Source organism: Malania oleifera, chromosome 3 (genome assembly GCF_029873635.1).
Source record: "Malania oleifera isolate guangnan ecotype guangnan chromosome 3, ASM2987363v1, whole genome shotgun sequence".
Classification (NCBI taxonomy): Eukaryota; Viridiplantae; Streptophyta; class Magnoliopsida; order Santalales; family Ximeniaceae; genus Malania; species Malania oleifera.
Window position 1 is genome coordinate 68,774,156 of NC_080419.1, and position 72,089 is coordinate 68,846,244.

A 72,089-nucleotide genomic window follows, 5' to 3' on the forward strand; every position below is an offset into this window, starting at 1 on the left:
GCCCAGAAGTACTTAGGTAGTTTATGTTCGTTAAGCATAGTTCTAGCCATTTATTGTATAGACATATTCTTCCTTTCAACTACACCATTCTGCTGTGGTGTTCTAGGAGCTGAAAAATTATGAGCTATTCCTAATGAATTGCAGTAGTCTTCCATGCTTTGATATTTAAATTCTCTACCCCTATCACTTTAGATTTTAGTGACAGTATAACCCTTTTCATTTTGAATTTTCTTACATAGATTTATGAAATGTTCACACGCTTCATCTTTGTGACATAAAAATAGTACCCATGTATATCTTGAATAATCATCAACTATGACAAAAGCATATGATTTTCCTCCTAAACTCTGAATTGGGTTTGGACCAAATAAATCTAAGTGTAGCATTTGAAGTGGCCTAGTAGTGGAGATTACTTTCTTCTTCTTGAAGCTCGTTCTTGTTTGTTTTCCTAGTTGGCATGCATCGCAGATTTTATCTTTCACGAATTTAGTCTTAGGCAATCCCTTAACTAATTCTTCCTTAATAAGTTTAGATATTAAGTCCATGTTTGCGTGTCCTGGTCTCCTATGCCAAATCCAACTAATCTCATTTATTACAGAAAAACAAGTGACTTGTTGAGAAGCAAGATTATCAAGGCTAGTAATGTATACATTTTCATAACGATCAGCAGTAAACAATTTTTTGTTTTCAGATTTGTTCTTTACAGTGCATTTGTCATGTTTGTATGAAACTTTATAACCTTTATCACATAGTTGACTTATACTCAATAAGTTATGTTTCAATCCATCAACTAACAACAATGACAAGTGAAGGTCCCTTACCAACTTTACCAACTCCAATGATTTTACCTTTAGAGTTATCCCCAAATGTAACGAATCCTTCATCTTTAGATATGATAGATGCAAATTTAGCTTTATCTCCTGTCATACGTCGCAAGCATCCGCTATCCATATACCACTTGTCCTTCGAGGAGGACGATCTCAAGCACATATGTAGGACATAATCCGATAACTACTTTTGGTATCCAGATTTTCTTGGGTCCATAGGGGTTAGTACTAGATTCTCTTTTGACTTTCCAAACTTTCTTAATTTTGACATTTTATTTTTGAAAGGACAGTCAAATTTTATGTGACCCAACCTCTTACAATTAAAACATTTAATATTTCTATGATAGTCTTTAGTTGGAACATACAATTTTGACTCACTTACAAAATATCCCATGTAGAGATGTTTCTGTTTTATATTCTCCTTCCCATTAAAACCAACACCTTCCTTCTCTAGAGAATTTCTTTGAGCTCCTAGGAGTTTTTCAAAGTTATTTTGACCTTCAGTAAATTTACAAATAATCTTAGATTTATCTTTCAAATTCTTTTCCAACTCCTCAATTTTCAAATCCTTGTCTTTCATGAGAGATGCATAAGATTCATTTTGGCGTTCAACTAACTTTGAAAATTCTTTTAATTTTAATTTCAAACCAGAGTTTTTCTCATTTATTTTCACAAGCATTTTAAGGGTATACAGATTTTCCTGAGGTAATTCATTATAAGAAAGCATGCTATTTTCATTTTCTGAATCACTTGAATAGTAAGATGAAGCTAAACAAAAAGATTGTACCTCGTGCTCATCGTGAGCCATCAGACATAGATTCGCAATCTCGTCATCACTGGATTCAGATTCTAAACTACTGGTAGTGTGTGTGTGTCCTAACCCACTTTTAGAGCCTTCTTCTTCTTTTTCTTAGACACTTTTTTCAGTTGGGGACAATCCGGCTTGATGTGCCCAAATTCTCTACAGTTATAACACATGGGGGGATCATCTTTTTGCTTCCTTTTGCTCGACTCTCCCTTTTCTGCTTTTGAGCCCTTGAATTTTTTGGTGTATTTCTTGTTCTTTCTCATGAACTCTCCAAATTTCTTAGTGATGAGTGTCATGTTATCATCTAATTCTGAATCACTTTCGTCACTGGAGTAATGAGATGATGCCTTAAGTGTTGTGGCTTTCTTTGCTTTAATTTTTTCATTCTTCCTCTCATTTATTGCAAGCTCATAGGGGATGAGCGGTCCAATTAGTTCATCAACAGACATCTCCCTAAGATTTCTCCCTTCTGCTATTGCGGTAGCTTTAGCTTCCCAAACTGGTGGTAGTTCCCTGAGTATTTTCTCGATCAACTCATAAGTAGGGTAAGATTTACCAAGAGCATTTAAAGAATTCGTGGTGTGTGTGAATCTAGTGTACATGGATTGAATAGATTCATTAGCAGTCAATTTAAATGCTTCATACTCATTAGTGAGCATGTCTACCCTACTATCTTTTACTTCCTTAGTACGTTCATATGTAACTTCTAATTTTTCCTAAATCTCTTTAGCAGAATTACATGTCATTACCCTATTAAACTCATTTACATCTAGTGCACAGAATAACATATTCATTGTAGTAGCATTTATTTGCACAGATTTCTAGTCCTCTTCAATATACTCATCTTCAGTTTTGGGTACATTAACCTTATCAACTACTTTCATAGGGACATGGTTTCCTTTGGAAACAATTTTCCACATTTAAAAGATATATACTTATCCTTCTTTTCCAGTAGGTGTAATTTACACCGCAGAAAAAAGGTGGTCTAGTGGACGAGTGTCCCTCACCACATGGAGTTACACCGATGTGTGCCATCTGATCTTTTTACAAATGAAAAATTAAGTCTATGTAAACCCGCTCTGATACCAAATGTTAATTCATGTGTAATCCCAAAAGGGGGGGGGTGAATTGGGTATTTTTAAAACCTTTAAGTTTATTTACCACTTAATGCCAATTTCTATATTTAACAAATTACTTGCAAGGGTTTGAAACTGATTCAAATTATTATTTCAATGAATTCTGTTTTACCCAATTAATTATCAAGTGCGTGTGGGATTATTCAACATACACACATGCAAGATAAGTAATGAAATGCGTTGCGGAAATTAAAAGGAGTACAAGAAGAGAGAAAGCAAACACAGTTTTTATGAGGTTCAGCCAACCCGGCCTACGTCCATACCTTGAGCAACCCACTCAAGGATTCCACTAAATCCTTGCTCCTTTAACTAGGATGGAGCTTCCCTTACATCCGCTGCTTACAAGAGGCACAGCTTCCTCCTCACCCGGTTCACAACCTGAACCATGATTACAATATAGAATTTTAAATCTGCAGAACAACTCAATATTGCTTCTAACAAAGCTACTGAGTACAATTAAAAGCCTAACACATATCCATATGATGAAACTTGAAGCTCAGTATGTATGTAACGATATAATCATTATATGAATGATATGATTCACCAAATTTCCCTTTTATCAAATCTCCCAAGATAATTATATAAATAAATGCTTTGGAGAACATAGGGTTCTAGTTCAAGTTTCTAGATGCACGAATACCAAATGTGATCTTATAAAAAATTTGTTTTGAATATTATAGAGATCAAGATCAATAAGCTTTATTCCAAATATTCAAAACACAATATGATCTTTGTATATGAATATGTATGTATATATATGTATGATATGTGTTCCAAAGATCAAAACCCAATATACTATTTTTTAGAAAATATCCCACGATAAAATATATAGTTATGAACTCTATGGATAAGTGGTTTTGTACTATCGAAAATATCGAATCTTTAAATGAACACTTGAATCGAATAATATTGAACCAATGACAAAACTTTTCTCAAGTAGTGATCTTGTCAAAACAATCTAATATAAGCACACTCAAGATCAAACTCTCAAATAATATTCAATAATGGATTTTGAGATGAAAAGCTCTTTGAGAATAAATATTAACAAGCAAATCGATTTAGATGAAAAACTCTTTGAGAATAAATATTAACAAGCAAATCGATTTACCAAACCTCAATACCAAGTTGAATGCACAACGATTGTTAGAATGCCTTTTGTAGATCAATGTAGCCTTAGCTCATATTTGGCGTAAAAGCTTTGAAATCTCAAGCAAAAATTTCAGCAGTGTGTTTAAAATTCTCCCAAGTTGTGCTAAACGTTCAATTCACTCAATCGTATGCCAAAAGTTCTTTTTCTTGGGGGCACTAGGGCTTAGATGTTGATTATATAGATAACCTTGCCCTTAGGATGAGTCTTAACCGTTGGATCAACTTGATTAAAAAATAACTTGCATGTTCTCTCATTAAAAATTAAAATTTTAACCTTCACACGGGTTCCGACAACTGAGGGTTGAGGCTCAAATGATTGAAGTTCTTTAGAGTTTCAAAAAATTAACGTGGACACAGGGTCAGACGTTTGAAGTTGGGGTTCAGACTTCTGAAGTTGCGAGTTCAGACGACTAAAGTCAAGGTTTAGTCTTCTAATATGCTTCTGCCTGTTTCTGTGTTTCTCCAATAATTCTTCAGACGGCTGAACTTAATCTTTAGTCTTCTCAAGAAATTCTTCAGATGACTGAGCTTAAACTTTGGTCTTTAGAAGTTGAATTGTCAGACGACTGAGCATACACTTCAGTCTTCTGGTCAGGGAGTTCGGTCTTCTGAATAGAGCATTTTCTAGATTTTTCTTTTTAGTTTCAAAAATCTATTTTTTCTCCCTTTCTTGCTCTTTTATAAAATATTTTCCATGGTTTTAAAAAATCTCTAAGTCCATAAATATCCCCTAAAGATGTTCATGAGATGCGTAAGTCTTAAGGTCAGTCTAGGGTATATTTTGAGCTTCAAATTAAATCATATGAAATTTGTAAATACATTCAGTTCTAAATACCCATTCCTATGACGATCTTGAAATTGCCGCTTGCATCTTCATTCTTCAACTATTTTAGTTCCATGGATTGTGTCAGGATGTATATACTCTAATCTTCATGGCTTCCATGACTTTTTAGCCTTTCGTGCATGCTAAATATTGTTCATGTTCACAATCTCAATGCACATATCAAGTTTCAAGTGATTTGTCATTATCAAAACAAGATTGGACTTATAGAGTCAACACCCCCCTCTTAGGATTGCATGAAAGCTAATAGACTTGACCTGCTCTAAGGTGGCATTCTTCTTTGAACAAGAACAAGGTTCAGAAGTGGAGAGACTTAAAAAATTCTTTCTTGAAGCAATATCAGTTTAATGCTAATGTGGCAATTGATCTAATGACTTTGTAAAACATGGAAAAGACAAGCTTTGAGACTTCAAGGATAGTGAATAGAAGTGGAGAGAGGTTGCAATAGAAGTGAACTCACTATTATCTAGTACAAAGATGGTGTGTACCTTTGTTGGAACACTAAAAGACATGTATTATAAGCTAATTCTATAAATCTTATCAAACTTTTCCATAATGGTTGTAATTGGTGAAATAATTGAAAGTGGATTAAAGTTAGGCAAGCTAACTAACTACACTACACTAAAGACAGTTGAACAAGTGATCGCAAAATAAAACCTTTATCAAGAAGGAAAAGAAAGAAGGAAGAGATGTCAACGCAGTATCTTAAGGAAAGGAATATGATCAAACTAGCCAAGACATCTGCACTTATACCACCCAGCCAGTTTTCAATCAATCTACCAATACTTTGAACTTACCTAATTTCAACTCAAACTAGAATAATGCCAATTCTTGAGCACGAAGGGAATTCACCATTTTACCCATACCTTTGGTTGAATTTTATCACCAACTAGTGTCACAAGGGAAAATTGCTCCCGTACCAATGAAACGGAGGCAAAATCCAAGATTGTATAATCCAAATGTATCATGTGAATATTATATGAAACACTCGGACATGCGACAAGCACTTGTCTAGAATTAAACACTAAGTGTAGGACTTGATTGATGCCAGCATCTTAAAGTTCGAGTAGGTATATAGGAGATGATACTAATTCTAACGTCGAAACCAACCCATTGCCTAAAAATAATTCTTCTATCAATGCCTTAGAAATATGTGAAGTCTAGAATTGTACATCATCCATCTTCATCACTTACGCCCCAATATACATTCAGTACCAAGCACCACCAATCAATAATGTGGAATCCATCATCATTAAACCACCACCATTCCTATATGCTTCAAACCAAGTCGTGGCATGCACATACGGTTGAGATAAAAACAAGCCTAGAGGAGGGAGTTAATGTATCCAAATTATCTGGAGTTGGAGATATGACAAGGAGTGGAAGATGTTATACCCTTGAAGAATTGGAATGGAAGAGCTAGAGAAGGAGAAAGCACAAGAAGTCAGTGATGGTGAAATGGTCAAGTTTGTCCCGCAACTAAAAATCAACAACGACAACATTGTAGAAAAGTTGAACAAGACATTAGCATAGATATCCATTCTTAACTTGCTCATATTCTCTGAAAGTCATAGAATTGCTTTAATAAAGGTGTTGAAAGATGCTTACATGCCATAAAATGTACCGTTGGATCAATATAAAGAATTGGTCAATGCCATCATAATTGTTAGCAACATTGTCTACACAGATGATAAGATACCGAAAGAAGGAAGAAGCCATATGAGTCCTCTCCACATAAATGTAAAGCATGGTTAAAAAATCATATCAAAGGTACTAGTTGACAATGGGTTAGCACTAAATGTATGCCTATATTCTACACTGACAAAATTGGGAATTAACAAGTCAACAATAAAGAGTAGTAATCTAACAATTCGAGCCTTTAATGAAAATATAAGGAAGACTAGGAGAAATTGATCTTAATATTGAATTTGGACCTTATATATTTAAGGTACCATTCCAAGTAGTAGAGATCATGCCCTCATTCAATATGTTACTAAGAAGACCTTAGATTCATACAATTTGGATAGTGCCATCAACCCATCATCAAAAGTCAAAATTTATATGAGGAGATCACCAGATCATTGTCAAAAGAGAGGAATGCATTGGTACTATCAAGCTTGGAATTGTGTCATATGTTGGAATTGAAAAGGAAAGTCCTTCTAATCTCTCGAAAATACATCTCCAATGATTGGAGGAGAAAAGGAGTTGGTCCTTAAATCAATGCTCAATGAAGTAAGTATCATGACTGCAAAATGATGAAACAAGTATATGAGCCTAGAAAGGGATTAGGAAAGTATCTGCAAGGACTTAAAAGACCAATCATATTATTAAAGGTGATTACGCGCTTAAACTGCGTAATTAGGCTTTTTAATTCATGCATTAGGACTTATATTTTTAATTAAATGCCTAATTAATCTCAATATTTTAATAAGGTGTCCTTTTTATAATATTTGTGCTTTATTGAGTGATTTATGAATTTTGGGCATTTTTCTATTGTAAAACAATTATCAGGGAGCTAAAACCGGTATCAATTCGTAATTTGGGCATAACTTTTTCAGATGAGTTCCGATTGAGACAATTCGAAATTTTGGAGATAGATGAGGAGATTATCTACAACTTCTGTGTTTTGAGCCTTGAGAGAAACAAGCTCCAAAAGGGTCAAAATTGGCCACGTTCATAGACGAAAAATAAATGAGAAAAAAAGAAAAAAAATAAAAAATAAAAAAAGGGCTTGATGTGACCTAGCCATGCAGTCGGGTCGGGTCTCATGGATGGGCGAAGGGTTTTCTTTCTTTTTTCTATAAAGTCTTCCTTTCTCTCTTCCTTGGCAAGTCTCCACACCCTCCCTTGCTTACTCTCCCTAACTCTTCCCTTCTTCCTCCTTCTCTAACCCCCCGCGCAGCACCCCAACTCCCTGCCTCTCCTTCTCTTTCCTCTCGGCTTCTCTCCCTCAGTCTCCCCTTCTCTTCCCTTTCCTCCTTGCTTTCCTTTTCTTCCCTTTCCTCTCTCCCTCTCAGCTTCCCTCCCTTAGTCTCCTTCTCTCCCTTCTCTCCACTATCCTTCCCCTCTACTGCTCCTCTCTTTCCTAAAACACTCAACCATACCCGAGCCCCTCTGCTTCTCCTTCCCTCACCCTGCTGCCTGCTGCAAATGCCCCAACCGAAAGCTGTTGCTAGCCACCACCCCTGCTGCAGCCACATCAAACCCAACCTAAGAGGCCACTCCTCTCTGTTCCAACCATCACAGCACTGCCGAAATCCTTTGCTACCAACAACAATCACAGCAAAGCCGACTACCACCCTCTAGCTGCCACTCGAGCTTGCTTCCAGCCACCCTCCAACCAAACTTCCAGCTGCTGCGGCTGCCAAGACCCCGAGAGCCTTTCTTCCAAACGTCCTCCAACCCCAGGCCACAACCACATCTCTCTCTCTCTCTCTCTCTCTCTCTCTCTCTCTCTCTCTCTCTCTCTCTCTCTCTCTCTCTCTCTCTCTCTCTCCTCTTTTCTCTTTTTTTTATTGTTAGTTCAATGTTATTAATTTTTTTATTGACGTTGAATTGAATTTTTAGATGTAGAATATTGTTTAAGGTATTTTATTATTATTGAATTTATTTATTTATCTATTTTCTCTCCATTACATTTAGCGATAGATTTAATTAGCAAGTCGAGTTGTTTAATTAATTTAGTAAGGTCCAGTTTGGTTCTAAGGAAAAAAAAAAAGAATAAAATACAAAAATAAAAAAGTTATTTTTGTTTTTAGAAAATTAAATTAGTTGTCCTTTTAAATTTTAATTTTTTATTGAAGCTCGATCAGTTAACGTTGGAGTTGTTTAAGAGTTAATTTTTTGTTGAGCTCGTGTTTGCGTTTAAGTTTGGGCTTGATTCAAGTTCTTGATTTTGTTAAAGGTTCAATTTTTATCACGTATGTTTGGGTTTGTGTGAGTTCATTATTGGGTGTTTTAATTACGTGTTAAAGTTACCGTCTTTAGTTTCTATTCTGAAGGTTAACACGTATTTCGATGTCTGCCTGATTAGATGTAGGATTTCCTTTCTTGTTATTTAATTCGGTGTATGCTAGGATTAGGGTTTACTTTGCATGTTCATTTAATTTGTCAAAGGAAATCTCAAACAATCTTGAAAATCCTGAACCTGAACTGAGTTCAATAACTTTTTAATTTCAATTGGAAAAACGTAAAATTTGATATTTAACTGTATTCCTTGAGGAGATGATCTAGCCTTTGGGCTGAATATTACACAACAGAACTCCTATACTTGGGATAGCTTCCGAGCTGCTCATTTTTCGAGTGAGTCAAGTTTTTGGTGCCGTTGCTAGGGAGTGCCAATTTTAATTTCAAATTTTTTGTTTTTCCAATTATTTTTTATTTTTCATTAAATAAAAAAATCAAAATCAAAAAAAGTCAAAAAATTAAAAAAAAAATTGAAAATTTTGGAAAAAATTGTATCATGCTTGTTTGCTGCTGTGTTAGTGGATTTCTGCTCTTTGCATTGATGTTTGATGCCCTGTGTTTGAGATAATTCGAATAGACTGTCTAAAATTTCACCTACCACCTGTAGGGATAAACAAAGCATAGAATATGACTACTCTCCTGTTAATTTTACGAATGATTCTAAAATTGATTTGAGTAATTTGTTTGACCAATTCTTTAAGGAAGCCATGGCTGCACCTACACCACGTACACTTTAGGATTTTCTACAGCCCACACGCACATCTACACCTTCATGCATTGTGTTGCCACAAGATGCACCGAACTTCAATATTAAGCATGGCATGTTATCTGTGATACCCCAGTTTCACGAGATGGATTCTAAGAATCCATACCAACAGTTGACCGATTTTGAGTTGGTCTACACCACTTTCATTAATAGGGCTGGAATTGATGAATGTATCAAACTTCATTTGTTTCACTTTTCTTTGAAAGATAAGGCAAAAATCTGGTTTAATTCTCTGTAACCTAACTCTATTACTAGCTGGGCTGAAATGCAGCGTGAGTTCTTACATAAGTTCTTTCCTTTTCAAAGAACTCAGTACTTGAAAGAGCAAATCAGTCAGTTCATACAAAAAGATGACGAGACATTTCAGGCTTGCTGGGAGAGATTCAAGTACCTGATGAACATATGTCCACACCACAAATTCAAATCTTGGAGGTTAGTGAATTATTTTTATACTACTCTAACCCCTGCATGTAAAAAATTTGTTTAGACTATGTGCAACGGGGAGTTCTTCCACAAGGAACCAGATGCGGCTCTATCACTCTTTGATTATTTAGCTGAGAGTGCCCAACAATGGAACACACGTCATGAACGGGCACCAATAGTAGCACAACCTCTCAAAGCGATCAGTGGTGGAGGCAGATACGAGGTCAAAAAGGAAACTAGCTTACAGGCTCTTGTTCCTACGTTGTCTAAGAAACTGAAGGTTATGAAATCCGAAAAAGCGAAAGTGGAGGATTGCTCTATCTTTGAGACCTCAGCCCATAGATCTCAGGGCTGTCAATTCCTACCAGTATGGCAAGAGAGTTGATCTAATCAGGTGCCATTGGCGAATTGGGTCAAAAAAACACATAATTAGTCGTTCTCAAACACTTATAACCCAAGATGGAGGAATCATCTGATCCTCTCATGGAGGAATGATCAGCCCGGTCCATCATCCTCATGGTATCAGTAAGTTCCTCAATCTTACGCACCGCCTCTGCAACCGACATATCACCTAGTTGCAGCTCCTCAACCGTAGTATCAGCTGCAACAGATTTCTCAGACCTACGCACCAATAGGATTTCAACCAAATTTAGCTCCTATTCCAGTAAAGAAATCTCCTAATGATGGCATGGCACAGATAGCAAGCATGTTTCAACAATTCATGCAAATTCACGTCACGACCAGCAATCAGAGTAATCAATCCTTCAGTGAATTAAAAGATGCCATGAATAAGATAAGTACACAGCTGAATACCCTGGAAAAAAGGAAATTCCCTACACAGCCTCAGCTGAATCCCTAGGTATATAGACAGCAACACCAACCGGTGTACGATGTTTCAGGGGATGCTTTTGAGTCAACTAAGGCAGTTATTACCTTGCGAAGCGGAAAAGAAGTTGCCCGTTCTAAAATGCCCACTGATCAACAAACTATTGCTCCCGCCCCTGATGTGACATCTGAGCCAAATGAGGGACAAAAAAAATCAGATGAAGCTAGCTCAAGTTTAACAAAGTCAGATAATAAGGAGGATGAGTCGGTTAAGGAGTATCAACCTGTGGTATCCTATCCTTAGCGGTTGATATCTGATCAAAAGAATAAGTATCACACTAAGATCCAAGAAATATTCAAATTAGGTAAAAATCAACATCCCACTTCTAGAGGCCATACAGCAAATCCCTGCATATGCAAAATTTCTGAAAGACCTATGCACGGTAAAACAGAAATTGAACGTGAAGAAAAAGGCTTTCTTGACTGAGCAAATTAACGTGTTGATATTAAGTCAGAATCCGAAGAAGCTTAGAGACCCTAGTTCTCCCACCATTTCGATCATGATTGGTGAATCTCGTATTAGAAGAGCTCTACTTGATCTGGGAAGTAGCGTGAACCTGCTCCCGTTTTCGATATATGAACAACTGGGTTAAGGTGAGTTGAAGAAAACTACTATGATGCTTCAGTTAATAGACAAATCCGTAAAAGCTTCACAAGGCATTGTTGAGGATGTATTGATTCAAGTCGACAAATTTTACTACCTAGTGGACTTCATTGTTCTGGACATATAGCAACCTGTTTCCACCATATATCAGGGCCCTATTATTCTTGGCTGACCATTCCTTGCTACTTCTAATGCCTTAATTAACTATCGAAGCAGAGTACTCAAGCTCACATTCAAAAACATGACACTAGAAATGAACGTGTTTAATAATACGCCGACGTGGTGTGATGATTCGGAAGTACACGCATTAGATGTGTTAGATGACTTGGATACGCTGGAGTTGTTTTCAGCATTTGGTCCTAATGGTGCATTTGACAATGAAGCTCTTGAACAACCTGACGTAATTGATGAGAAAGTTCCATTGATTAGCGCGTTACTTGAATCAGAGGGGCAGTCCACAGAGATAGTGTTGACCCTATGGGTCATACCCTGTTTTGATTATGAAAAATACTCAGATATTTAATGTCTGCCGAGTTGGTGTGCAGGTTTATCTTGGTGGTATTATATGATGGCACTTGAAGACCCGAAAGAAATTAAAGATCCTGAAGACCCTAGTTATAATTTAATTGTTGTATTGTATTTCATTTTTATGCAAAGGGTTTGTAATAGTAAGTAGGATCTGGCTAGTAATAATTGCATCCATCACCTGCATGATTTAATAGGTAAGCTCAAAATGAAAATGACCTTAGATAGACCTTAGGGAGTCGACCGACACCAGATTTTTTTGGTGTCTTCAAAAAGACCTTGAAATGACCCTAGGACACTCACTCATGCATACATATGATTGATCATTTGATTAGGGTGATTGAATTCTTGGAAAAGGACCGAATTGCACTAAATGTGCACCTTCGGTCGATCGGCAATTCAAAATCATTTTGCCCTCGGTCGACCGAGCCTCCTAGGAAGTCAACATTGACTTCCTGGTCGATCGAGAGAAAATTGTATACCACCAACCTGGTTAACCGAGTTCCCATGTGTGGGAACCCAACAGTCTGGTCGACTGACCAGTCTAGTTCAAAATGACCCTGGTCGACCGAACCTCGGACATACTAAAAAATCGCCTGGGACACACATGTCCGATTGACTGAACGGGCAGTTCAATTTTTGCCCGGTCGACCGAGCCCTAAGAACTTAGGTCAACCAAACTTGTCTTGGTCAACCGGTGCTCTAGGGTTGGTTCAAATTTTTTTACCACAGTTAGCTCATTTAAACAGAATTAATTTAATTAAATATTACTAACTTTTCTAATTATTCCATTTGTATCCTTAATGGTTATATTTGTGAGGATGTCTATAAATACCCCTTCATTTGGAATAATTAATAAGAGAATTAGCAATCTTGATTAGGAGAAATTCCTTGAAATTCCAAAATCCATAATACTCATTTTTAGCCTCCAACATTTATTCTTACTAGTTCTTACAACTCAAAATATCTTTTGTAAGTGTGATTTAAGTGTTGTTGTTCCATAAGGATTGCTCTCTCAAAATTGTGTTTGTGTGAGACTATTTTATTTGAGAGCACATCCTCAAGTGTTCTTAGGGGGCTTTATCAATAAGTATTTCCTAAGAAGACTTCGTCGGAGTTTCTGAGTATTGCATCGTCATTGCAATATCTTGAGAAGTTTGTATTTGATTTTGATTGCAAAAATTCTTTTCAAATCACTTTCAAATATCTAGTGTGTATCATCTTGATAAATCTTTGAAGAGATATTTGTTTGTGTGATAAAAATCTTTGTTGCAATATTCTTTGATTTATATTATTCATTGAATACAAAGATTAAACTCTTTTTGCAAACCAAACATATACATTACTTGAGCATCATAAGATTTAGAAAATCTGCTGATTGAAAATATATATATATATGTTGTTTGGCTAATATCTTTGTTTGAGCACTTTGATTAAATACATATTGTGATACAAAGATTATAGTTATTGCACTCTCACGTACTGATTACATCGATAGCAAATATTTATTTGAGAGTACATATTAAACCAAATTAAGTTACTTCATTATATCATATTGGTGGTGTATGTGATTGCACGTAATTGGGTACACATCTACTTTACTTGAAAGCATAATCATTGTACCATTTTGTTAATTGTGAACATACTGTTGTATTTCCAGGCACGAGCCTGAAAAGGGAGACTAGCCCTATGAAATAGTTCCGAATTGGCTTAAACCCGTTTAGGAAAGCTAGGTGCACCATCTTGTTAAGGTGTAGGTTGAGGTCAGCCCCACTAATTGACCTGGTTGTAAAGGTTGAAGTCAACCTTGTGGTAATTGACCTGGTTGTAATTAGTGACGCTCCACCCGTTAAGTGAGTCATTAGTGGAATCCTCGAGCTTGCGAGCTAGAGGCGGGGACGTAGGCACAGTTGGCTCTAATAACATATCGTGTGCTTGTTTATATTTCTACACTTTATATTTACCGCACATGTATGTTATGGTGTGAATGATGAACTTGATTTAAATTTCTGCACATTATATTATTGGCGCATTTGGAATTGCATAGAAAGACCCTAGGTTGTATTATATGGGTATTTCATTTAACCTAGGAGATAAATTTTAAAATTCCAATTCACCCCCCCCCTTTCTTGGAAATACACCAATTCCAACAGATAGATGCAATACTGATCTGTGATGTGCGATGGAGACCGTTGGAGTTGACAATGTTAGACGTCATCTATCCAATCATCAACAGGTCATGCGGCCCTCGGGTTGATGATATTGTGAACTACTTTGCCACCAATCAAACACCAATGCAGGATAAGCGATAGTTCTTTTCAGAATTCAAGATCATATTTGAGAAGACGATTTTCCCTAACCGAAAAGCTTGGTTTGAGAAATTGGTTGATGCGCGTTGGGCTTACCGAGCTGCAATCAAGAAAATTTCAGGGATGACTCCATACAGATTGGTTTACGGTAAGGCATGTTATGTACCTATTAAAATTCAGCATTATGCATTATGGATTATAAAACAGATTGACTTTTTACTTGATAATGCCATAGGGTTGAGAAAGTTATAGGTGCGTACACCTACAAAATCTAAGAGGAAAGTCTATGACAAGGACTGCTTAGCGAAGAACCAGATGAAGGTGTTGCATAAACTCAAGGATAAACAACCCTTCCCAAATCAGCAAGACCCTCTCTGCAACTCTAGATACCTTTTGTTTCCTTGGAAGCTAAGATCTCGATGTGGCTCATATATTGTTGAACATGCTCATTCCCATAACACAGTAGAACTGGTAGATCCAACAAATGATAATAGCGTCATGGTCAAGGAACAGCAGCTCAAGCCTCCCACGATCCCATTCGATCCCAATAAAGAGGTCTTGCTTAGGGGAGTCTTCTGACCTTTCTATTTTACTACTTTCTTTTTCATTTTTTTTATTTTTGTTTTATTTTTTTTTATTTGCATCTTTCTTTTCTTTTTCTATCGCATTAGTTGGTAGTGATTTTCTATTAGTTTGTTCACCCGTGCACAGTTTTTCTATTTCCCCTACGCTTTCACATTGAGGACAATGTTCCACTTTAGTTGGGGGGTGAGTATTTGCATGTGACATTGTGCATGTATACTTGCTGGGTTTTATATATTAATTTAAAAAAATAAAATACAAAAAAAAGTTTAAAAAAAAAAAAAGAAAGAAAGAGCCTTGAGGATAAACGATTATGTCATGATTAACACTAACTTATACCCTTCACATACTTGCATATAACCTAAGAATTACACTCTTAAGTAATTTATGTGTAGTGTCTCTTTATATGACTTTGTAACTCCATGAAGAATTGATTGGTAGTACACTCGTATTAATCTGGCTATCTAATTTCTTGTGTTTACAGGGCATCTCATGAGGCTAAATAGACACATTCACGGGATTCGTTGCACTTAGGTTTCCTTATGAGCACTGAAAGAATACTCGTGGCAACTATGACAACTTGTGAGATATTCTTGAACTATTTATCATCATTTTGAGTGTTAATATCAAATCAGAGTTCACGAAACTTAGTTCTCTTTTCTTCTGGACGATTCTTTGTACAGTAGTCTTTGTTTTTTATTTGCTAGCCTAGAGGTGACATCTAGTGGGGAGATAGAAACCTACGTTTTGTAGCCTACTCAAGATGTGAAGGCTGAGCGACCCCTAGAAATAGACTTAGTTCATGGACCACTATTCGAGCTTAATTCCCATTGATGATATGAAGACAACAAAAGAAGTGTAATGATTGTCCTAATTGACCAAGAAAAGATGAAAAATGAAGAATGAGCGGAAGAAAGAATAAGAAATAGAAATGTACATGAAATCAAATGCTAATTCCTGCTCCACAAAAATTCCACAAAAAAGTTAAGGACACGACACATGTACTCCACATATGAAGATTCTTCAACCAGTTAATGCCTCAGATGTATTCACGTCAAGTTTGTGAATAAGTTAATCTAGGGTGGTCTTGGTTGGATATGGCGAGTAGTGAGAAGATGCTAAGGTGAAGGACCTGACACCTCATAGATAGGCTAGATCCTTCTTAAACTAGTCCACTTCATATACTTAGCTTTTATTCCTTTCAATATATGGGATGTTTAATCGCAACACTCCTCCTCACATATGACGAGTGAACCCATTCTTTTTTAGTGTCCTTGAGGGTATACCAGTTAGGCCGAGTCAAAACGACCGTTCTATAGGTGTCCACTGGTATCCTAGATGTAATAAGTCACACACATCACACACACCTCAAGAGTTTACTTGTTTATACTTGAACTTATATGACCACATTAACACTGAATTATACCACTAGTTAACTTCATGTGAGTATACTATTCTTAATTGCTATATAAAAGATGAAATTTGTATGAGTGACGTGCTTCGGAGTTGTGTGCATTGAATATGAACAAGCTTGTGTGAAATTCAGTTATATTCATGTATGTGAAATGGTATGGTTGTGTTGCATGGGCATTAATTACATGTTTTCTGGAGTTAGTAATTGTGGATACCTTCCTGAAATTCATTCATGTTATTTTCTAGATACTAGCAAAACGTTAGTTGGGGGGTGTGATTACACGTTTAAACTGCATAATTAGGCATTTTAATTCGTGCATTAGGACTTATATTTTTAATTAAATGCCTAATTACTCTCAATATTTTAACAAGGTGTCCTATTTATAATATTTGGGTTTTATTGAGCGATTTATGAATTTTTGGCATTTTTTATCGCAAAAAAATTATCAGGAGCTAAAATCGGCATCTGTTCGTAATTCGTGCATAACATTTTCATCCAAACTTCGATCGAGACGATTCAAAATTTTGGAGACATATGAGGAGATTATCTACAACTTTCATGTTTTGAGTTTTGAGAGAAATGGGCTCCAGAAGGGTCAAAATTGGCCTCGTTCTCAGAAGAAAAACAAATGAGAAAAAAAATAAAAAATAAATAAAAAGACTTGATGTGACCCGGCCAGGCAGCCGGGTCGGGTCTCGTGGATGGGCAAAGGGTTTTCTTTCTTTTTTCTATAAATTCTTCTTTTCACTCTTCCCTGGCAAGTCTCCACACCCTCCCTTGCTCACTCTCCCTAACTCGTCCCTTCTTCCTCCTTCTCTAAGCCCCCGCACAACACCCCAACTCCTTGCCTCTCCTTCCCTTTCCTCTCGACTTCTCTCCCTCAATATCCTTCTCTCCCTTCTCTCTACTATCCTTCCCCTCTGCTGCTCCTCCCTTTCCTGCAACACTCAACCATACCCATGCCCCTCTACTTCTCCTTCCCTCACCCTGCTGCCTGCTGCAAGTGCCCCAGCCAAAAGCTGCTGCTAGCCACAACCCCTGCTGCAGCCACACCGAAGCCAACCCGAGAGGCCACTCCTCTCTGTTCCAACTATCACAACACTGCCAGAGTCCCCTGCTGCCTACAACAATCACAACATAGACGGCTGCAACCCTCTAGTTGCCACTCAAGCCTACTTCCAGCCACCCTCCAGCCGAACTTCTAGCTGCTGCGGCTACCAAGAGCCCGAGAGCCCTTCCTCCAGATGTCCTCCAACACCAGGCCACAACCACGGCTCTCTCTCTCTCTCTCTCTCTCTCTCTCTCTCTCCTCTTTTCTCTTTTCTCTTTTTTTTTATTATTAGTTGAATATTATTAATTTTTTTTATTAAAGTTGAATTGAATTTTTAGATGTTGAATATTGTTTAAGGTATTTTATTATTATTAAAGTTATTTAGTTATCTATTTTCTCTCCATTACGTTTAGCGGTAGATTTAATTAGCAAGTTGAGTTGTTTAATTAATTTAGTAAGGTTCGGTTTGGTTCTAAAGAAAAAAAAGAATAAAATACAAAAAGAAAAAAAGTTATTTTTAGAAAATTAAATTAGTTGTCTTGTTAAAATTTAGTATTTTATTGAAGCTCAATTAGTTTAGGGTTAGCCTTATTAAAGTTTTCATTTTTATCATGTTCAGTTATCGTTTGAGTTGTTTAAGCCTTAAATTTTTGTTGAGTTCATGTTTGCGTTTAAGTTTGGGCTTGATTTTTAGTTCTTGATTTTGTTAAAGGTTCGATTTTTATCATGCACGTTTGTGTTTGTGTGAGTTCATTATTGCGTGTTTTAATTACGTGTTAAAGTTACCGTCTTTAGTTTCTATTCCGAAGGTTAACGCGTGTTTTGATGTCTGTCTAATTAGACATAGGATTTTCGTTCTTATTATTTAATTCGGTGCATGCTAGGATTAGGGTTTACATTGTGTGTTCGTTTAATTTGTGAAAATAAATCTCAAACAATCTTGAAAATCCCAAATCTGAACTGAGTTCAATAACTTTTTAATTTCGATTGGAAAAATGTAAAATTTGAGATTAAACCACATTCCCTGAGGAGAGATCTAGCTTTTGGGCTGAATATTACACGACAAGACTCCTATACTTGGAATAGCTTCCGAACTGCTCATTTTTCAAGTGAGTCAAAAGGGTAATTCAAACACATTCAAATTTTTTTTCCATCTAACCAGGAAAGACAGCAGAAGCTTACTTCTATCACAAGAAAGGAATTTGGTCAAAATTTAAGGAAGGATCTTAATAGGCCTAGACTAGTGATCCCTCATATCCACTACAAATTTCCAAAGTTCTTATGTATAAATCAACACAGATTGGAGACAATATGAGAAGAAGAAATCGAGTTAGCAGAATTGTTCTAGGATTAACTATACTTCAACATGGTTAATAAAGAGAAGCATTAACTGGATGCTCCAGAATTTGCATTAGAGTTGCTTGATAGTTGGACTGTTGAGGTCTTGAGCATGTACGTATAATTTTTCGAACAAAATTTGTCTCTGATTTGACCTGTGGCCAAGGATAGATAAACTTATTAACAAACTTATCTTTTTTTAATTTTCCTTTAGTAGTTCATTTCATCCTTATAGTAAGCCCACCTTGAGCCTAGAAAATGTAGTTGATTGTATAAAAAAAAAAAAAAAAACTTTGCTAAATCTTAGTGAATGAGAGGAGAGGAGGATTTAGAACATTTTGGAGGGCTTTTAGGAATGATGGAGGAGGAGAAGAAATAGATCAAGCTATATTCAGATGAATAGAAGTGGAAAACATAGGAATAGAAGGGCCTTCGTAGAAACTACAAATTGGAATTTCGATGAGCCCACAAATCAAACAAAAAGTGGTGGACTTCATGAGTATAAGGATAAAATTGTATGGTCTTCACCAAGACATGCTTGGATTGGATTTTGATATGGTGACTCATTAATTACTGTTGGGGCCAAACTGCAAGTTAGTGAAAAAAAACTCAAAAGAATGCATCCAGAATGTCAAGTGAAAATTAAAGAAGAGGTCAAGAAATAGTTTGGCATAAGTTTCCTAGAGGTATGAAATTATCCAAAATGGGTAGCATACATCGTTTCAGTTCCCAAAAAGGATGGAAAAGATAGGATGTGTGTTGATTATCGAGATATGAACAAGGCTTGCCCAAAGGATGATTTTATATTATCCCATGTTGACATGTTGGTAAAGAACACAGGTGGACACAATTTTTTATCATTCACAGATGGTTTCTCTGAATGCAACCAAATCAAGATGGTATAGGATAAAGTAAAAACCACACTAATCACTCAATAGGGCACATTTTGTTACAAAGTGATGCCCTTTGGGTTAAATAATGCTAGTGTTGTATATTAGAGAACCATGGTCATAATATTCTATGACATTATGCATAAGGAAGTTGAAGTGTATTTGGATGACATGATTGCGACATCAAAAATAGATAAAGAACATCCACAAGTGCCGAAGAATATATTTAAAAGATTAAGGAAATATAAGTTGAGGTTAAATCCAACTAAATGCACTTTCGGAACAACTTATGGCAAGTTGTGGGATTCCTAGTAAGTCAAAAAGGAATTGAGGTTGACCCAGCTTAAATATCAGCAATGGAGAAGTTGAAACCTTCTTCCATAGGAGAACAATTGTGAGGATTCTTAGGGAAATTGAACCATATAGCTTTGATTCATAGCACAATTAATTGCTACTTGTGAACCGATCTCCAAACTCTTAAAGAAAGATAATCCTTGTATTTGGAATGAAGAGTGCCAACAAAATTTTGACATAATCAAATAATATATAAAGAATCCACCAGTGTTGATGCCATCAATATCTCAAAAGCCATTGATCCTCTATCTAATAGTATTAGAGGAATTTTTGGGTTGCATGCTATGTTAGAATGATGAAACAGAGAAGAAAGAAATAGCTTTCTACTACCTTTGTAAGAAATTCAATCAATGTGAGTTAAGGTATCCAACAGTGGAGAAAACATGTTGTTTTTTAGCCTGGGCTATGCAGAGGTTAAGACAATACATGTTATATCACACGACTCACTTGATTTCTTAGATGGATCCATTGAAGTATATCTTTGAAAAACTAACACTGTTAGGAAGAATAGCTTAGTAGAGCATGTTTCTATCAGAATATGACCTTGTCTACAAGTATACTAAGGTAATCAAGGGGAAAGTGGTAGCTAATCACTTGGCTAATCATCCAATAGAATAAGAGGGAACATTAAGTCTAAACTTTTTGGATGAAGATGTCTTAGCAGTGGAAGAATATGAAGATAAATGTACTTTCATGGAGCAACAAATACATATGGATAGAGAGTAGGGGCAGTTTAGTATCACCCTAACGAGAGCAGCTTCCTATTGCAATAAAGTTAACCTTTCCTCATGTCAACAATGTTACCGAATACGAAGTTTGCATGGAGGTATATGAAGATTCCGCTCTTACAATATGTCAAGTTGTGGGAAAATGGAAAACCAAAGATCAAAATTTGATACCTTATCGGCAATATATGGAGAAACTTGTACAACATATCCTTGGAATACTTACCAAGGTCAGAAAACAATTTCGCTAATACTTTGTAAACTTTGGTTTTTTTTATAAAGACTACAGTTGAAGAATTAATTCAACCATTGAGTGTGGATGTACAAAGTGATCCCACTAATTGCATGGTCGTTGAACAGATAGATAAAAGACCATGGTACTACAATATTAAACAATATCTACAAACTCAGTAACATGTGATCCAATATTAAACAATATCTACAAACTCAGTAACATGTGACCCATGCATTTGGAAATTACGGTTAGACAATTTGAAGGCTATCAATGGGATACTACCTCGGTGGAGATACTATGACAAGAGAGGGACATATATGGTATTGTTGAGATGTGTGGATGCAACAAAAGTTGCTTAGATTAAGAAAGAAGCGCATGGAGGGTTATTTTCAACACACCCACATGGGTACATACTAGCAAAAAGAATCCTAAGAGCTAGTTATTATTGGACTACAATGGAAACATATTGCATAGATTTTGTTGGAAGGTGTTATAACTATTAAATATATACAGGTAAGTTGAAGGAACCACCTATTCCATTACACTCGCTGGTAGCTCCTTAGCCATTCTCAATGTGGGGCATGATGTGCAATGCCCCAAAAAATAATGGTTTTTAAATAATAAAGAGGAAGGGAAATGGAAACAGAAATAGAAGGTGGCAATAGGCTTCATCGACGAGCACATAAGGGGACCTTGTCAACAAAGTCACGCCTCGTCGACAAGAAGATACCGAGAGAGGTTTTTGGGTGGTCAGAAATTCGTCGACGAGGGAGGAAGTTTGTCGATGAAATTATTTAAGGACTCGTCGACGAGGTGACATGTCTCGTCGACGAATTTGGCCCTATAAATAGTGAAAACTCGGATTTTTATCAAATTCTCAGCGCAAATTACCCCTTTCTCTCTCTAAAAAAAATGCCTCTCCCTCATTCTCTCTTCGTTTCTGGCCCTATTTCTCGCCAGATTGAAGATATGAGGCCACCGCGATGCTCCTGATGAAGTTCTCTGCAAGTCTACTGGAACTTATCGTGGGAGAAGTTGGTTTGGAATTCGTCCCAAATCCAAGGTAAGGCATTTTATTCAAATTATACCTTCCTCGTAGTTATAAGAAATGTTGTAGGTAAGAAAATACTAATATTTTGTTTTGGGAGATGCCGTTTTTAGGGTGTTGAGTGGAGAACCCTGCGAGTGTAGGGCCAAAATTCAACAGGGGGCTTTTTAGATTTAAAGTAAGGGAAATATGTTATGCTAGGAGTTTTAAGTATGTTAACAAAGATTTCATAGATACATATATACCACTTTATTATACAGTTTTTACAGAACAAGAGTTTTAATGTTTGTGTGGCCTGAGTAGATATTTACCTGATGTAGAATTTATACAGTGTTTCAGTATATCATGTTATATAGTATATATATACAGATATTCACAGATATTTAACAGATAGATTTATACAGATTTTATTCAGTTCAATATATTATAGTATTTACAGAATGCCATGTTTTCCTAAATGTCATAACACAAAGTTTATACAGACAGATTATACAGACAGTTTATAAAGACAGATTATACAGTTATAGCATCAAGAAGCTACAGTTACTCAGAAATTACATTATATATAGTATAGAATTATAGCGTTATGGTTATTTTGGAAACATGATGAAAACAGCAAAGATATATATATATATATATATATATATAAATATAAATGTACTTATATAGTATCAGATCACTGTGAAAATATTACAGACAGACACAGTTTACAGAACACGGTACCATTACTATATATAGATAGAGTGCAACCACATATCTCATATAGTGTGTAGGTACCGTCAACTATGCTCGGAGAGTATGCAGCTCCCCAGTTCACTGGGTTGAGGGGACCAGTTTGACGAGGTAGCAGCCAGTACCGCGCCTAGGAGAGTATGCAGTTTGGCCGGGCTGAGGTAGTGTAGAGTATAGTGACTTTCCTGGAGGGCCGACCAGGTTAAGTCCCGCCTACGGGCCGCACAACCTTATCATGAGGGGTCAAATCATGACATACAGAGTCCCAGGGAAAAAGTACAGTTATTTATATGTATATGTATACAATTTTACAGCTTTTGTCATATATAGTATGATATAGCAATATGAATGATAGAAAGTTCAGATGATACAAATGTTTTAAGCTACTATTCATGTGTTTTACAGATTTGCCAGATTATGCAGTTTTATATATTAATGTTATAGTTTTATGACTCGGTCGCCACACACTAGTAATAGCATATTTCCACTTACTGAGCGTCGTCTCACCCTATTACTTTACCATTTTTCAGGTGAGCCAACTAGGCGAGCTGAGCAGGCTCGCGGATAGGGTGACTACTTTGTTGCCCTGGTTGTAGGGTAAGTTTTGCATAGAGATGTATTTTTGGGGTAGATGATATTGAAGGAAAATGGTTTATGGCTATAGTTTGTATGTACAGATTTCTGGTATTGTATAGTATATGTGGTTGTATGACTTATGTCTCCGCTGCTTAGGTATGGTTATATATATATATAATGGAGAAATTTTTAGGGTGTTACATGATGTAATTGGACCAATTCCACCTAAAGCATCTAATGACCATTGATCCATTATTATGGTCATTGATTACTTCACTAAATGGGTTGAGGTTGTATTTTATGCAAGCATAATAAGAAAGGTGGTAGTCAAATTCACCAAAAAGGAATTAATTTACAGATATGACCTTCTAAAACATATTGTCTCAGACAATGCCAAGAATCTAAACAAAAAGATGATGAAGGAGGTATGCAATTAATTTAAGATCCAGTATCAAAATTCATCCTTTTACTATTTGAAGATGAGTGGACTTGTTGAAGCTACAAACAAGAATGTAAAGAATATTTTGGACAAGATGACAGTTACCATCAAGGATTGACATGAGATGTTACCATTTGAATTACATGCCTATTGTATAGCTATCAAGACTTCAACAGCGCCAACTCCATATTCATGAGTGTATGGAATGGATGTGGTAGTTCCAATAGAGGTGGAGATACCCTATTTTAGAGTACTCATGGAATGCAAATTGACTGATTGTTGGATATGCATGATTTCATTATGGACCTACTATCCAATCAAGAGGTTATATGTGTTTTGACTTGTATAATGTTAGTCAGATATGAATCTTTGCACAATTGGATATGCATGATCTTATTTTGGACCATTATGTTGGATGGTGCTTGCTTACATTCCATATTCTTTATTGTGGCCATATGCTATGTATTTTGGTTCGAAAAATTTATTTTTGTTTTCTTTATAAAATTTTAGCTATGTAGTCCAAGTGGGAGATGTTAGAATTTTTTTTTTCAACTTACATAGGTGTTTTTTATAAAATCCAAATTAAATGAATATTGAACATTTTGAGATCATGGATAGGCCTTATGGTAAGTAATCTGGTATATAGTTATGGGTCTAAAGCACGAATCCATGGGATTTTGTATATGTGAGGCTTGTTTGCACAAGGAGCCTGTGATGGGTAAGGTTTCTTTATGTTAATATATAAACAACAAGGACAGGTTGTGCCCTCACCCCAATTTTTAATGTGGTTCCTGATCAAGTCACATTTATAGGAAGGGAAAAGAGTAGTAAATTCTCCTCAAACACTATAGAACTTTTTCCACACCTTCAATGATGAAATCCATGGTGTAAGGTACATATTCTAAAAACTTATATATTTCATGTACATATGTCTGTGACAGATTTGAATGATCATTTTAATGTTCTGAAAACTGTTGTTGTGTGCAGAAGATAAGTTTTTCACTATAAACATAAAGGTGCATGTAAGTGTTTAAGTATGTAGATATGCATATGCATGCATATATGGTTGTTAGGGTACATGTAAGTGCAAAGGATGATGAGCTTGTGCATATGAATGTCTAATTGCATGAAAATGCATGAAGGTGAGTGTTTGTCTTCATATGCATGTATATTTGTGTATGTGCGCATGCATGTATGTCTATACATGATGAGTACATGTGCATTGTGTGAGTAAGTGTATGTGCTTATGCATGTATATTTAAATTTATGTACATAATTATTATCATTAAGTATCATGTTGTGTGAAAAATCATGTGTTTTCAATTCCCAAGATGTTTGTTGTTATCTTTGTGATGTTAGTTTCACAAAAAAATCCAAAAAAGAAAAAGAAAAGTTCAAAAGAAGTTTTGCAAGACATTATTTTCTTGTGCGATATGTGCAAAAAATTGTCAATGATGAACCAAATGGGATGAGGCATTTTGCCTCATGCTTATTTAACTTTGAAAAAATTTTGTCTAGTTCAATCACTTTAAATTATCTTGATGATTGTACTAGACATATATTTTATGCATAATTTAGATATTTTCTCTTTTTTTACATATCAATTTATATTTCGATATGATCTATATGATTGTTAGTGTTTTCTTCCATTGAAATATTCACTATTAATTAATTTGAAACATAACTCAAAAGTGGAATAATGACGTCTTTTTAAGACTCTCAAGGTGAGAGCAGTCTTCAATGGCAGTATTGTTCACTATTAAAATCCTGGTAATTAAATAATCATGCAAGAGTCAACAATCTTGATTAATTAAGTTCAAAAAGGTAATAGGCTAACTAGATGGATTGGATGTGTAAGGTCCTTCTCCTTGTATAATCGTACTTCTAAACCCTGCTCTGGTTACGCAAACCATAACTATTGATTCCTAGATCTAGGGTTAGCTTAGAGAGAAGAACTAAAAGAAATTCATGAGATCTAACCACATCTAGCGAAATAAAAACTTAGTTGCGACTCTATTGAAAATCGATAACCTCATATTTTCTCTATCACTTGCCCAATTGTCATCGAGTCGGGGTAATTCCACTATGGGACATGTCTATAGTATTGAAATTTGGTGATTATTATAAAACTCAATCAATAGTTTAAGCTTATTGGTGTAATTTAATTGGATATAGTGGCTACCAGAGTTGAAAATTTCCCGTTGAAACTAATGATGGAACAAAATGGAGATCATTTTGAAACTTCAGTACACATTGTGACACAATGAAAACTAAGACCGAGAATTAAATGAGAATCATAGTTTGAAGACTATTGGTGCAATAAAATATGACTACCTTTTAAGTATTGTTACATCCATTGATTAACATTATATTAATTTTTAGGCTAATGGCATTGGCCTATCTAAGATTTGGTGAAAAAATGCAGACCTTCCCAGAAATTTCAAAATCTTATAGACCTCCTTTGGCATTTACAAAGACATGAACCTCCAATAAAGTTTCAAAAATCCCTCCTTGACATTACATTTTTTTGAGATTAATACTCTCGTCGTTACTTTACTATCAACCCCTAAAGCAAGATATAAGTGTCCCAAAAATCTAATGTTAAAAGAAGTCTATGGATTTTTTGAAACCTTAATAAAAGTCAATGTCTATTTACCAAACCTAAAAGAGTTGTGTTTTTTACCCGTAAATTATTAATTGTAATAATTTAAAGAGAAAAGTACTAGCTTCACCTAAGGTTTTAAAAATCCTTATATAAGGTTTCACGAAAAAACAAACCTCCCTTGAAATTCCAAAATTCTCATATATTTTCCTTGACATTTAATTTTTGGTAATACTCATACTCCATTAATCTATCAAGGTAAAGGAGAATGTAATTGTCCCAAAAATTAAATGTAAAGGGAGATTACTCAAAAAATTTGATACCTTAATTTAAGATCTGCATCTTGCTATGAAATTATGAAACCTTAAAAGAAAATTTGCCACTTTTTTTGTAAGCCTGTGAGAGGTTAATAAATCTTACCCTAATTTAACTAAAATAGCTAGTAAATTTTTTATGTCACATGAATTCTACAATGCAAATTAATGTTACGTTTCGTTCACAAAAAATACATATTCCTAAAAATACATTAGCTATAATTAATTGAATAAAAAACACATTATTACTGGAAAACAAATAGCAACTTGAAATATTTTTGAATCCATAAAAATAGTAGACTTTTCAAGTTTTATTATAAGAATATCTACTCCTTTTTTATTACTTATTGAATGAAATAATAAGAAATATATAATAAAATATCTATTACCTCGATTCTCCAATTTTTCACCAGATTTCATTTAATTTCAAAAATATAACTATTTCGACAAACTAAACATTAATTAAATAAAAACATTTCCGTAACTTCTTCGAAATTTTGAAGCAGGGGACACCCCAAATAACCATTCTTTCAATTGTCGCCCATTAATTAGTTGTCTAGACCAGTCCCCCCCCCCCCCCCCCCCCCCCCCCCCCCCCCCCCACCACACCAGCATCAGCATTACAAGCAGCTTTCAACAAATTGAACATGGCCCTATAACGTTTCAGCAAATCAAAGAGACTCCCAAGTGCACACGTAAGCATTTTTTTTTTTATTACATTTCAGCCAAAATCACAAACAGGTTCAGGTGATGATGCCATGGGAAGACAAAATACAGAATGAGGATATGGGTCCATGTAAACCAAAGAAATTATAAGTTCGAGGGATCTGCTGTCTCTGAAGACCAGCGTTGCAGCATGAAATATAGGTTTAACACACCATATATGGCCAAATTAAACAAAGCAAACTTACAAAGGGTAAAATAAATCTCCCCAATCGGTATGGCTCTTCCTGAGGGAAAATCTACTGGCAGCAGGCTTTATGTTTGCATTAAGAATACAGCAACAACAGCCACATGCAGGTGAAAGAGACTCATTTGGTCCACCAGTGAAGGAAATCCTTACGCCTGTTGATCTTCTTCTGCAATTGGAGAAGGCCATAGAGCAAAGCCTCAGCTGTTGGTGGGCAGCCCGGAACATAAATGTCAACTGGGACGATTCTGTCACAACCTCGAACTACAGAGTATGAGTAGTGGTAGTATCCACCTCCATTTGCACAGCTTCCCATTGAAATGACCCACCTAGGCTCAGGCATTTGATCATAAACCCTGCAAGAAGATTTAGCGCATGGAATGCCGTTAAAATTAACTTTTATATACTTCATATGCTATGATACTCTACATACTTATGATTGCCAAAGCTGTAGAACTAGAGAATAGAAGTTGAAACCTTATGGGAGCAAATCCAATCCCAAAATAACACCCAAGTCGTCTTGGAAATCAAACAATGCATACACAGGGGATGGTGCTACATAATTTTGTGGAAGAAAATAATTGTTCCCTGTGCTTTGAAAGCAAGAGTGAGGTAATCTGGATGCTTAAAATGCTCATCCTTCAATTCCTAACTAAAAATATAGCAATCAAAAGATTGGAAAAAATACCAATGTGGAGAACAGGATCAGTATACATATCCTGCCCATACCTGAAGACAGGTAGCGCATTCTGCTAAGAGGCTGTTTTCTTCAGAGCTCCAACTTGATCTCTCTCACACCAAACCAAAGGGGGATACAGGACACAAAAAATCTAAGTCAATAGATAGAAAAAAAATACACAAGAATATTTGGTCTGTATAGCCTTACCTTGCAAACACAACCCTGTCAAGAAGTCTATAGTCACACTTTATTACAACCATACAGATCAACTGCACCAAAACACAATTTGCACCAATCTTACAATTAACTTGGCCATGGAAATAGGCGACATCAGCAAGGCAAAATCCAGAAACTTCACAACCACCCAAAGCTGAGGTCCATATACTAATCAAGTTATTCAAACCCCACTCTTGCTACAACCGAGCTGATGCTGCCTACAGATCCTTATAAGCACCGTAAAACAGGGAAGCGATTGTAACCATCTGCCATTGCATTCCACAATTACAAGCATCCTGTTACTAATGTTGACCACGCATAACTTGCTGATCTAACAACACAAATGCCATATTTGTTTCAGCAATAAAATCTCAATCAAGCAGTGCCACAGCTCCATATACAGAATCCTATGCTATAACTTCGCTTTCCCAAGACAGCCAGTCCAAAAAAAGAGTTTCAAAATTAAGATGCTCAGTGCTCACTGTGTACTTAATCTACTTAAATAGACCCATTTTAGAAATTCTAAACTAAATTCTAGACAATATACAGAATCTACTCAAAGCGACTCATTTGGAAATTAAAAACCATACACAACCACATGAAACACATGTAGTTTTCCGAGAAGTATTGTCACATAGATGACTGAAAATAGTAGGAACGTACAAATATTATTGAAAACCCAAAGATAGCACCAAAACCAAAATTGTTTTAACATTTAATTTTTAATTTTGGTTTTAGCTTGTAATTTTTATATTTTATTTTCTATTTTTTGGTTTCAGTTATGAGTGCAAACCAAACCCAAAAAACTGGTTATTATAATAAAATAATACACAGAATCTACTCAAAGAGACTCATTCGGAAATTCTAAACAATACACAACCACATGAAATACATGCAGTTTGAAAGAAGTATTGTCACTTAGATGACTGAAAATAGTGGGAAAGTACAAATATTATTGAAAACCCAAAGACAGCACCAAAACCAAAATTGTTGTAACATTTGGTTTTCAATTTTGGTTTTAGCTTGTAATTTTTATATTTTATTTTCTGTTTTTTGGTTTCAGTTACGAGTGCAAACACAACCCGAAAACTGGTTATTGATAGAATAGGAAGGTGCAAAAAGGAGAGAGTAAAGCATCTCCTTTCAAAATTCAGGGTAACCCCAGGAAAATAAAGAAATACAAAACAAAAGGAACATTAGGAAAAAAAATCAGCAGGCCCTATCATTTCAACAAGGAAAGCCAATTATGCTGAACATCTGAAAAATGCATCCCCCTGAAGTTCCCATTACCCACACACGAAAGAGAGGTCAAATGTTGAATCTTCTCCCAAACCAGTAAAAGAGAGCAAAAATGCATGTTTTCATTTGTTGGCCTAATAAGGCTTTATCTTGTTTTGATAATGACTAACCAAAGCATCTAATTTTGCTATTAAGTGTATTTATAGGTATTACTATATAAAAGTATAATAAAAGATGCATAATGGAAAGCCATGAAGAACACAAGTAAATGAAAGATGGTTGTTGAAGGAAAGCTTGGATGAAGACCAAGCTTAAGGACACGAAGTCCTAAATAGCATATCATGTGTATTGTAAAATAGGTTTCATGTAAGTACATCTTAGTTGGTTTTTGTTATGAAGCTCTTAGGTTATATATTTAGACCCTAGATACCTTTTAACGTCTTGGAAAATATTTTTACAAAATCTAAATGATATTTCAAAAGATTAAAATTATTTTTGGAATAAAAAATATAAAGGAATTTGAATATTTGAACAAACTAGACTGGCATCAGAGAGTTCGGGCGACCGAACCTCATGTTCAGTCGACCGAATGGCTACTGCCATTATAAAGTTCCAAACACAGTGAGTTTGGGCAACCAAACCTCAGGGTTAATCAATCGAACATGTTCGGGCAACTGAACTTTGATTTCAATCAACTGAATGGCTACTGCCAGTTTTGAAATTCAAATTTAAATTGGTTCTGACAACTGAACCGTCTGTTCAGTTGACTGAAGCGCTGCGATAAGTTTCGCAAACGGCCGAAAATCTTTTCGATTCTCAAATATAATGTTACCAAAGCATGCACAACGGCTATAATTCAAAAGATCATATAAATAGTTAACCCTAAACATGTTTTGAAAAAGAGATTACACATATTATTAAATACCAAGTGTGATTTGCGCCTTTTTTTTTTTTTTTCTTTTGCTGAATAATTTTCTGAGTTTGTTCTTCAAGTTTATAGTTTTTCAAAACCAGAAAACCTAGCCTAATCTCTCTTCGAGCTTCATAGGAATATCATTTTGAGAGTGCATTAGCTTTTAATTGTGTACAATTTACTCTATTCAGAGAGCTTTTTCTTGTACAACTTGAAACAAAGGATGATAATTTTTATACAAACCATGGATTGGAGGGCTTGGAGAGTTATTGCCGAAGGCAAATATGTGCCTAAAAAATTCACTGATAATAAAGAAGTCCCTAAGGAAGAAAGTGAGATGAATGAAACCGACATGAAGTTAATGCAAATTAACTCAGTGCCATGAATGCCATATATTGTGCTTTAGATGCAAATGAATTTAATGGGATAATGGATTGTAAAAGTGCTAAAAAAATTTGGGAGAAGTTAGAAATAACTTATAAAGGAACCGTAGATGTTAGGGATAGCCGTATAGACATGTTCACTAGTGAGTATGAAGCCTTTAGAATGAACCCTGATGAATCTATATCTAGCATATATACTAGGTTCACTCGCATCATAAATTCCCTCAACGCACTAGCAAAGACCTACCCCACATATAAAATGATTAGGAAAATTCTTAGAGGACTTCCATCGATATGGGAACCTAAGGCTACAGTCATAGCTAAAGGTAGGAATTTGAAGGCAATGACTCTAGACGTGCTCATAGGGTCACTTCTCACGTATGAGAAGGCTATTAATGAAAGAGCAAGTGAAAACCCTAAAGCTAAGAAATCCATCGCACTCAAAGCTTCCAAGGAAAGCTCAAGTAATGAAGATGATGAAGAGATGGATGTAAATGACCTAGCCTTTATGACCAAAAGACTCAAAAAATTCTTCAACAAGAAGAAATTTACAAGAAAATTTTGGGACTCCAAGATGGATAAGGGAGAGTCAAGAAGAAGCGAGTCAAAAGTAGAACCGCCTACTTGCTACAACTGCAAGGAGGTTGGACATTATCAACCAGAGTGTCCACTACTCAAAAGGGACTCTAAGAATAAGAAGAATAAGAAGAAGAAGGCTATGAAGGCCACTACTTGGGACAATTCAAGCTCAAGTAGTTCAAAGAGTGAATCAAGCGATGAAGAGGTTGCGAACTTCTGCCTTATGGCACGGAATGACGATGAGGAACAAAGCTCTTCTTTGAACTCATTTAATGATTCATGTAATGAATCTTGTGATGAATCGAATGATGAATCTAATGATAAAAGCATGCCATCTCATGAGGAGCTACAAAGAGAATTATTTAACGTTCATAAGATTCTAGTCAAGATGTCCAAACAAAATATTTCATTAAAGAATGAGAATGAAGCTTCAGTGAAAGATTTAGAATCTGATACTATGGTTGAAAAGGAAAAGGACTTAAAAATTAATAGATTGGAGAATAAGATTGAAAAGGTAACAAAAGAGCTAGAAAACTTAAAATCCCAAGCTGCTCTTGAAAATGAGAAAGAATTGAAGACAACAAGCTTAGAAAGCAAGGTTAAAGACTATGCTATCAATTTTGATAAACTAGTAAGTTCTCAAAAGATGGCCTTGGATAAAGAAGGCATCGGTTTCAATGGCAAAGAGAACAAGAAAAATAAGAATCTCTATATGGGATACTTTGTAAAAGAGTCAAAATTCTATGCTAGCACTTCATTAAATAATGCTTATACTCACACTACCTATTTCCTATGCAAAAAGAAGGGTCATATCAAATTTGATTGCCCGTTTAAAAGAAAAGGTGTGAAAACCACAAAGGTTTGGAGAGTCAAGGAAACATCCACCCCTTGAGACCCAAGGAAGAATGGGTACCAAGAAGAATGACATAATCTTTAAAATAATACTTCCTTAGATCTTAGAATTAGTCACCTATTAGGGATTAAGTCAATTCACCCATGTCTAAATGAAGAAGTTTAGTAATGACAATATAATGCTCTAATAGTGGATAATGCTTAAAATGTCAAATCTTAGGATATGAATCTACTGTACTAAGGATTTTAGGTAACCAAGTCAATATGAGAAAGTTAAAGGACAATTATAAATGATTTATGTATGCTTGAGTTTAAATGTTTATAGTATAGCATACTTTGTCCAAAGCACTGATTTGAGTTTTAGGGGAGTCAACCATAACAATGTAAGTACAGTGTACTATCTAATCCTAAACTCATTTTGAAGCTTTAATGTTTAATCAAAATTGAAAGATATTCAAAAATGAAAAATCAATCATCATTTATAAGTCAGCGTGTCAAATATAGAATAAACAAAAGATTTATTATCTCAAGAAACTAATGGGTTCTCTAAATGAACAATCATGCTTATCTAAGAAACCCACACTTAACCATGAACTTCAAGTGTTAGTACAATACAATTGGAATAAAGTTGGTCTTTTGAACTTATCTGAATACTCTTATGAACTCAATATTAAGTTAGTCGTTCATAATCATCTCTCAATCATTGATCAAAATTAGAGTTTGGATTATTAGAATAGTATTGTTGGCCTCAACAAATCTACATTGGATGAACAAGGACTCAATTAAGCTAAATTGGAAAACCATTCAAACCTTAGCCAATAATATTATTGCTCTTCTTTAGTAAAATGGAGATCTTATATGGAGGTTTGCAAATTGAATGATCTTTTATCAAAAAGGAGAGAATTTGAAGCAAATCAAGCTTATTACATGTTAAGGAAAGTGTTTGAAGAGATTTGATTCATTACCTTAAGATTTCCAAGCTTCATTTAAGAAATTGGCAAATCTCAGGACATTCGGGCAACCGAATGAAGTGTCCAGTCGACCGAATACACTTATCTTAAGTGTTTTTGAGTTTTTCAGACAGTTTGGGCGACCGATGAACATACTAAAGATAGTCAACCAAATGCTCCGGGCGACTGAATGACTAGTCCAATCGACCGAATTTGTACTGCCTCTATTAATTGGGTGTGTCAGGTGATTCGGGCGACCGAACCTCACCCTCGGTCGACCGAACCGCAAGCATTTGAAAACTCACGGTCGCGTATGATTATTGATATTAATATACCAATCATATATATATATATATGATTGGTTAGCAACCATTATGAGTTCTATGTTGAAATGCTAACCGTGTATGCATGCTAACTGCTAAATGTTGATTGTGACGTAAAGTTGAATCTTGGCAGACTTCGGCTAATTAATGTATGCTTATCATGTACTGCTGGTGATCATATCTTTGTGAACTGCATGCTAGTTGTTGGCAAACATATGTTTGCTCTTGCTGGCCATTTGCATGGTTGTACTCTAATGTTGAATTTTTATTGAGATTTTTTTGTTGATGTCCAAAGGGGGAGAATAATAAACAAAATGAAATTTCTAAGTGGTAAAATAATACTTTTGATATCTATGTCAAAAGGGGGAGAAATTTTTTAGCAAAATGCAAAAAATATTACAAAATACCCTTTTAAATTCCAAGTAAAAAGGGGGGGAATTTTTTTTAGAAAAGGGGAGAATTTAATCACAAATGAGCTTAAACAAATGGTTTTACATTACATATTCTTTTGATTATGCTTATTGTGAGGGGCAACCTTATCAACGCTACCTCATTTTCCTCCTTGTTTGTCATCATCAAAAAGGGGAAATTGTGATCTTGTTTTGATAATAACAAACCAAGGCATCTAATTGTGCTATCAAGTGTAATTACCAATATTACTATATAAAAGCACAATAAAAGATGCATAATGGAAAGCCATGAAGAACACAAATAAATGAAAGATGGCTGTTGAAGGAAAGCTTGGATGAAGACCAAGCTTAAGGACATGAAGACCTAAATAGCATATCATGTGTATTGTAAAATAGGTTTCATGTAAGTACATCTCAGTTGGTTTTTGTTATAAAGCTCTTAAGTTATATATTTGGACCCTAGATACCTTTTAACGTCTTGAAAAATATTTTTACAAAGTCCAATGATATTTCAAAAGATTAAAATTATTTTTGGAATAAAAAATATAAAGGAATTTGAATTTTTGAACAAATTGGTCAGGCATCGGAGAGTTCGGGCGACCAATCCTTGTGTTCAATCGCCCGAATGGCTACTGTCATTATAAAGTTCCAGACACAGTGAGTTCGGGCGACCGAACCTCAAGGTTTAGTAGACCGATCGTGTTTGGGCGACCGAACTTAGACTTCAATCGACCGAATGGCTGCTTCCAGTTTTGAAATTCATATTTAAATTAGTTTGGGCAACCGAACTATCTGTTCAGTCGACCGAAGCGCTGCAATAAGTTTTGCAAACGGCCGAAAATCTTTTCGATTCTCAATATAATGTTACCAAAACATGCCCAACGGCTATAATTCAAAAGATGATATAAATAGCTAACCCTAAACATGTTTTAAAAAAAAGATTACGCATATTATTGAATACCAACTACCAAGTGTGATTTGCGCTGTTCCTTTTGCTGAATAATTTTCTGAGTTTGTTCTTTAAGTTTATAGTTTTTCAAAATCAGAAAACCCTAGCCTAATCTCTTCGAGCTTCATAGCAATATCATTCTAAGAGTATATTAGCTTTTAACTGTGTACAATCTACTCTATTCAGAGAGCTTTTTCTTGTACAACTCTGCTGTTACTTACTCTTGTAAATTGACGATTCTGGTGTTGAATCTTTGAACAAGCGAAAGAGTGTTTTTGTTTAAAAGGTAACTCTACCTAAGTAAAGGAGAGAGGCGACTCTACCAAGTGAAGGAGTGGGGTTCTCTGCCCAAGCAAAGGAGAGAGGTAACTCCACCTACATAAAGGAGAGAGGCAACTCCGCCTATTGAGGGAGGGTTTGTAAAAAGGCATCTCCGCCTACTAAAAGAGAGAGAGGTTTCTCCGCCTATTAAAGGAGGTATAGTGAATCCTGATAGCGGGTTGCTTGAGGCAAGGACGTGGACACGATTGCCGAACCTTGTAAAAAATCTGGTTTCACTCTTTTCCCTTATCTCATTATATTTCTAAGCATATTTATTTTGAAATGTATCTGCTGTGAATGCTGTGAATATTTTACTATTATTGTGTTCGTTGATCACGTATTGAACTTATAGCAACAACTCTTGTGTAGTTGATAATATTTATATTGATATTGAGTTGTTGTAAATATTGTTGACATTGAGTTGTTGATCACTTGTTGAAATCAATGAATAAAATATTTCATAGTTAAAGATATCTACATTGATAGATTTAATTGCTGGTAATAATTTTTAGTAGTTAATGTACTTTATAAGTTTGTTTCAAGTTTAAAAAGCTTGAAATGTTTTTAATAAGAACAATATTAGTGTAAAAAATTGTTAAAGCAATTCATGAGCTTGGAAACAATGGAACATAACAATGTGTTAACAATCAGTAAGGGTGAGTAACAAACCATAGCAACTGCCATGGCATCGTAGCAAACCATATTAGACGATACCCATAATAATTAGAACATTTACAAGATATGTAACAGTTTCAGAAGGCACTGATGCAGTGATACCATCAGTAATGACACTGCATAACAAAGTGACTAGCCTAAGGTAATGATCATTCAAAATCTTACTTACAAACTATTTGGAGTTCGCAATGATGATACTGCCCAAGGAAACCAGTGCCTCCCATTCTTACCTCAAAGGAACAAACAATGTAGAAATATCCACAAGCAGTGGATGGTTTATCTAAAAGTGTCTTCACATGCGAATTTTCTTCCTCATGTAGCATTTGATTTGGTGCGATCAAGATGTCCAAAAAGCAATAAAAACAAAAAGAATTTGGTATAAAACATGGAAAAAGTGTAGAAATATAGAAAACTATGAAAAGTACAAAGATGCAAAAAAGGCCATGGGTAAAACTAAACATAGAGCTCATGATAATTTACACAGAAGAACAGGAAAGAGATATATATAAATTAGCTAGAGCTAGAGAAAGAAAGCGCAAAGATTTAGTGAATGTAAAATGTATAAAGAATGAGAATAATAATTTCTTGAGAGAATAAGAAGACATAATAAAAGAGAGATGGCAAAGACACTTTAATAAGTCTTTTGATGAATACCAAATTGAGAGCTTAAACATAGAAGTGACAAATGAGGAAAAGACAAAAATTTGAGGTTTATTCACAAAATTAGAGTTGCTAAAGTTAAGATGGCTTTAAAAAAGATGAAAAGTGGAAAATTTATAGAACCATATAACATCCTAATTGAATTTTGGAAATTTCTAGGGGATAAAGGATATGGTTAACTAATCTATTCAGCACTATTATATAAATCAAGAAAATGTTGGAGGAATGGATGAAAAGTACATTAATACCAATTTACAAAAACAAAGGTGATATTCAAAATGGTAATATATTACGAAATTAAAGTTTCTAAGTCATCTGATAAAATTGAAAGAAAGGGTAATTGAACAAAGAATAAGAATAGAAACAAGGGTCTCCAAGAATCAATTTGGTTTTATGCCTAGGAAATCAACAATAAAAGCTATTTGCCTACTAAAAAGATAAATGAAAAAGTTTTGAGAAAAAAGAGGCACTTGCATATTGTTTTTATTGACTTATAGAAATCATATGATACAGTACCTAGAGAAGTTCTATGGTGGGTTTTCGAAAAAAAAGGAGTATGCAGCAGATATACTGATGTCATTAAGGATATATATATATATATTCTCTCCTCGTGTAGTTCTAATGCTAGTTGTACTTTATTATATATATATACATAGGTGTACATTAAGGTTCTACTTTAAGCCTCAATCTGTTTTCTTTAGTGATTAATGAACTTACTAAGAATATCCAAAATGAGATCCCATGGTATATGTCGTTTGCTAATGATTTTGTTTTGATTGATGAAGTAAGAGTGGAGCAACTTTAGAGTCTATAGGACTTAAGATAAGTAGAAATATGACAGAAAATATGAAATGTAATTTCAGCCATGTAACGAGGAATATTGAAGACAAGATTAAAATTGACAAATCAAGACATCAACGGCACTAATAGATTTCAATATTTTACATCTATTATGCAAGCAAAGGGAGAAATTGAAGAGGACGTAGTACATAGAATTAAAGCAAGTTAGGTAAAATGGAGGAGTGCGTCAGGTGCGCTATGCAATCATCGAATACTAATATACTATTACAATTAGAAGGAATGTTCTATAGGATGGCTATACAACCAATCATGCTTCATGGATTAAAATGTTTGCAAAGTAAGAAACAACACATTCAAAAGTAAAAGGGGTCAAAATATGCATGCTAAGGTGGATGAGTGTATAACATTCAATGATAAACTAAGGAATGAACATATTCACAATAAGTTAGGCACCGGTAGAAAATAACATGAGGGAGGGGCAGCTCAAGTCATTTAAGCATTTGAAATGTAGGCCAACTAGTACACCAATGAGGAGCGAGCTAGTCATTGTAAATGGTACTAGGAGAGGAACGGGTTGACTTAAAATAAGTTAGAATGAGATAGTGAGGAAAGATTTAATAGCTCTTAATTTAGGAAAAAGAAAATTTCCTCTATCAAGTGAATTGGCAAAAGAGGATTCATATAACCAATCCCACATATGCAAATATTGATTTTATCCGAACTAACATGGAATAACACATAATGGATGGTAAAATTTAAGAATAGTTATTCCTAATCTATAATATAATTGCCAAACCTTAAGGTTTGTTATTGTTGTTGTTGTTGTTGTTTCATTTGATTTTGGAAAGATACCGAATGAGAATGAAATAATTATTGAATAGGAGTATAACAATTTACAAAATAAAGTTCATTTAAGGCAGATGTCTATGACAATTGACAGTGTCCTTGCAATCAATGTGAGATAGATTATAAATAACTATTCTTAAATTTCAATATCTATTCCCATGCTATTCCATGTTAGTTGGAATAAAATCAATTTTTGCATAATCAACTTCCATAGAACAGCATCGTCCTTTTTGTAAACTACAATATTCATATGTAATAGTTATTCCATTTCCATCCCTATCTTATTCTATTCTACAAACCAAGTGGCAAGCATAATCTTAATCCCTTTTCCATCATCGCCACTATTCCTGTAAACGCCAAATGGCACCCATGTCCAGCCATCTTCTATACTTTACAGAAAACAAGGTACAGAGTAAGCCCCAGCTGGGATTTCTGTTTGTCAAAAAAACACCTTATCCCGTGTAGCTGGCAAACCCACAACCATGGCCCTTACTTCGAAATGCTCCCAATGCACCCATCTTCTACCCCCAATACTTTGGGTAATAGCTGCACTCACATACCCCACTTTGGTTTCTGGAACGCATACAACATATAGTCGCCAAGCCTACTCAACCACAAGTTTTAGCTCCCACCACATCAATTTTCCTTCTCCCCTCCACTTAAAAAATAAATAAATCAAAAGGGAGGAAACATTACAAATGATTTCCAGAATTCAAACAAGTATTAATGGTTCTGGCACGATTGTACGTGCGAAACCCTAAATACGAAAGAGCTCCCAACATCCTACCGCTTAAGGCAATATCGACATTTCTTTGTCGAAACGAAACATAATTTTGAATGCAAAAGTAATCGAATACAAATCAATCAAAGAGTTCTTCGTTTTCTTTTCATTACCGGGGGAGAAAAAGAATTAAAAACACACAAGAAAAACAATGAATTCAGTTCTCATTCCCTTTTCTTCCTTTCTCTGAGCAAACATAGAAAGGACTATTGAAAACCTAAAAATCGCCAAATTTAACGTTCACAAATTCAGAGAGAGAGAGAGAGAGAGAGTACTTGCGCAAAGCAGGTGCCATCTTGTTTGTGAGAGTACCAGCGACGATCATGCAGTCAGATTGCCTTGGACTGGGCCGGAAAATGATGCCGAAGCGGTCGAGATCGTATCGGGCAGCGCCGGTGTGCATCATTTCGACTGCGCAGCAGGCCAGCCCGAAGGTCATGGGCCAGATGGAGCCGCGGCGAGCCCAGTTCATCAGCGCATCCACCTTCGAGATCACGTACTCTGCCGCCTTCGGCAGCCCCGTTGCCGTCGCCGGTGGAGGCGATTGCCCGTACGGCATCGGCGCCGACGAGGGGCTCAGCGACGGAAGGTTCGTGTGTATAGCGGCTGCCCTCTGGGCCGAGACTAGGGCTAGCCGAGAGGAGTTCTTGGCGAGGAGAGCCATTGAGAAGTCGTCGCAGGGACGAGAGAGAAACCAGACAGACAGTGTCTACTAACGGTGTTCACGCTAAGATTTTTTGTTGTACACGGACAATCCGGTTTTCAAACCATGTGACTCGCCGGCCCCGTCGATCAGCCGCTGCGTGCGTGGGCAGTTGGAAATTTTAAGGGCATGTTCGCTTTGATGTTTCTATTGTTTCTCACATATTTTAAAACGAAATTATTTATATTGTTAGTTTTTTATTTTAATTATTTATTTAATAATTTAAAATAAAATTTTATAATTTTAAATTATTTTACCCGGTCCCAAACCCGACTAAAGAAGGAAGGTTGTGTTAGGTAGCTGACAATCAACGCAAAATTTGTCAGATCATTATGATATGAATCATTACCGAATATTTGTTGGGGCGTCCCCTACGAGTGACGCATTGCACTTGAACCAACCCGAGTGGAGTGAAAAGTAGGCGAGGCTGGGTTAGGTCATCGTCCCGAAACAACGTGTCATGTCGGCGCCTAGGTACAGTGTCAAATATGTGAGGGTTCTTGCATCATTCTGGACGTGGGCAGGTAAAGACATTAGTTCAAAAAACCATGATTAGATTAGCAACTTGGAATATAGGGATACTTGCAAGTAAAAGCATGGAAATTGTGAATACAATGATCAGAAGAAGAATTAATATAATTTGTCTTCAAGAAACAAAGTGGATGGGGGAGAAAGTTAGAGAAATTGATAAATCAAAATTTAAACTTTGGTACGCGGGAAAAGAAAAACATAAGAATGGGCGGGCATTATTATAGACAAAAACTTAAAAATAACATTGTGGATGTAACTAGAGTGGGGGATAGAATTATAAAAATTAAGATGGTATTAGAACAAGAGATAATAAATATCATTAGTACTTATGCTCCTCAATTTGGCTTAATAGAAAATCTTAAGAGACAATTTTGGGAAGATATGGATAGTATTATACAAGACATACCAGGGACTGAGAAAATATTTATAGAAGAAAATCTAAATGGGCACATTGGAAGAGATAATAAAATTATGAGAGAATACATGAAGGATATGGATATGGAGACAAAAATGAGTCCAGGGAGATGATTTTAGACTTTAATAAGTCAAATGATTTTAGTATAATAAATAATTTCTTTAAGAAGAGAGAATAACACTTAATAATCTTTAAAAGTGGACAAAATAGAAGTCAAATAGATTTTTTTTAACTAGGAGGGTAGATCGTTTATCATGCAAGCATTGTAAAGTTATTCCAGGTGAAAGTCTAATCACACAACATAGAGTCTTAGTGTTAGATATATGTATTAAAAAATGGAATAAAAATGATAAAATAAGTCAGTGTAAGAGAACTAGATGGTGAAACCTAAAATGAGAAAATATAATAAAATTTAAAGATAAAATTATCTAAGATCGGGATTCGACCATAGAGGATAGGATAAATACAAATACTCTCTGGAATAGATTAGCTAACTCTATTAAAAAGATAACAAAAGAGATTTTAAGTGATTCAAGGGGAAGATTCTCGAATAGCAAAGAGAGTTGGTGGTGGGATAAAGATATATAAAAAATCAAAAAGACAAAAAGAATTTGGTATAAAATGTGATAAAAATGTAGAAACAGAGATAACCTTGAAAACATAAGGAGACAAGAAAAGATGTAAAAAAGGCTGTTAGTGAAACTAAATATAGATCATGTAACGACCCAAAAATTCATGCCATTTTTTTTTTTTTTTTTTGTGCTATAAAAATCGTATTACTCTGATACCCCTGATAACATCTACAATAACATCTCAGTCCCAAAGTGGGAATTAAGGAATACCTATTTTTAAGATAACACACCAATGTAAGGGAAAACATAAAATCATTTAACCATAATTACAATACCAGAATTCAGAATTTTTCCCAAAACATATATATACATAACTCAAGTATTCACCACTAGTTCAACTAGTATTTACACAAAAACACATCTCCCAGCATACATTTACCCTACAGATAGGGCAGTATAAGATCCCCTCTATCTTCGAGCCTAATTTGCTCGTCTATTCAGATCACCTGAAATATGTTAAATTACTAGGATGAAATAACTTTCAGTAAGACGAAATGTGATATTACCAGTGTGTGGCAATTGAGTTTACATGAACAATATACTTCTAATCTACTGAAGCTGAAATAGCATGCAAAATATAATACAGTATAACTCACACCTATGTGGTTTAAAATACAATTGTTTCTGAACTTTCTATTTAATCATACTTTTAGTATCTATAGGTATATCTGTTGTTTACTATAAATTTGTGTGTATATATATAACTGTGAAAACTTCCCTGGATTGCTATATGTCATGATTTAACCCCTCATAATAGGGTTGTGCCGCCCGTTGGCGAGACTTAATACTAGTTGGCCTACCAGGATAAGTCAACTGAAACCTCTATCGTCAGATCATCCGCCTCAACCCGGATTACCAGGGAGTTTGCAAGCTCTCCCAAGGCACGATCGACTACACATATAATCCACACACTATCTAAGATATGTGGTTGCACTTTATACTGTAATAGTTACGGTACCATGCTCTGTAATATGATATGTTCCATCAGGGTCTGATACTATATAATACTGTTATATATCTTACTGATTTACCATGATTCTACATAACTGTAATAACCATGATTCTGTAAAGTTGTATTAACCATAATGTTGTAATTAACTGATCTGTATAAACTGTAATAACTGTATGTTATGGTTCTATAATATTTTGTAAATCATGGTTCTGTAATATGTATATGATGATACTGTAATCTATAAATTGTTGACCTGATAGGTCACATCCAATTTTGATAATGACAAATACTCTTAGCACTGATGTTTGTACTGAGGCTTGAATGCAGGTTCACCTTATGCGTGTATTCAAACTGAAAGACATATCATGATGGCGTATAGTGATCAAGTAGAAGAATGAAGATATTTGTGTAGTATGTGTAATTATTTATTCATTTTTTCTTCATTATGGGATGTAAAGTTAATTATGGATTGTACACCAATGACTTGTAATAATTTGCATCATGCATGATAGGTAGGTATGCTCAAAATGACCCTAGTTGGACTTTAGGTATACACATAGTGCACTAAGTCCCCAACATCACTTAATATATTAAGGGAGTTAACTAAAGCTAAAATGGACTTAAATGAAGATTTTGAGAGAGGTCGGGCGACCGAACCATGGACGAGTCAACAAGTTGACCTATGTTTGGCAGACCGAACCAAAATGTACACATCTTCCATGGTCGACCAAACCTGTGTTAGGTCACTTTTCACCAACCCGGGCGCTCAAACCTCACGTTCATTTTACCCTCGGGTAACAAAACTTTAGACCGGGCGACCGAATCACGAACTTTTGAGAAATCGCCTCAGTTCAGCAAACCAAACTACTTTTCAGGTGACCGAACCTCAAAAAAAACTTTTTCAACATTGTCTCTATTCGAGCACCCGAACCTTGGACCAAGCACTCAAAAGCTCTCGAGTTGTTTATTTTTACCGAGGTAATTAGGGGTTAAAATAAGTTAAAACTTTAAACTTGTTTTAAATCTTTTCTAATAATACCCATTAAGTCACCAACGGTCATAATTTGCTCACTGCCTATATATGCTAGCTCATTTGCAATGATTAGCAAGGATTAGCAAAAATCATTAAGGTCAAATTCTCTCAAAATTCCAAATTTCTATTTTAACTTGTACTACTCCCATACACTCCAAAACTCAAATTTTTTTGATTATCCAAGTGTTGTGAGTGTTCTTAAAGTGCTTGCGCTTAACTCTCATTTGCTCATACTCTCAATTGTTGTGATTAATTGATTGATTTTATTGAGAGTAAAACATTAAGTTCTCTCATTGATTTTATTTGATAAATCTTGTGTGGGAGGACTTAGAGGCTTGTGGTTCTTGCATTGTCATTGCAAGTTACCTTAACCCATATTTTTGTTTTCAAAAAATTGTTTTCAAGCTTGCATTTAAACATCCCTTGTGCTTAGTATTGAAAACATATTGTTGAGTTTGTTTGAATCATCTTGCTAGCATTTTTTGAAACACTAAACTGATATTGTGATATTCAATACTATGTTTCAAATCTTGCTTAGATATACACTCTAGATCTTGATTGTTTATCCATACTTGATTGAGTGTTTAGCACACATTAAAGCATCGAGTATATTTACATATCATTCGTGTTTGTGTTATTGCTTGAGCTATATTGGTATACATATTTGCTTTTGAAGAAGCATATTTCTGTGTACACAAAATTTTATACACATTTGTTGTATTTCAGGCGTGGGTCTAAAGAGGGAGACTAGTCCTGTGGAATAGTCCTAAATTGGCTTAGACCCGATTAGGAAAGTTAGGTGCACCATCCTGGTAAGGTGTAAGTTGAGATTAGCCCCACTAATTGACTTGGTTGTAAATGGTGCCGCTCCACTCGTTAAGTGAGTCGTAGTGGAATCCTTGTGCTAGTGAGCCAAGGTGGGGACGTAGGCACTTTGGCCAAACCCCGATATCATATTTGGTGTTAGTTTATTTTTCTTACTTTATTTTCTGCACCTGTATGTTTATGGGTTGAATATCTGCTTGGATTTGAAACTGCTTAAACTACCTCCTAGGTTGCGTAATATAGATTGTTGGATTAGATAAACCTAGGCATAATTTTTTAATCTCCAATTCACCCCCCCCCCTCTTGGGATTGCACCAAAGTTAGCATAAATCATGGTACTATGAAAACTGTATTTCTAAATAAAAATGTATATCTCAATAAAACTATATATCTGAGTAAACTATAATATCTGAGTCAAACTATAGATCTGAGTAAACTGTAATATTTGTATAAAATTGTATATTTGAGTAAACTGTGTAGAATTCTATACTATACTAATATTACTCATGCCACACTACTAATTAAATACTACTTATTAACTATAAGCTGCAAAATTGTATAATTTCTTGCTTTGGAAACCCATAAACAAATACTATATTTTTCTGGTAAATTATTTGATTTATTGGTATAGCATATTTCCCTTACCTAACTAACTCGGAGACCTGACCTTAACCTTATCCTCACGCTCGCAGTGTACCAAACTCAAAATCTTGAAATTATACATACATACACACATACATATATATATATATATATATATATATTTCAATCAACTGAATATCCAAAATAATTATCATAATCACATCTTTCCCGAACACACATATTCATAATTTCTTAAACTATAAACTATTTATCATTTTCACTTGGGTTCCTAAGAAAACTTCTACTAGGATCCTTAGCCTGCCTACTGTATACGCACCAAACCTGTATTTCACAAAATCCTAATTCCTCAGTTCAACCCCAAAATTACATTTACATATAAACCTATACCTTCAATAAATTAATAAACCAACCATAAACACCTAAAAAACACCCTTACCTTAGTTTGGGATGGTGCCCCAGAACTCCAAACTAAAATTTTGCTCCGGTAACTTTGTAGAGAATCAACCCCTGATCGTCGTGGTAGTTCTAGATCGTTGATTCGGGCTTAAAATAGAGTAAAATTTTAAAGACAAGGGGAAGATGGTTCGTGGGTTTTTAAGAGAGAGGAAGAAGTAAATTTTGTAAACAAAATAGGCTTGTAGGATATTATACTTTCAGCACTACCAGAGAAGATCATCGCTAGTTTTCTATGCTTCTTAGAAAATTGTCGCCAGTTTTCAATTTAATCGGCCCAGAAATTACTATTTACCCGTTACTAACCCGCTGTAATTTATCAAAACCGTCGCCGATTTTCTTCCCCCTTTAGAAAACCACCGCCGATTTTTCTCCTACCTCAGCCAAAAATCCATTTTCCTTATTTCTTTTTATTATTATATATTTCGAATCTTTACATTCTCCCCTCCTTATAAAATTTCATCCTCGAAATTCGCTATCTGTGCAACACACCATCCTCTAAAGAAAATTTGCTACTTATTTTATTAATTATCCTCATTTATGGCGAGGGAATACCGTGGTTACAATTACGGTTCTTAGAGATTACAAGTATATACATAAAAGAAAATTCTTCCAAAGCCAAAAGTACTACCTATTCTATAATCTAAGATACAACTTATACATACATTATCCTGATCTGCATGTAATAAAACCAAACTATATTTACTTTACCTGAATTATTACTGTTCCTTTCTCTGTCTAATGCTGGTCCCCACTGAACAAATGTGGGTGTTTCTATTGTATCTCCTCCTCTAACTCCCACAAAGCCTCCTCCACTATATGATTCCTCCATAGGACTTTTAGTAGTAGAATTTTCTTGGTGCGTAACTCCTGTTCTTTTCTATCTAGAATCTGTACTAGTGCTTTCTCATATGCTTAAGTATCTCTAAGCTCTATCTCCTCGTAGTTGATCACGTGGGAGGGATCTAGGACATATTTTCTTAGCATGTAAACATGGAATAAGTCATGAATCCTAGATAGAGCTGGTGGTAAAGTTAGCTTGTAGGCGACTGAACCCACTCTCTCAAGTATCTTGAATGGACTAATAAATCTAGGGCTCAGCTTACCCTTTTTCCCAAACCTTATAACTTCTCTTAGCGATGTTACTCTAAAAAATACTCAATCTCCCACATCATATTCCAACTTTCGGCGGCGAGTATCTGCGTAGCTTTTTTGTCGACTCTGAGCTGCACTGATTTTGTCTTTAATGAGTCGGACTTTATCATACGCTTGCTGCACCAATTCTAGTCCTAGAACTTGCCTTTCACCCATTTCATCCTAGTATAAAGGAGAATGACACCTCCTACCATATAATGCCCTGTAAGGTGTCATCCTAATGCTGGCCTGGTAGCTATTATTATATGCAAATTCAACTAACGGCATATATTGGGTCCAACTACCCCCCAAAATCCAGCACACATGCTCGTAGCATATCCTCAAGTATTTGGATCATCCTCTCTATTTGCCCATCAGTATGAGGATGAAATGTTGTACTAAATAATAACTGAGACCCTAAAGCCTCCTGCAAGCTCTTATAGAATCGCGATGTAAATCATGGATCTCGGTCTGAAACTATGGATACTAGCACACCATGGGGTCGAACTATCTCCTGAATGTATAATTCTGCCAGTTTATTCATAGAATAGTTGAATTTAAAAAGAGAAAGTGAGCGGTCTTTGTCAATTAATCAATGACCACCCAAATAGCATTCTATCCATGCAACGTCGATAGTAACCCTCTCACGAAATCCATGGATATATGATCCCACTTCAGCCTAGGGATGTAGAGTGGCTGCAACTGTCCCACCGGTCTCTGGTGCTCAGCCTTTATCTGCTGGCACGTCAAACACTACTTCACAAATTCAGCTATCTCCCTTTTTATGCCGCTTCACCAAAAGGGTTCCCGAAGGTCCCGATACATTTTAGTGCTGCCAGAATGCACTGTGTAAAGGGATCTGTGAACCTCTTTTAGGATGGTCCTCCTAATCTCAGCATCTACAGGCAGCATAGTCTAGTATGGAACCTTATAGCTCCACCATATGAAATACTGAACTCCTCCCCCTGTCCATCCTGTACTTGATCTATCAACTCTACTAATTTTGCATCATTCTTCTTAGCAGCCTTAATCCTCTCCTGCAAGTTAGGCTATAACACTAGGTTGGCAATAAATGTCTGGTGATCATCCTCTACTAACTCCACACCGAGCCTCTCTAGATTCATCTAAATCGAATGCTAAATCTCCACTATTGACAATACTGCTCCTATTGATTTTTGGCTCAGAGCATCAGCCACCACGTTTGTTTTCCCTAGGTGGTAGCTGATAGTGCAATCATAATCTTTAATAAGCTCCAATCATCTTCTCTGCCTCATATTCAATTTTTTCTAGGTGAAGAAATATTCAAACTTTTATGGTCAGTGAAGATCTCACATCTCCCACCATAAAGATAATGCCTCCAAATCTTTAGAGCATACACCACTGCAGCTATTCTCAATTATATACTAGGTAGTTCTTTTCATACTCTTTAAGTTGCCGAGAGGCGTAAGCAATAACCTGTCCATGCTGCATCAACACACATTCGAGTCCCTTCAGGGATGTGTCACTATATATAACAAATCCATCCTCTCCTGATGGAATAGATTACACCAGTGTAGTGTGTAATAACCTCAAAAATGGTTAGACAAGATTAGTAGAGTGATTTTAAAAAATAAATAAATAAATAAATAAATAAAATAAATAATTAATTAATTAATAAGAATTATGAATTAAGTAATATAATATATATATATATATATATATAAAAGTTAAAGGTTATAGGTTATTATTATTATTATGTTATTTACATATATAAAGAAATCTAACCTGAAGCTTCTGAATTGAATGGGGAATTGTAGAAATAGAAACGCCCTGCCTACGTTCAACTCATTCGTCTCTGCCTGCGTCTCTCTTTCTTTAATTTTTTTCGATCTAACGAGTGCCGATCGAAAATTATAAAATATTGTTGGACTCTATTTTTCGCCACCGTTATTTCTACCGGAGTGGATTTGTCATAGGATCAGCATAGGCATATCTCCTAGGATAAGCTAAATTCTCACTTTTACCTCAATTTCTCGTAAATCTTAAGCCCAATTAATGATCAGATACCACCATGAGAATCTAGGGATAATTCTCTACAAGTCTAGCAAGGCGGATTTCTCGTGGTGTTGTCGTACGCATAACCCCAAAATTAGGATATGGGGGTTATTAAGGGTCTAATTATTATTTAATTAATGTTGATTTAGAAACACTAGAATATTGGGCATTCTAAGGTTGAATTTGGGTTATTGAATTCAGAGCTCGGGTAAGCGCCCCGGATGTAATTTCGAGACCCTACAAGCATAGTTCAAGAAGCCATGTAAGGGTGTTAAATATTAGTTTAAATGTTAATTTGGAGTATATGGAGCCTAGGGATGGTTATATGGGTATTATTTTGGGATATGAGTTGATTAATCCGAGGAAAACGCAAATTGCAGGATTTGAGTTTTGGGCATCAGGGGCGTAGGATCTAGATTTTAATGAGACTCTCAGTAAGTCAGGTAAGGGGAATAAATAATAGCAGTATTTTTAGAGCTATTGTTTGAATTGATATGTGAAAATGAGCATATGGTATTTTGTCTAAAAATTATTATGATATAAATATCAGATAGATTGTGTGGTATTTGAGTAATATTCAATTGCAATATTTTGGAATGAGAAATATGATTATAGAAATATTTTCTATAATAACTGGGGAAATATGAGAATATGATTTGTATTATTGAAAAGTTCGGAAATTCACAAAAATGGGTTATATAAATATATATATATATATATTATTATTATGAGAATGAAATGTGTATTGGAAGGATGGGAAGAAACAAAAAATGATGAAAATATTGTTGATATGATGTGATGAATTGTGAATGCTAAAAATGAAATTATTGCAATATGAATCCCGAAATGTGCATATTGAGATGGGAATTTATGAAATTATGAATACTGGAAATGTGAAAATTGCATTGAGAATTCTGCAAGGTAAATACTAAAATGTGAAAATGGGAAATATGAATATTGCAATGTAAATGCCGCAATATGAATAGTTGAAACATGAATACTGCAATATGAAAATTGAAATGTGATGATTGAATTGAGCATACTAACTATGAATACTGGGGAAATGTGAACTTTGCAAAGTGCGAGAGCTGCAATGGGATCATTGAAATGATTTTGATGAAATGCCAATACAACATAATGATTGCGGGTATGTGGCAATGATTAACCTTGATTGATGAATATGGAAACCCTAATGATGGATTGTGATATTGAACACGGTACCGTTGCTAGTGGTGTAGTGCAACCACACGGACTCTTGGAGTGTGTGGCGTGGCAGTCGACTAAATTGTATAGTATAGTTGTTGTGCTCCTTGAGTCCAGATCAGAGCTATCGGCCGGCCATTCGTACTATAGATGCAAGATATGTGATATAATATTTTGATCTAATCGGGTCGGCTAACTATGGTTAGATACAGCCTTCGAGCCGCACAACCTTGACCTTGGGGGAAAGCATGACGTGGAAAGAAAGATCCATAGGGTAGCCATGAGTTATAGATGCATTGTTGGTACTACATACCATGGATACTCATGAGTTGGATAGTGAAATGGAAATGGAAAGTGAAAGAATAATAAAATGGGCTAAAATGAGAAATGAAAGAAATAATGGAAAATGAGAAATAGGGAATGATAAAATTGAGAAATGGATCCGTGTGAGTTAATAATATAAATAATTTAGGCCAAGTGAAACTCTCCACCTGAGGGCTTACTAAGTAAGGTGAGTGCTCTGATAGGTATCTGATGTGGTCATACCTGACTGCATAACGTGTTAGGGCAGAGGGAAGCTACTTGTATGGGCGGGTAATCTTCCCTATTCTCAAGAACTTCATAGGTAAATATATGTTGAAAATGAATGAACTTGAAAATGCTTTTAAAGCTTATAAAAGCTTGTGTTGTATATCTATATGATTATGAGAATATATATATCGGTGTATTTTCTCAGATGAAATGATGATTTGAAAAGTAAAGTGTGTAACGACCTGCTTGAGCAATCATTTTTTTTACTTTCTATAACAATATAATAATGGTATCCACCATAATAATCCTAGCAAACCATAATCAACCTGGACCTATGAGTACCAGAAAAATACCCAAAATACAATACGGAAGTCTAAGTAGCAGGAAACGTAAAATCATATACATACCAAACTATCAATCAACACAATACCAGAGTCTTACTACGATCGTCATATAATTATACACATCCCAAAATATCCCAAAAAAGGCCTTAGGGTCACCTCCCAAAATCCATCCGACCCTAGCACAAAGACTTACCCTTCAAGTAAGGTAGGACTATCGAACCCTAAGCGCTGCAGAGCTTTATCCGCTCTTCTATCTGGGGCTCCTAAAATGTTTATATAATTTGTGGTGAGACATCTCTTAGTAAGGGAAATAAACTAATATCAGTGTGTGGCAACATGAGTATTTTCGTGTTATACATATAACAGTTCATAAACATACTTGATAAATTTGTACGTATCATATTTGGAAAACATATATAATCATAACATGGTATAACATACTGAATTTCCATACGTATAAATCATCTCATATAACTGTACATAGAAAACATGCTGGATGGTTAGCTGGATGGTGTCATGTCTTACCCCCACATAACTGGGTTATGTAGCCCAAAGGTGGGACCTGACAATGGCTAGTCGATCACTGCCGAATCAAAAGTAAAAAACTATAAGTACGATGAGTCAGCCTCTACTGGTTTGTACACCAGGGGCACCAACACTACAATAAACCATATTGACTGCCATTCTCTCACTACCCCATACGGCAAGCGATAGCACTAACATATCATAATCGTGATCATATAGCTATAGTACCGTGCTCGTGAAAGCATAAACCAAGCCAACCAGGCTCTAATAACATATAACATATTTCCAAATAGTGATACATGGCTATTCATAATAATTGCTGTCAAGTTAATATCATCATATAATTTTGCATAACATATCGTAAAATCTACGACCCTTATGCCGGAATTTTGTATTTTATAGATCATGACTCGTACGCCGGTAGTGCATATCATAAAACCTTCGTCCCGTATGCTGGTATTTCATATTAAACTCTTGGCCCATACGCCGACATATCATATAAAACTTCGGCTCGTACGCCGATATATCATATAAAAATTCTGTATCATTATAACATTTTCATGGTAAATTTACTCATGCCACAAAAATTTAGATATTAAACATATTTCTGATCAACATCGGTATTTCCAACATAATTCTACAACATACATATTTATCAGAAATTAAATGTTGAATAATAATAAATACATTTTCGTAAGAATCCTGACTTAGTTTATCCCCTTAGATTTCTGAAAAGCCCTTAAAATAACTAGTTTGGCACCCGCGGGGTTCCCTATTCAACATCCTGAAAACAACATCTCCTAGAATAGAACTTCAGTATTTTTTCAACTACTACATTTTCTATAACTATAGGAAAGCCCAATATCGAATAAAAAGCCTTACCCCTTGGGATAAAATCCAAGTTATCCCCACCAATGATCCACTCTAGCAGACTTAAGGATAACTTTTCCAGGTGTGTCATGGTGGCCTCGGATCGTCGAACCGGCAAGAATCCGACCTAGAAACTTAGAGAGAAGGGGGAAGGGACGAACAAGAGAGAGAGAGAGAGAGAGAGAGAGAGAGAGAGAGAGAGAGAGAGTATGTGTGTGTTCTTCGCATAATTCTGAAGAAAAATTTGAGTTTAGGCTATTTATACACTAGCCTTCATCGACGAGACACGTCACTTTGTCGACGAGGCCACAAAGGAAGTTCTTCAATGAGGACCTGCTGTGACCCCTTTTATAATTCTCTTTTTCTCTCTCTTTATTATTTAAATACCATAATTCTTTAGGTCATTACATTCTCCCCTCCTTATAAAAATTTTGACCTTGAAATTTACTATCCATATGATTCACCATCCTCTAAAAAAACATAGTCTACTTATTTTATTACTTACCCTCACTTATGGTGGAGGAATATCGTGGTTACATACAGGGTCTTAGGAGATTACATATACAAAATAAAATTCTCCCAAAACCAAAATACTACTTACTAACTAAACTAATACATACATTGACTAACCTGCAAAAGTAACATTACATAATTACTTATAGTTTACCTGATTATAGCTGAACCTCATGGAACAATTGTAGGTATTTTTGTCTTATTTGTTCCTCAAGTTCCAAAGATGCTTCTTCTATTGCATGATTTCTCCACAGGACTTTCACTAAAGGAATCTTCTTATTATGTAATTCCTGCTCTTTCCTGTCCAGAATTTGTATTGGTACCTCCTCATAAACTAGTGAATCACTGATCTCTAATTCATCATATCTGACCACTTGAGAAGAGTCTGGGACATATTTCCTCAACATGAAAACGTGGAATACGTCGTGTATCCTGGACAACACAGGTGGTAAAGCTAACCTGTAGGCAACCGGCCCTACTTTCTCTAGAATCTCAAACGGGCCAATGAACCTAGGGCTAAGTTTACCTTTCCTTCCAAATCTCATAATCCCTTTTAATGGAGCTATTTTCAAAAACACATGGTTGCGGATATCAAACTCCAATTTCTTACAGCGATTATCGGAATAACTCTTCTATCGGCTCTAAGCTGCACTAATTCTATCCTTGATAAATCGAACCTTATCATATGTTTGTTGAACTAACTCTAGCCCCACAACACGCCGCTCACCCATCTCATCCTAATATAAAGGAGAACAACATATCCTACCATAGAGCGCCTCAAATGATGCCATGCCAATGTTGGCCTGATAACTATTATTGTACGCAAACTTCACTAGCGGCATAAACTGGGTCCAACTACCCCCAAAATCCAGCACGCATGCTCGAAGCATATCTTCTAATATTAGAATCGTCCTCTCAGTCTGCCCATCTGACTGAGGATGGAATGCCGTGTTAAATGATAACTGAGACCCTAGAGCTTCTTGCAAGCTCTCCAAAAACGTGACATAAAATGCAGGTCCCGATCTCTATCAATCAGTTAATGGTGTAGGTGATCTTGATGGGAAGAAAATGGACGGTCTTGGTCAAATGATCTACTATCACCTAGATTGCGTTCTGACCATGCAATGCCGATGGAAGCCCTGAAACAAAATCCATAGATATGTGATCCCTTTTCCACTCTAGGATAAAAAGTGGCTGCAACTACCCCACCGGCCTCTAGTGCTCAGCTTTTACTTGCTGGCACGTCAAACACTGTGATACGTACTTGGTAATCTCCTTCTTCATACTACTCCACCAATAAGACTTTCGCAAATCCTTATACATTTCGTGCTATTGGGATGAATTGTGTATAAAGATCTATGAGCCTTTTCAAAGATGGTCTTCCTGATATTAGTATCAGTAGGAACACATAATCTAGAATGGAACCGCAAAGTCCCATCATCTATGATACTAAACTCCTCTCCCTGACCACTCTGTACTTTGACCATTACCTCTGTTAATTTTGGATCCTCTTTCTGAGCAGCTTTAATCCTTTCCTATAGAGTAGGCTACACCACTAAACTAGAAATACATACCTGAGGATCACTCTCAACCAACTCTATGTTGAGTCTCTCTAGATCCATCATAATCGGATACTGAATCTCCATAGCTGCGGTCCCTCAGACTTCCTGCTCAATGCATTAGCTACCACGTTTGCTTTTTCTGGGTGGTAATTGATAATACAATCAAAATCTTTAATAAGCTCCAACCACCTTCTCTACCTCATATTCAGTTCCTTCTGAGTGAAAAAGTACTTTAGACTCTTATGGTTGGAGAAGATTTCGCATCACTCATCATACAGGTAATGCCTCTAGATCTTCAATGCATGTACTATTGCAGCCAATTCAAGACAATGGGTAGGGTAGTTCTTTTCATATTCTTTTAACTATCTGGAAGCATATGTTACCACCCTACCATGCTGCATTAATACACAACCAAGTCCCTTTAAGGATGCATCAATGTAAATAACATAACCCTCACCCCCTGACGGGATGATCAACACTCGTGCCATGACAAACTTTTGCTTCAATTCTTGGAAACTTTGCTCATAACTGTCGTCCCATTCAAATATGATATTCTTTCTAGTCAGTCATGTCAGAGGCTCTAATAACACTAAGAATCCCTCAGCAAAATGATGGTAATAATTAGCCAACCCCAAGAAACTCCTAATCTCCTCGATGTTCCTCGGTCTAGCCCAATTCATTACCACATCGATCTTACTAGGATCCACAGAAATTCCATCCCCTAAAATGACATGTCCCAAAAACACAACCTTCTCGAGTTAGAAACATTTGCTGAACTTGGCATACAACTTCTCTTCCCTGAGCATCTATAAAACTTGCCTCAAATGCGTCTCATGCTCCTCTAACTCCTCGAATAGACCAGTACATCATCAATAAAAACAACAACAAACTGGTGTAGATATTGGTGGAAGATCCTATTCATCAAATCCATAAATACTGCAAAAGCATTCGTCAGACCAAAAGGCATAATAAGAAACTCATAATGCCCGTACCTGGTCCGGAAAGTCATCTTCGATACATCTTCTGCCCTACTTTCACTTGATGGTAGCCTGATCTGAGGTCAATCTTAGAATACACCTGTGTACCATGGAGCTGGTCAAATAAATCATCTATTTGGGGTAAAGGTTACTTGTTCTTGATTGTCACCTTATTAATTTCCCTATAATCTATACACATCCTCATACACCCGTCTTTCTTCTTCACGAATAACATTGGAGCTCCCCATGGAGATATACTGGGCCATATAAAACCCTTGTCAAGAAAATCTTGCAACTGATTCTTTAATTCTACTAATTATACTGGCGCCATTCGGTAAGGTGCTTTAGAGATCGGCGCTATACCTGGAAGCGGATCAATATGAAAATCTACCTCCCGATCAGGTGGCAAGCCTGGTAACTCATTTGGAAAGACATCAGTAAACTCCCTTACTACTGGCATACTAGTGAGCTTCAATTCATTTCCTGTCATTTCCTTCACAAAGGCTACGAATCCTTGACAATCACTCAGGAGCAGACTCCTCGCCTGAATAGTTGAAACTAACTGAGGTGAAGATTGCACTTACGATCCTATAAACCTAAATTTTGGTCTTCCTGGGGGTCTGAATATCACTTCTCTCGAATGACAATCTATACTGACAAACTTAGCAACTAGCCAATCCATACCGAATATGACATCAAACCCGTGCATGTCAAGCACTATCAAATCAACAAATAAAATTCTCCCTTGAATATCAACTGGACAGCCTCAGAGCACCCTACTACATCTCACCGCTGACCCAATCGATGTAGTTACTAACAGTTCAATGTCTAATAACTGTGTTTCTTCCCCACATAGTCTAGTGCACTCCATAGACACAAAAGAATGTGTGGCTCTTGAATAAAATAATACAATAACTTTAAAGGAAAATATGCTAACCATACTTTTCACCACATCGTCGGCTATCTCAGCATCACTCGGCGTTAATGAAAACTCTAGTTGGGGCCATATTCCTTTACTGGCCTCCACGTGGCGCCTGATAGCCTCCTCGATACGATCTAGGAGTAGGAGCAATATCTAGTGGTGTAGGGCAATCTCGCACCAAATGTCCCTGTCTACCATAGTGATAGTAGATAGCTGTCCTTACTCGACACTCTCCCCGGTGTCTCCTCCCATAAGTCTGACAGACAGGAGGGTTCTACACTACCTGAACCTCACGGCCTCTAATCTCTTGCCTCTGTCCTTTACCATAGTTTCCTCTCCTTTATTAACCCTGCGTACGCCCCTGCTAAAAGCCTAAAGACACAGATCTCTTCTTCTGTCCCTGCTCCTCTGCGTCCATACGCTCACTAATCTCAGCCACGGCTGCTCTGTCGACTAGCTCAGCAAAGTCCCGTATCTTTAGCACTACCACCTGCTTGTATATGCTTCGCCTCAAACCTCTTTCAAATTGTCTCTCCTTTTTCACCTCATCAAGAACAATATATGGAGTGAAGCGAGAAAGCTCTATAAACCACGCCGCATACTGTTGGACCGACAACTGTCCCTGCCTCAGATTCAGAAACTCTTCCACTTTAGCTTTCCTGATAGTGGCTGGGAAGTATCTATCAAAGAATAACTCTTTAAATCAGTCCCATGTCATAACTATCGGCATCTTCCTCTGCTACTCCAGAAGTCTCATAGTAGTCCACCACCTCTTAGCCTCCCTTGTTAGTTTATAAGTGACAAAGAGAACCCTTTGCTCCTCCATACACTGTAATACGACCAAGACTTTCTCGACCTCATGCATCCAATTCTCGACAGCTGCAAGATCAACTCTTTTTGAAAATTCCAGAGGATTCATCTTAGTAAACATCTCCATTATGCACCCATGGCCTATAGGCGAGCCTCCCTACTCTCTGGAGCTCCTAGTGATCTCAGCCATAACCTGCTGAGCCACGTTGCGTAGTACCGCATCAGAATCAGTCCTGCCTGTACTCGAGGGCCCTGTATGGTTACTACCGCTTGCGTGGGCACTACCTCCTCTTGGGTCCATCCTGAAAACAATAAACATGATTTAAAGACCCTTTCCTTATAATTTACTTGCCTAACGTAATCCTCTAACTTAACATCCCCATCTTATTTATAAATCCAGTCCTACATTTTAGGAACACAACCCGACAATAGTTTACTATGGTTTTCTTGAAATCGTCACCCCAACAAAAACACAGAATCCACCATGGAAGTCTTGCCTCTAGACTGTAGAACAAACCCTCAAATCCTTTTCCTATACTCTAGTATCGTTCCTGCTGCACTCTAAAGTCTACAGAACCTAGCAACCTAAGCTCTAATACCAAACTATAATGACCTACTTAAGCAACCATTTTTTTTTCCTCTCTATAACAATATAATAATAGTATCCACCATTATAATCCTGGCAAACCATAATCAACCTGGACCCATGAGTACCTGGGAAATACTTGAAATACAATATGGAAGCCTAAGCAGTGGGAAACATAAAATCATACACATACCAAACTATAAATCAACACAATACCAGAGTCTTACTACAACCATCATATAATTATCCATATCCCAAAATATCCCAAAAAGGGCCTTAGGGTCACCTCCCAAAATCCATTTGACCCTAGCACAAAGACTTACCCTTTAGGTAAGGTAGAACTATCGAACCCTAGCGCTGCAGAGCTTTATCTGCTCTTCTATCTGGGGCTCCTGAAATGTTTATGTAATTTGGGGTGAGACACCTCTCAGTAAAGGAAATAAACTAATATCAGTGTGTGACAACATAAGTATTTTCATGTTATACATATAGCAGTTCTTAAACATACCTGATAAATCTGTCTATATCATATTTGGAAAACATATATAATCATAACATGGTATAACATATTGAATTTCCATACATATAAATCATCTCATATAATTGTACATAGAAAACATCTTGGATGGTTAGCTGGCTGGTATCATGTCTTACCCCCATATGATTGGGTTGTGCGATCCGAAGGCAGGACCCAACAATGGCTGGCCGACCATTGCCGAATCAAAAGTTAAAGTTTGTAAGTACGATGGGTCTACCTCTACTAGTCCATACACCAAGGGCACCAACACTACAATAAACCACATCGACTGCCATTCTCCCACTGCCCCGTATGGTAAGCGGTAGCACTAACATATCATGATCGTGATCATATAGCTACGGTACCGCGCTTGTGAAAGGCTAAACCAAGTTAACCAGGTTCTGATAACATATAACATATTTCCAAATAGTGACACATGGCTATTCATAATAATAACTATCAAGTTAATATCATCATATAATTTTGTATAACATATCGTAAAATCTACAGCCCTTATGCTGACATTTCGTATTTTATAGATCGCGACCCCTATGCTGGTACTGCATATCATAAAACCTTCAGCCCGTACATCGGTATTTCATATTAAACTTTTGGCCCGTATGCCAACATATCATATAAAACTTCGGGCCGTAGCCGATATATCGTATAAAACTTTGGCCCATACGTCGATATATCATATAAAACTTCAGCTCGTACGCCGATATATCATATAAAAATTCTTTATCATTATAACATTTTCATGGTAAATTTACTCATGCCACAAAAATTTAGATATTAAACATAATTCTGATCAACATCGATATTTCCAACATAATTCTATAACATACATATTTATCAAAAATTAAATGCTGAATAAAAATAAATACATTTTCCTAAGAATCCTGACTTAGTTTATCCCCTTACCTGATTTCTGAAAAGCCCCTAAAATAACCAGTCCGACACCCGCAGGGTTCCCAGTTCAACACCTTGAAAACAACATCTCTAAGAACAGAGCTTTAGTATTTTTTTTGACTACTACATTTTCTACAACTGCAAGAAAGCTAAATACCGAATAAAAAGGTCTTACCCTAAACTTGGGATGAAATCCAAGTTATCCCCACCAACGATCCACTCCAGTAGACTTGAAGAGAATTTTCCCAGGAGTGTCGTGGTGGCCTCGGATCATTGAACCAAGAAGAATCCAGCCCAGAAACTTAGAGAGAACGCGGAAGGGATGAATAGAAGAGAGAGAGTGAGAGAGAGGGAGAGAGAGAGAGAGTTCTTCGCGTAATTTTGGTGAAAATTTTGAGTTTAGGCTATTTATACACTGGCCTTCATCGACAAGACACGTCACTTCGTCGATGAGGCCACGAAGGAAGTTCGTCGACAAACACTCTTCCTCGTCGATGAAATTCAGAGCTGAAAAAATAGCCTCTCGATATCTTCTCTTCGATGAGACACGTGTCCCCGTCGACGATCTCAATAAGTCCTTTTGTCGACGAACGTGAAGCGTTCATTCACATTTGTCGATGAGGACCTACTGTGACCCCTTTTACAATTCCCTTTTTCTCCCTCTTTATTATTTAAATACCATAATTCTTTGGGTCACTACAAAGTGTGTTATAACTGAACTCATATGGCCACACACTGTAAATAATTTATTCCTTCTTATTGATATGTGTCTTACCCAAATTATCGAAACTTTTCAGGGAATAGAGATAGGCAAGGTGATAGAGCTCCAAGACTGTAGGGAGCTGAGACCCTGATACATAGGGTTGTGTTGTTTTTGGGTATGTGATGGTAATGCATATATATGTATGTTACTACTCTGGGTATTGTATTCCGATTGTTATGTATATATTGTCTTCCACTGTTCGGTTGTATAAATGAAATGACCATTTACCTGGTACCCAATGCAGGTCGGGTCATATAAGTGGTAACAGGGTTGTTGACGTGGTCGATTTGTGAATATTATTGATGATGTGTAAATATTTATTATTTTTTATAAAAGAAATTGTACAAAAATTGAGGCATCAAATAGTGACCAACCCTTGCTTCAACTCCCGAAAGCTCTACTCACACTCGTCGGTCCATTCAAATCTCACATTGTTCCTCGTGAGTCGTGTTAGTGGACTTGATAATCTGGAAAAACCATCCACAAAACGTTGGTAGTACCTTGCCAGACCTAGGAAGCTTCTAATCTCTTGTATGTTCCCCAGTCTCACCCAATTCACCACTACTTCTATTTTTATTAGATCTACTGATATGCCATCCTCAGAGATCACATGCCCGAGGAAAGTGACCTACCTAAACTAGAAAACAATGGAATACAATACAAGATTATAGGAATGGATTTTGAGGAAGATAGGAGATGGGTATGTTGAAATGTGAGTTAGTGATTGTTAGAGGATGAGGTGAGAATTTAGGATTCTATCTTGTGGCCTAGAGACAGGAGTACTAGGGTTTTTCCTATGTTTTTTTTGGGGTGACAATTTTAAGAAAACCATGGATACTACCGTTGGGTCTTGTTTCTGAGTGGTAGGACTAAATCTTAAATGAGGATTAAGGATGTGGTGATAAATGGTCATAGAAGAGTAATTTATGAATTATAGTAGTGTATTGGTTGTGTGATAGTAATTGTATGCTAAGACAAGTTGTTCCCTTTGCATAATAGATCTGGGGAACAATAACACAAGTGTGGGAGGTGATGGAGTAAGACCTTTAGTATGGATGGTGGAGACCCTGACGCAGTATTGTGTAGCATCACCCAACAAGTGATGGTCGAGATGGCTAGGAGCTAAGGGGAGCGGAGCTGCACCATCGAGCAGTTCATGCGTATGCGACCCCTATCTTTTACTAAAGGAGCGGACCCACTAGTAGCTGAGAACTGGGTGCAGGATATAGAGTACATACTGGCAATCTCTCGTGTACAGATGAGCAGAGGTGTTATTTGCCACATTTAAATTGACTGGGGAAGCAAAGTGCTGGTGGAGGTCGGTGAGACTACTAGAGGTGTAGAGGCTTGACCTTGTAGCGATGACGTGGAGTCGCTTCAGGGAGATTTTCTTCGAGCGGTACTTTTTCACTACGGTCAGGAGTGCAAAGTCATCAAAGTTTCTATATTTGACATAGGGGCCTTTGACGGTGCAATAGTATGCGGCAAGATTCATTGAGTTGTCTCGATTCGCCCTGTGTCTGCTTCTAGATGAGGAGAGGAAGGTGAGGAAGTTTGAGGAGGGCCTGAGGCAAAACTTGTATGAGCAAGTGGTGGGCTTCTAGGCTTATACTTTATCAGAGATAGTAGATAGGGCTGCAGTAATTGAGAGTGGCCTATAGAAAGGCGCAGCAGCACAGAGCTAGAGGAAGAGGCTCGTGCCTCCTAATTTTCAGGTAGGGTCCAGTCGAGGGTTATGGAGGAGATACGATAGCAGAGGGGGACAATGACAAGGAGGAGGAAATCGAGTAGTACAGGGAAGATAGATGCCCCATCCTTGTGCCAGATGTTTTAGGAGGCACCTAGGAGAGTGCTAAGTAAGGGAGGTTGTCTGTTATCCGTGCCATTAGCCTAGACATATCACGAGAAACTGTCAGGCACTACCAATGGTAGCAGCTGCTCCTCAAACATATAGAGGGGGCTATCAGGCACCTCAAGGAGGACAACAGAGCAATACTACCCTGGCGTGAGTTTATGTACGGATGTCGGGAGATGCTAAGGTGGCAGGAGATGTGGTGACAGGTACTGTTTCAATATAGTCATTTAAAGCTACTGCTTTGTTTGATTCAGGGGTGACTTATTCTTTTATCGCCCGGGACTATGTTAAGTTGTGTGGGTTTGAACCTCAGTAGTTATATATTAGTCTGTATTTTGCTACGCCAAGTGGGGCTATAGGGATATGCATAAAGGTACTCAGTGACTATCCAGTGGGTATTCAAGGAAGGTCTTTGTCAACTAATCTAGTGATTTTAGATATGCATGGATTTGAGGTAATCTTAGGGATGGACTGGCTAGCTGCCCACTATGCCAGTATTGACTGTCATCAGAGAGAGGTAGTGTTCATACCTCCAGAGGGACCAAAGTATAGATTCGTAGGATCATGTGTGCGACCCCACCTCAGTTACTATCCGCTATTCAGGCGCGTGGATTTTTATTAGAAGGCTGTTAGGGATATTTAGTCTATGTAAAGGCGACATCAGAAGGTGAATTAAGGATAGAGGATATCTCAATAGTGAGGGATTTTCCTGATGTGTTCCTTGAGGATTTGCCACGACTACCTCTTGATCGTGAGGTAGAGTTTGTTATTGATCTAGTTCTGGGGATAGCGCCGATTTTAAAGGTGTCATACAGAATGGCACCGAAAAAGCTGAAAAAATTGAAAGAACAGTTGTAGAAGCTATTAGATAAGGGGTTTATTCGGCCTAGTGTGTTGCCCTGAGGAGCGCCGATTTTATTTGTGAAGAAGAAGGATGGGTCAATGAGGTTGTGCATCGACTACAGGGAAATAAACAAAGTGACTATTAAGAATAAATACCCGCTCCCTCATATTAATGATTTTTTTGATCAGCTACAGGGGACATAGATATTCTCAAAGATAGACTTACACTCTGGGTACCATTAGGTGAAAGTCAGGGAATAAGATGTTCTGAAGGCAGCATTTAGAACACGATATGGTCACTATGAATTTCTAGTTATGCCGTTTGGTTTAATGAATGCTCCTGCAGTGTTTATGGATTTGATGAATAGGGTTTTTCCCTAATATTTGGATCAGTTTATGGTAGTATTTATTGATGATATACTGGTGTATTTAAAGAGCCCATAGGAGCATGAGGAACATCTAAGGATAGTGCTTCAGGTGTTGCGAGAGAAAAAGTTGTATGCGAAGCTTAAGAAGTGTGAGTTCCTGGCTGGAGTAGGTTACCTTCCTTGGACACGTTATATCCAGGGGTGGTATATCTATTGATCTGAGTAAGATTGAGGCGGTAGTAGACTGGGTTGGACAGAAAAATGTGCACGAGATTAGAACTTTTCTAGGATTGGCTGGGTACTACCGCAGGTTTGTTGAGGGCTTCTCTAAACTGTCAGGCCCATTGACCAAATTGATCAGGAAGGGAGTGAAGTTTGAGTGGTTTGATGAGTGTGAACAGAGCTTCCAGGAGTTGAAGCAGTGACTCATCACTGTGCCTATATTGATGATTCCTTAAGAAGAAGAGGGATTCATAATTTACAGTGATGCGTCCCATAAGAGGCGTGAATGTGTATTAATGTAGCGGGGGAGAGTGATAGTTTTTGCCTTATGATAGATGAAAGAATATGAGAAGAACTACCCTACCCGTGATTTAGAGTTAGCAACGGATGTGTACGCATTGAAGATTTGGAGACACTATCTTTATGGGGGTAGGTGTGAGATTTTCACTGATCACAAGAGTTTAAAATACTTTTTCACGCAGAAAAAGGTAAAAATGAGGCAGAAGAGATGGCTAGAGCTGATAAAAGATTATGACTGCACTATGTGGTCATTGATGCTTTGAGCCAAAAATCAGTGGATTCATTTATATATGTAGTGGAGATTCAGCATCCAATCCAAATGGATCTAAAGAGGCTCGGTGTAAAGTTGGTAGAGGGCAATCACTAGACATTTATTGCTAACCTGGTCTTGCAGCCGACTCTACAGGAGAGAATTAAAGCAGCTCAGAGGAATGATGCAGAACTAGTAGAGCTTATGAGAAGGTACAGGATGGTCAGGAGATAGAGTTCTTCATCTTAGATGATGGAGTCTCGAGGTTTCGTACCAGGTTATATGTTCCTGCCGACCTTGAGATCAAAAAGGTTATTTTGGAGGAAGCACATTAGTCCCTATATATTGTACATCCAGGTAGCACTAAAATGTATAGGGATCTTCGAGAGTCCTTCTGGTAGAGCAATATGAAGAGGGAGATAACCCAATATGTGGATCAGTGTTTGACGTACTAGCAGGTGAAAGTTGAGCATTAGAGACCGGCGAGATCATTGTAACCACTCTACATTCCTCAGTGGAAGTGGGAGCATATAGCGATGAATTTTGTCATAGGATCATCTCCAGCGTTGCGTGGATAGGATGCTATTTGGGTAGTGGTGGATCGACTAACGAAGACTGCCGACTTTTTTCTGATCAGAGTTAACTACTCCATGGACAGATTGGTTGAGTTATATATCCAGGAGATAGTTAGACTCCATGGCATCCCAGTGTCCATGATTTCAGACAAAGACCTACGGTTCACATCTCATTTTTGAAGGAGTTTGCAAGGGCCATGGGTTCTCAATTGTCGTTCAGCACAACTTTTCATTCTCATATAGATGGGTAGACAAAAAGTACGATATAGATTCTTGAGGATATGCTGTAAGAATGTGTGCTAGACTTTGGAGGTCATTGAGTGCAGTATTTGCCACTGGTCGAGTTTGCATATAACAACAGCTACCAGGCTAGCATTGGGATGACACCATATGAGGTGCTATATGGAAGGAGGTGCCGATCCCCATTGTACTGGGATGAGATCGGGGAGAGATAGATATTGGGGCTAGAGCTGATACATCAGACTCAAGATAAAGTCAGACTCATTAGAGACAGGATCAAGACAGCACAGAGTTAGCAGAATAGTTATGCAGATACTCGTCGTGAGAATTGGAGTTTGATGTAGGAGGTCACGTATTCCTGAAGGTGGCACCGATGAAGGGAGTTATGAGGTTTGGGAGGAAGGGTAAGCTGAGCTCTAGGTATATTGGACCATTCGAGATTTTTGAAAGAGTGGGTTCAGTTGCCTATCGGTTGACATTACCATCGGTCCTGTCTAGGATCCATGACTTATTCCACGTTTCTATGCAGAGGAAATATGTCTCAGACCCCTCTTATATGATCAGTTATGAAGCACTGGAGCCGGGTGATACCTTAACTTATGAAGAGGTGCCAATGCAGATTTTAGATTGGAAGGAACAGGAGCTACGCACGAAGAAGATTCCACTTGTAAAAATTTTATGGCGCAATCATGCCATTGAGGAGGTTTTTTGGGAATTAGAGGATCAGATGTGCCAGAGATATCCATATTTATTCTGTGGAGTTCAGAGCTGAGTTAGTTAAAGAAAAGGTAAGGAATGATGTATGTATTTTGATTTGTATAGTATAGCATATGATAGATAGAGTTTTAAGTTTTGAGATATGAATGGCTTTAGGAGAATTTTGAATAGTTGTAATCTCCCAGAACCCTCTTTATAACCACGGTGTTCCTCCGCCATAAGTGAGTGTAATTAATAAAATTGAAAGTGTTTTCTCTAAGGATGGGAAGCAGATGAATAACAAATTTCGATGATGAAATTTTTATAAGGAGGGGAGAATGTAATAACCTCAAAAATGGTTAGACAAGATTAGTGAAGTGATTTTAATAAATAATAAATAAATAAATAAAATAATTAATTAATTAAATAATAAGAATTATGAATTAAGTAATATAATATATATATATATATATATATATATATATATAAAGAAATCTAACCTGAAGCTTTTGGAGAGAAGCTTCAGGAATTGAAATGGGAATTGCAGAAACAGAGACGCCCTGCCTACGTTCAACTCATTCGACTCCGCCTGCGTCCAACTCGTTCGACTTCGCCTGCGTCTCTCTCTCTTTGATTTTTCCAGTCTAACAAGCGTTGATCAAAAATCAGAAAATACCGCTGGACTCTATTTTTCGCCATCGTCATTTCTGCCGGAGTGGATTTGTTGTAGGAGCAGTGTAGACATATCTCTTGGGGTAAGCTAAATTATCACTTTTACCTCAATTTCTTGTAAATCTTAAGCCCAATTGACGATTAGACACCACCACGAGAATCTAGGGATAATTCTCTACAAGTTTAGCGGAGCGGATTTCTCATGGTGTCGTCGTATGCATAACCCCAAAATTAGGGTATGGGGGTTATTAAAGGGCTAATTATTATTTAATTAATGTTGATTTAGAAAATCTAGAATATTGGGTATTCTGAGGTTGAATTTGGGTTATTGAATTCAAGGCTCGGGTAAGCGCCACAAGTGTAATTTCAGGACCCTGTAGGCATAGTTCAGGAAACCAGGTAAGGGTATTAAATATTAGTTTAAATGTTAATTTGGAGTATATGGAGCCTAGGGAAGGTTATATGGGTATTATTTTGGGAAATGAGTTAATTAATTTGGGGAAAATGCGAATTGTAGGATTTGAGTTTTGGGTGTCAGGGGTGTAGGATCTGGATTTTAACGAGACTCTTAGTAAGTTAGGTAAGGGGAATAAATAATAGCAGTATTTTTAGAGCTAGTGTTTGAATTGATATGTGAAAATGAGCATATGGTATTTTGTCTGGAAATTATTATGATATAAATATCAGATAAATTGTGTGGCATTTGAGTAATTTTGAATTGGGATATTTTGGAATAGGAAATATGATTATAGAAATATTTTCTATAATAAATGGGGAAATATGAGAATATGATTTGTATTATTGAAAAGTGTGGAAATTCATGAAAATGGGTTATATATATTATTATGAGAATGAAATGTGTATTGGAAGGATGAGAAGAAACAGAAAATGATGAAAATATTGTTGATATGATGTGATGAATTGTGAATACTAAAAATGAAATTATTGCAATATGAATCCTGAAATGTGTATATTGAGATGGGAAATTATGAAATTATGAATATTGTAAATGTGAAAATTGCATTGAGAATTCTGCAAGGTAAATATTGAATTGTGAAAATGGGAAATATGAATATTGCAACGTAAATGCCGCAATATGAATAGTTGAAACGTGAATACTACAATATGGAAATTGAAAAGTGATGATTGAATTAAGTATACTGATTGTGAATACTGGGGAAATATAAACATTACAAAGTGTGAGAGCTGCAATGGGATCATTGAAATGTGATTGATGAAATGCCAATACCGTATAATGATTGTAGGTATGTGGCAATGATTAACCCTGATGGACGGATATGGAAACCCTAATGATGGGTTGTGATATTGAGCATAGTACCGTTGCTTGTGGTGTAGTGTAACCATGCGGACTCTTGGAGCATGTGATGTGGCAATCGACTGAGTTGTATAATAGGGTTGTTGTGCCCCTGAGTCCCGATCAGGGCTATAGGCTGGCCAATCATACTATAGACACGAGATATGTGATATGATATTTTGATCTAAGCAAGTCGGCCAACCGCGGTTAGATACAACCTTCGGGCCGCACAACCTTGACCGTGGGGGAAGCATGGCATGGAAAGAAAGAACCTCAGGATAGCCATGAGTTGTAGACACATTGTTGGTACTAGATACCAAGGGTACTCATGAGCTATATAGTGAAATGGAAATGAAAAATGAAGGGAAATGAAAGAAATAATGGAAAATGAGAAATAGGGAATGATAAAATTGAGAAATGGATCCGTGTGAGTTAATAATATAAATAATTGAGGTAAAGTGAAACTCTCTACCTAAGGGCTTACTGAGTAAGGTGAGTACTCTAATAGGTATTTGATGTGGTCATACCTGATTGCATAATGTGTTAGGGCAGAGGGAAGCTACCTGTATGGGCGGGTAATCTTCCTTATTCTCAAGAACTTCGTAGGTAAATATATGTTGAAAATGAATGAACTTGAGAAATGGTTTTAAAGCTTATAAAAGCTCGTGTTGTATATCTATATGATTATGAGAATATGTATATTAGTGTATTTTCTCAAATGAAATGATGATTTGAAAAGTAAAGTGTGTTATAACTTAACTCATATGGCCACACACTGTAAATAATTTATTCCTTCTTACTGAAATGTGTCTCACCCAAATTATCTAAACTTTTTAGGGAACAGAGATAGGCTAGGTGATAGAGCCCTGAGACTATAGGGAGCTGAGATCCTGATACACAAGGTGAGTTCTTGGACTAGAGAGGTGTAATTCCCTTAGGGTTGTGTTGTTTTTGGGTATGTGATGGTAATGTATATATATGTATGTTGATACTCTGGGTATTATATTCCAATTGTTATGCATATAGTGTCTTCCGTTGTGGGGTTGTATAAATGAAATGACCATTTACCCGGTACCCAATGAGGGTCGGGTCATATGCGTAGTAACAGGGTTGTTGACATGGCCAATTTGTGAATATTGTTGATGATGTGTGAATATTTATTATTTTTTATAAAAAAAATTGAACAAAAATCGGGGCGTCACATAGTGACCAACCGCTACTTCAACTCCTGGAAGCTCTGCTCACACTTGTCAGTCCATTTAAATCTCACATTGTTCCTTATGAGTTATGTCAGTGGACTTGATAATCTAGAAAAACCATCCACAAAATACCGATAGTACCTTGCCAAACCTAGGAAGCTTTTGATCTCTTGTATGTTCTTCGGTCTCACCTAATTCACCACTGCTTCTATTTTTCTTGGATCTACTGATATGCCATCCTCGGAGATCACAAGCTCGAGGAAAGTGACCTGCCTCAACTAGAATTCACATTTCTTGAATTTAGTGTATAACTTCTTTTCCCTTAATACCTGCAATACCAGCCTTAGATGATCGTCGTGCTCCTCAAAACTCTTCGAGTAGACTAGTATATCATCAATAAATACCACAAAAAACTAGTCCAAGTATTGATGAAACACCCAATTCATTAGGTCCATAAATATTGTCGGTGCATTAGTCAATCCGAATGGCATTACCAAGAACTCATAGTGCCCATACCTGGTTCGGAAAGCTATTTTTGAAACGCCCTTTGCTTTAACTTTCACCTCATGATATCTTTGCCAAAGATCAATCTTGGAGTAGACTTGGGTCCTCTGAAGCTGATCAAATAAATCATCAATTCTAGGAAGAGGATATTTATTCTTGACTGTCACTTTATTTATATGTCTATAATCAATACACATTCTTATAGTACTGTTTTTCTTCTTCACAAACAGTATTGGTGCTCCCTAAGGCGACACGTTAGGTCTGATAAATCCCTTATCCAAAATCCTACAACTGGTCTTTCAATTCTTTCAATTCAGCTGGAGCCATCCTATAGGGTACTTTAGATATCGGTGCTGACCCTGGTAATGAATCCACAACAAATTCAATCTCTCGATCTGGTGGTAAACTAGGTAATTCCTTTGGAAAAACATCTGAAAATTCTCTGAATACTGGAATATCAACTTGTTTCAATTCTTCCTTTGACATCTCCATTATATAAGGAACATACCCCTAGAAACAACCCTAAAGTAGCCTCCTCGCCTGAATGGCCGACACTAACTGTGACGAGGCGCATACACGTGATCCCACGAATTTGAATTCCTGCTCACCTGGGGGTCTAAAGATCATTTCTTTTTTATGGCAATCAATGCTGGTGTAATTAGCTATCAACCAGTCCATACTCAATATCACATCGAATCCTTGCATGTCTAACACCACGAGATGGGCTGGTAATGCTTTCTTTTGAATGCCCACTGGATAACTTTTAAGTATCCACCTACACCTCATTATTGATCCAGTTGGTGTGGCTACTGACAATTCAACATCTAACAGCTGTGCCTCAACCCCAGATAATTTAACATATCTTGACGACACAAAGGAATAGGTGGCACCTGAATTAAATAAAATAATAGCTTTATTGGGTAAAGCAATAAGAATACCTGTAACGACGTCTCCGACCGCCTTAACATCTCTTGGCGTCAATGCATAAACCCTTGTTGGAGCTGTGTTCCTTTGCTAGTCCCCTCGGGACATTTGGTAACCTCCCTGAAATGGTCTGTGAGCTAGTAGGTGGGTCGACGGTCCCTAACATAATCGTGCCATATGACCGGGTCTTCCACACCAGTAATAAACATTCTCTCCCAAACGACCTTCTCCCGTATGTCTCCATCTGCACCTAGGACAAGTAGGATAAATTTGCTCGCCTTGGAATCACGGTGTCCCAACATCTGCCTCTAGCCTCCACTGTATTGGTCTCTTCTCCATGAGCCCTAGTCAGAACCCGCTTGAAAACTCAGAGGCGTGGGCCTCTTCCTCATGTTTTGTATCTCAGCATCCCTCGGTAAACTCTCCTATGCTACTGTGGCCCTATCTACCAGCTCATAGAAATCTTGCATCTTTAGAACTACCACCTGTCTAAAAATTTCCTGCTTCAAGCCCCTCTTAAATATTCTTGCCTTCTTAGCCTTATGCGGTACTATGTAAGGAGTGAAACATGATAACTCAATGAACTTCACCGCATACTGATGAACCGTGAGATTTCCCTAAGTCAAATTTAGAAATTCTACCACCTTAGCCTCTCCAAGAGCGATGGGAAAATATTTGTCGAAAAATACCTCCCTAAACCGGCTCCAAGTCATAGCCACTAGTATGGGTCTCTACTCCTTCAATAACTTAGTAGCCGGCCACCATCTCTCGGCCTCTCCTATCAACTTATATGTGGCATAGAGGACCCTCTGCTCATCGGTGCAGTGAATAACTGTTAACACTTTCTCAATCTCCTACATCTAGTTCTCAGCAATTGCAGGATCTGCTCCTTTTGAAAGCATTGGAGGGTTCATTTTGGTAAACTTCTCCATCGTACACCCCTAGCCTGTAGATGGAGCTCCCTGCTCTTTGGAGCTCAGTTCAATCTCAGCCATAACCTACTGAGCTACGCTACATAAAACAGTATCTGAATTCCTGCCACCCAAACTAGAAGGCCCTATACCATCATCGTTGCTACCATGCATACTACCTCCAGGGCCCATCCTGCAATAATACCAAATTATTCTGAGAAACCAAACCACATAATGATATTCTTACATTAATTTTACTAAGATATCTTTATACCACCTATCACTAATTTAAGGTCTAGTCCTACCATATGGAAATAGAAACCGACGATAGTTTACTATGGTTTTCCAGAAATCGTCACCCTAGAAAAATCACAGAAAGCGCCCTGCAGTTCATGCTTCATGACTGTAGAACAGAACCCTTAATTCCCATCTTGATTTCCCAACATTAATTCACTGAAATTCTATTCTATTCCATTTTCTATCATTCTCAAAATTCCATTCCTATATTTTGGTATTATTTTCCACTATACACCAGAGTCTACAAAACCTAACAATCTAGGCTCTGATACCAAACTGTAATGACCCAAAAATTCATACCATTTTTTTTTTGTGATATAAAAATCGTATTACTATGATTCCCTAGATAACATCTACGATAACATCTCAGTCCCAAAGTGGGCACTAAGGAATACCTGTTTATAAGATAACACACTTATGCAGCGGAAAATATAAAATCATTTAACCATAATTATAATACCAGAATTCAGAATTTTTCCCAAAACATATATATACATCACTATAGTATTCACCACCAGTTCAACTATATTTACACAAAAACACATCTCCCGACATACACTTACCCTACAAATAGGGCAGTATAAGATCCCCTCTATCTTTGAGCTTGATTTGTATGTCTAATTGGATCATCTGAAATATGTTAAATTACTGGGATGAGACAACTCTCAGTAAGAAGAAATATGCTATTACCAGTGTGTGGTAACTAAGTTTACATGAAGCTAAAATAGCATGCAAAATATAATACAGTATAACTTACACCTATGTGGCTTAAAATACAACTGTTTCTGAACTTTCTATTTAATCATACTTTTAGTATCTATAGCTATATCTATTGTTTACTGTGAATCTGTATATATATATATATATATATATACACTTATATATATAACTATGAAAACTTCCCTGGATGGCTATATGTCATGATTTAACCCCTTATGATAGAGTTGTGCGGCCCGTAGGCGGGACTTAATACTGGTAATAAGTCAATTGAAACCTTTATCGTCAGATCGGCTGCCTCAACTTGGACTACCGGGGAGTCTGCAAGCTCTCCCAAGGCACGATCAACTACACATATAATCCACACACTAACTAAGATATGTGGTTGCACTCTATACTATAATGGCTATGGTACCGTGCTCTGCAATCTGATATGTTCCATCAGGGTCTGATACTATATAATACTGTTATATATCTTACTGATTTACCATGATTCTATATAACTGTAGTAACCATGATTCTGTAAAACTATATTAACCATAACGCTGCAATAAACTGATCTGTATAAACTGTAATAACTGTATGTTATGGTTCTGTAATATTTGTAAATCATGGTTCTGTAATCTGTATATCATGGTACTGTAATCTGTAAATCATGGTACCATGAAAAATGTATTTCTGAATAAAACTGTATATCTTAATAAAACTGTATATCTAAGTAAACTATAATATCTGTATAAAACTGTATATCTGAGTAAACTGTAATATTTGTATAAAATTGTATATTTGAGTAAACTGAGCAGAATTCTATACTATACTAATATT

At 36.6% G+C, this 72,089-nt stretch overlaps 1 protein-coding gene across 1 annotated transcript; it reads right to left on the reverse strand.

Annotated features, from left to right (window-relative positions):
- Positions 1 to 27,227: 27,227 nt before the first annotated feature.
- Positions 27,228 to 39,890, reverse strand: LOC131152430 (NADH dehydrogenase [ubiquinone] iron-sulfur protein 7, mitochondrial). Its single transcript, XM_058104307.1, has 2 exons — positions 39,302 to 39,890; positions 27,228 to 27,805 (listed from the first exon to the last, which is right to left on the reverse strand). Exons 1-2 carry the CDS (start codon positions 39,688 to 39,690, stop codon positions 27,571 to 27,573), a joined length of 624 nt encoding a protein of 207 aa, XP_057960290.1. The 5' UTR covers positions 39,691 to 39,890; the 3' UTR covers positions 27,228 to 27,570.
- Positions 39,891 to 72,089: the final 32,199 nt, after the last annotated feature.

Coding starts and splice junctions, on each gene's coding strand:
- LOC131152430 (XM_058104307.1), bottom strand. CDS start 39,690: ATGGCTCTCCTCGCCAAGAACTCCTCTCGGCTAGCCCTAGTCTCGGCC. Junction 27,806..39,301: donor ATGGCACCTGCTTTGCGCAA/GTACTCTCTCTC, acceptor ATCTTCTTGCAG/GGTTTATGATCAAATGCCTG.